Below are 72,089 nucleotides of genomic sequence, written 5' to 3'. Positions count from 1 at the left end.
GCTTAACCCACAGAAACATAATAAGTTGGCCTTAGCCCAGAACATAAATTCAGAATAAAGCCCATAGGCCCATAATGTAGCGTAATGATATTACATGTTTATGCAGAAACCCAACCCAGATTCATCCATAACACCCTCGTACCAGCCTTACACCATGTGGGGAGACTACTCGACCTACCCAACCGCTACACACCACAGAAATTGCAGCGAGGCTGCTAGATATTGTGACGAAGTCACCAGATACAGATATTGTGGCAGAGCCACCAGAACAGATATATGTGGCAAAGCCACCAGATCAGATAATCGTGGCATAACCACCAGAACAAATATATGTGGTAGAGCCACCAAATCAGATAATTGTGGCATAGCCACCAAGACGCTTCCTCCATAATATAAACCATGTCCCCATGCAATAGATATATAATCATGGCATACATCATACAAAATCAGATCGTCATGCTTTTCATTCAAAATTAACCCTAGGGGTATAACGATAATTTTGCACCTAGGGGTATAACAATAATTTTTCATACATAGGAGTATTATAGTAATTTAACTACTTTTAGGGTTTTCATGCATATCCTAACTATTTATGTACTATCAGAACACTTACCGCGCATACTTACCGAATTGGGCTCGTTGGCCCATGAACCCAATCTTTGGCCCATTAAGCCCAAATTATCAAAATGTACGAAATCGCGCGTACTGCAGTTTATTACTTTAGATTACCAAATATACAAACCCAACTATCTTACGAGCATTCGCACACTCGCAAATTCCCAAAATACTAACTTTTCGGCATTTCGGCTTTTAGGCTTTTTCCAATCTAGTCTATGAGAGGGTGTCAGTTACACACCTGTTTGTGACGATATGCTAACGAGATCCACACACGAACCGCCTACAATTGGATTACTAACATGTTAATCTAACTATTCAAATACAAACTACGTATTAACCCCCTACAATAATCGGCCAACCACACCTACAGATCATAGTAACCTTATAAGAAATCAATAAGCAACTCATTAACAAATTTTTGTCAATGTTTACCACATAATCATAATTTCACTGCAAGCTGTCTTCCTGAGCAATAGTAACTAAATTATTTATAACTGGAGCTACGAAACTCCAAATCAAGTGCCGTTAATTTTCCCTGAAAATAGACTCATATATATTCTAGCCATAAAATTTTCAGAATTTTTGGTATGGCCAATCAATACCAGATTTTTCTTAAAGTTTCCCATGTTTCACTGTTTGACTAATCTGACCACTCTTCATTACGAATCAAATTTCTCATTGTACAGAATTCAAAATATGTTCTTGTTTATTCCATTTGAAACTAGACTCATTAAGATTTAATTACATGATTTATGAAACTTCTAACTAATCTCCTACAATTTATGGTGATTTTCCAAAGTCACGTTACTGCTGCTGTTCCAAGCAGATTTATTACCAAATCACTCTTTCACACCTAACTTGCATGCTTGTTATTTAAACATGTATATCATCAATCAATCATCACATATCTATGATTTTACTTAAGTATAATCTCCATTTCATCATTTTAAAGCACAACATGTTACCCAATTTTTCCCCTTAGCATCTAAGGCACATGCATGCTCATTTGTTTGGCTCAACTTCACCTATCTTCCATTTTTCATCAAAAGAACATGAAACAACAACCATTTCCTTCATTTTAATTCATGACTAAATGCTCACAACACAACTAAAAACCAAAATATGCTTCAAGAGTTAAGGTAGAATCAAGAAGAACTCATGAACATCAAGATAGAAGCAAACTACCATGAACTTACCTTCAATTTTCTTCCTCAAGTGACCGAACATTCAAGAGCTTTCTCCTCTCCTTTCTCTTCTCTAACTTTCGGCTATGATGAACAAAGATGGACAAAACTTTGTTTTTTTCACCCCTTTTTCTTTTAATAAAATTTCATATTTCATCCATTTAATTCTTTAATACAAAAGACATGAAATGCCCATCATGGAACATTTACCTAAACCATTATCATGGAACATTTACCTAACCCATTATCATGGAATATTTACCTAATCCATTATCATGGAACATTTACCTAACCCATTATCAATTTGTACTATGAATTATGGATATCAAGTGCTCATATTGTCTACAACAGCATGATGGTTGGCCACTTCATGTAAAATGGGAGGTTTGTCATGCAAATCCTTCTATTTTGCACTCCTATTTATTTGGCCACTTCAATTTAGCCTATAGCATTTTCAAACATTTTCACATAGGTCCTATTTCATAATTTCACCCCCTTTTTCTTATGGAACAAAAATTAACTAAAATTGCCGGGTTCTATCTTAAGCTTGGGCCTTCTAGAGGCCCACTAACATAATTAAACCTAAGCCAACATTCACAGAATTCCTGAAAATTGGGGCGTTACAACTCTACCCTCCTTAAAGAAATTTCGTCCTCGAAATTTACCTGATCCAACTAGTTGAGTGTATTATTGACGCATAGTCTCTTCTGATTCCTAAGTAGCTTCTTCCCTTCTATGATTACGCCAAAGTACTTTCACTAACGGGACAGATTCCCTTCTGAGAACCTTAACATCTCGAGCCAATATTTGCACAGCTCTTCCTCAAAGGTCAAATCACCGAACTTCAATTTCGCAATCGGCGGGACATGAGCGGTCAAGACGATAACGCCTTAACATGGAGACGTGAAAAACATCATGAATCCTGTCTAACTCTGGAGGCAATTCCAACTAATAAGCCACTGGGCCTACTCGCTTCAAAACCCGATAAGACCCAATGAACCGTGGACTCAACTTGCCCTTCTTACCGAACCTTAATATCTTCTTCTAAGGAGAAACCTTTAAGAAGACCATATCACCTACTGAGTACTCAATCTCCTTACGCTTCAAATCTGCATACGACTTTTGCCTATCGATTCTTCTTTAACCGGTCCCTAATTATTCTGACCTTATCCTCGAGATCGCCTACCAACTCGTCCAAGAACTTGTCGCTCTCCTAGTTCGGTCCAACAACTAGGTGTACGACACCTTTGTGCATACAGTGCTTCATACGGTGCCATTCGAATACTCGCCTGGTAACTGTTATTGTATGCAAATTCTGCCAACAGCAAGTAATCCTCCCAACTACCTCGAAAGTCAATCATGCATCCCCTCAACATGTCCTCCAGAATCTAAATAACCCTTTCCGATTGACCATCAGTCTGGGGATGGAAAGCCGTACTAAAATTCAATCGCGTCCCTAATGCCTCATGCAACTTTTGCCAAAATCGAGATGTAAATCTAGGATCCCGATCAGAAATAATTGAAACTGGGACTCCATGAAGTCGCACAATCTCCACCACATACAACTTGGCTAACTTTTGAAGTGAAAAGTCAAGACTGAACAGTATGAAATGGGCCGATTTGGTCAACCTATCCACAATCACCCACACCGAAGTCTTTCTTTGATGGTGTCAAGGGCAGCCCACTCACAAAGTCCATGGTTACCCTCTCCCACTTCCAAAGTGGTATCTTCACCGACCGTAATAGATCCGAGGGTAATTGATGCTCACTTTCACTTGCGGCATGTCGACATTTCCTACAAACTCATTACTTCTTGTTTAAGTCCGTGCCACCAAGACAATTCTCGTAAGTCGTGATACAACTTGTTCCTCCAGGGTGCATGGCACAAAGTCCTCCATGAGCTTCCTTCAATATTGTCTGCCTCAAATCAGAGTCCTTCGAAACACAAATTCTTCCTTGGAAACACAGAACACCTTCGCCATTTAACCCAAACTCAGAAGTTTCCCCTTCCTTAACTTGTTGAAAACGAGCGACCAAAGACTCATCGTTCAACCGCTTTTCCTTAATCTGATCCACCCAAAGTTGGCCTCACTTGCAACTCAACAAATGAGACTTCTATCATCATACAGACTCGCATTTAGCAAACATTGCTCTCAAATCGACATGCTTTGACGACTTAGAGCATCGGCTACCACATTAGCCTTGCTCGGTGATACTCGATCGAATAGTCATAATCCTTAAGCAACTCAATCCATCTCCTTTGCCTAAGGTTCAGCTCCTTCGAGTCAACAAATACTTAAGACCCTTGTGGTCCGTGTATATAATACACCTCTCCCGCATAAGTAATGTCTCCAAATCTTAAGTGCAAATATCACCGCCGCCAACTCCAAATCATGAGTAAGATAGTTCCTTCGTGAGGTTTAAGCGTCGTGATGCATATACAACCACCTTACCCTTCGCATTAACATGCGCCTAAGCCTACATGTGATGCGCCATCGCACACAAGAAAATCCTTCCCGCACTCGGTGAATTAACACATGTGCTTCATCGAACTTTCTTCAACTTCTCAAAAGCCTCCTCTGGGTCTCACCCATACAAATGGTACCCCTTTCCTTATGAGTTTTGTCAGAGGTGCTGCCATCACAGAAAAACCTTCCACAAACCTTCTGTAGTATCCTGCCAACCCTAGGAAACTTCAAATTCCGACACCGTCCTAGGTGCCTTCCACTCCAAAATTGCTTCAATCTTTCGAGGGTCCACTTTAATCCCTTCGGCAGAGACCACATGTCCTAAGAAGGTTACCTCCCTCAACCAAAATTCACACTTGCTGAACTTTACAAAGAGTTCCTTCTCCCTTAACACTCGCAGCACTATACGGAGATGCTCATCATGTTTCGCTTCAGTTTCAAAATATACCAGGATATCGTCAATAAAGATGACTACGAACTGATCTAAAAATGATTGGAACACACGATTCATCATATCCATAAACGCTGCAGGAGCATTCGTTAGCCCAAATGGCATAACCAGAAACTCGTAATGACCATACCGAGTCCTGAATGCTGTCTTATGGATATCTGCGTCCTTGACCCTTAACTGATGATATCCAGATCGAAGGTCGATCTTGGAAAATACAGAAGCTCCTCTAAGCTGGTCAAATAGATCATCAATCCTTGGTAGTGGATACTTATTCTTAATCGCCAGTTTGTTCAACTGGCGATAATCAATGCACATCCGCATCGTACCATCCTTCTTTTTCACGAATAGCACCGGTGCTCCCCATGGAGACACACTTGGCCTAATGAAGCCCCTATCCAACAACTCTTGAATTTTAGCCTTTAACTCCACTAACTCCTTCGGTGCCATCCTATACGGTGCGACAGACACGGGCGCCGTTCCAGGAAACAAATCTATTCCAAACTCAACTTCTCGGTTCAGAGGCAATCTTGGAAGCTCCTCTGGAAAAACTTCTTGGAACTCCTTTACGGTCCTAACCTTATCCACTGTCAGTCCCTCCTCTTCTGACTGACTTACAAATGCCAAATAGGCCTCACAACCTTTCCGAATCCACTTTTCGGCTTTTAAAGCCGACACCACATTGGACAAATAATCCCTTCGCTCACCTATCACTATAACCTCCTCATCCTTTGTGGTCCTTAACACCATTCGCTTAGCAAAGACAATCCGTGGTCACCTTATGCTTAACAAGCCACCATTCCCAAAATGAGATCAAACTCTCTGAACGGTAACTCCATCAAATCTCCAGGGAAAATCCTACCTTGAGTTTCTAAGGGTACATCCCTATACAGTTTGTCTACCCTAACCGAGTGACCCAAAGGACTTAGTACAGATACCCCACTCACAATCTCCTCAAAGTAGTCCAAGTTGTCCATAATCCGTTCTGTGGCCTCCAACCAATATTCCGCCATATTCGGGGCTATACCAGACATGCCCCTAAAGATCTCCGCTCCGTTAGCCTGAAGTTGTTCAGAAATAGATCCCCGAACTCCATTGCCCGTACTTGCCCCGACAACCCTTTCCAGAACACGAAGCATTGCCTGTGACAGGGCATCATCCCCGGCACCATGGTCATGAGACTCTACCTCTGTTGTCGGTGGTACCGGTGCATCCACCCGCCGGCATATGTCTAGAAGACGAAGATCTCACTCGAGCACTTCCTCGGCTCCGTCCACGGCCTCTTGTACTCATATCGTATTATCTTGATTACGAATTTTTATGCATCAATTAATATTCCAAAGTTTATTACGATGTTTTATGAATCGATAAAGAGTTCGAGTTTGTTTTCGTAGAATCAAGTCTAGCTATAGTTTCATCTCTTATCGATTTTCCTATGGTTTCAGATCATCCCATCTAGATTATCCTAATAGGGTTTCAATGATGCATGATAATTCAGAAAATATTCGTAAAAGTTTAGAGTAATACTTACGTGCTTGAGCCGAGATTCGAATGCCACCTTCTAAAGATCTAAATTTTGAAAATCGAGTTTTTCGATTCTTTATAATATTTTCGTTTCGAAAATCTTTGTTTTGTAAACCCATTCCACAACCGAGTTGTTGTAACCTAGGCTCGATACCACTAAATGTAACACCTTTACCCAAATTTCAGACGTTATGGTGGATCCGACATGCCACATCGAAGCATTCAAAACATTTCCGATCCGTAAAGAAAACTTATCGAGTGTTTTAAAAGATGATTTCATTATAGGTTAAAGTGAATGGAAGTCGCACCGTAGGAAACCGGAAAAAAGAAGGTGAGTCCATCGGACTACTTAAGTACCAAACTCCCTTCGGATCCAATCCTAGACATGCAAACCGCCATTGCCATACCTTAACGTCATGTATATTTCTAGGAAACCGATTTGATTAAGTCTTTTTTAGGAAAAGTGATTAATTTTGGAAAATATCTTCATTGCGGAAGCCTTGCTTGTTTACGTGTTATTTTGAAATCAATTACTATTTTTGAAAACGCGCCCTGAAGCTATCCAATTTCAACAGTTAAATATAAATATTACCTATCTTAATAAAACATATAAAAACCATCAAAAATAAATAAGCGGCCTTATTACATTTAAAATCCCAAAACCTCTACACACCATGTGGGGAGACTACTCGACCCACCCAACCACTACAGACCACAGAAATCTCAGCGAGGCTGCCAGATATTGTGACGAAGTCACCAGATACAGATATTGTGGCAGAGCCACCAGAACAAATATATGTGGCAGAGCCACCAGATCAGATAATCGTGGCATAGCCACCAGAACAGATATATGTGGCAGAGCCACCAGATCAGATAATTGATCAGATAATCGTGGCATAGCCACCAGAATAGATATATGTGGCAGAGCCACCAGATCAGATAATTGTGGCATAGCCACCAGGACGCTTCCTCCTTAATATAACCCATGTCCCCATGCAACAAATATATAATCATGGCATACATCATACAGAATCAGATCGTCATGCTTTTCAGTCAAAATTAACCCTAGGGGTATAACGGTAATTTTGCACCTAGGGGTATAACAGTAATTTTTCATACATAGGGGTATTATAGTAATTTAACTGATTTTAAGGTTTTCATGCATATCCTAACTATTTACGTACTATCAGAACACTTACCGCGCATACTTACCGAATTGGGCTCGTTGGCCCATGAACCCAATCTTTGGCCCATTAAGCCCAAATTATCAAAATGTACGAAATCGCTACAGATCTGCGCTTTTATTACTTTAGATTACCAAATATACAAACCCAACTATCTTACGAGCATTCGCACACTCGCAAATTCCAAAAATACTGACTTTTCGGCATTTCAGCTTTTAGGCTTTTTCCAATCTAGTCTATGAGAGGGTGTCAGTTACACACCTGTTTGTGACGATATGCTAACGAGATCCACACACGAACCGCCTACAATTGGATTACTAACATGTTAATCTAACTATTCAAATACAAACTACGTATTAACCCCCTACAATAATCGGCCAACCACACCTACAGATCATAGTAACCTTATAAGAAATCAATAAGCAACTCATTAACAAATTTTTGTCAATGTTTACCACATAATCATAATTTCACTGCAAGCTTTCTTCCTGAGCAACAGTCACTAAATTATTTATAACTGGAGCTACGAAACTCCAAATCAAGTGCCATTAATTTTCCCTGAAAATAGACTCATATATCTTCTATCCATAAAATTTTCAGAATTTTTTCTATGGCCAATCAATACCAGATTTTTCTTAAAGTTTCCCATGTTTCACTGTTTAACTAATCTGACCACTCTTCATTACGAATCAAATTTATCATTGTACAGAATTCAAAATATGTTATTATTTATTCCATTTGAAACTAGACTCATTAAGCTTTAATTACATAATTTATGAAACTTCTAACTCATCTCCCACAATTTATGGTGATTTTCCAAAGTCACGTTACTGCTGCTGTCCCAAGTAGATTTATTACCAAATCACTCTTTCACACCTAACTTGCATGCTTGTTATTTAAACATGTATATCACCAATCAATCATCACATGTCTATGATTTTACTTAAGTATAATCTCCATTTCATCATTTTAAAGCACAACATGTTAGCCGATTTTTCCCCTTAGCATCTAAGGCACATGCATGCTCATTTGTTTGGCTCAACTTCACCTATCTTCCATTTTTCATCAAAAGAACATGAAACAACAACCATTTCCTTCATTTTAATTCATGACTAAATGCTCACAACACAACTAAAAACCAAAATATGCTTCAAGAGTTAAGGTAGAATCAAGAAGTACTCATGAACATCAAGATAGAAGCAAACTACCATGAACTTACCTTCAATTTTCTTCCCCAAGTGACCGAACATTCAAGAGCTTTCTCCTCTCCTTTCTCTTCTCTAACTTTCGGCTATGATGAACAAAGATGGACAAACCTTTGTTCTTTTCACCCCTTTTTCTTTTAATAAAATTTCATATTTCATCCATTTAATTCTTTAATACAAAAGACATGAAATGCCCATCATGGAACATTTACCTAAACCATTATCATGGAACATTTACCTAACCCATTATCACGGAATATTTACCTAATCCATTATCATGGAACATTTACCTAACCCATTATCAATTTGTACCATGAATTATGGATATCAAGTGCTCATATTGTCTACAACAACATGATGGCTGGCCACTTCATGTAAAATGGGAGGTTTGTCATGCAAATCCTCCTATTTTGCACTCCTATTTATTTGGCCACTTCAATTTAGCCTATAGCTTTTTCAAACATTTTCATATAGGTCCTATTTCATAATTTCACCCTCTTTTTCTTATGGAACAAAAATTAACTAATATTGCCGGGTTCTATCTTAAGCTTGGGCCTTCTAGAGGCCCACTAACATAATTAAACCTAAGCCAACATTCACAGAATTCCCGAAAATTGGGGCGTTACAACTTTACCCTCCTTAAAGACATTTCGTCCTCGAAATTTACCTGATCCAACTAGTTGGGGTATTATTGACGCATAGTCTCTTCTGATTCCTAAGTAGCTTCTTCCCTTCTATGATTACGCCAAAGTACTTTCACTAACGGGACAGATTTCCTTCTGAGAACCTTAACATCTCAAGCCAATATTTGCACAGGCTCTTCCTCAAAGGTCAAATCAGTCTGAACTTCAATTTCTGCAACTAGCAGGACATGAGCAGGGTCAGCACGATAACGCCTTAACATGGAGACGTGAAAAACATCGTGAATCCTGTCTAACTCTGGAGGCAATTCCAACTGATAAGCCACTGGGCCTACTCGCTTCAAAACCCAATAAGGCCCAATGAACCGCGGACTCAACTTGCCCTTCTTACCGAACCTTAATATCTTCTTCTAAGGAGAAACCTTGAAGAAGACCATATCACCTACTGAGTACTCAATCTCCTTACGCTTCAAATCTGCATACGACTTTTGCCTATCAGATTCTTCTTTTAACCGGTCCCTAATTATTCTGACCTTATCCTCAGTATCAGCTACCAACTCTGGTCCAAAAACTTGTCGCTCTCCTAGTTCGGTCCAACAACTAGGTGTACGACACCTTTGTGCATACAGTGCTTCATACGGTGCCATTTGAATACTCGCCTGGTAACTGTTATTGTATGCAAATTATGCCAACAGCAAGTAATCCTCCCAACTACCTCGAAAGTCAATCACGCATCCCCTCAACATGTCCTCCAGAATCTAAATAACCCTTTCCGATTGACCATCAGTCTGGGGATGGAAAGCCGTACTAAAATTCAATCGCGTCCCCAACGCCTCATGCAACCTTTGCCAAAATCGAGATGTAAATCTGGGATCTCGATCAGAAATAATTGAAACTGGGACTCCATGAAGTCGCACAATCTCCGCCGCATACAACTTGGCTAACTTTTGAAGTGAAAAGTCAGTACGAATAGGTATGAAATGGGCCGATTTGGTCAACCTATCAACAATCACCCACACCGAGTCTTTCTTTGATGGTGTCAAGGGAAGCCCACTCACAAAGTCCATGGTTACCCTCTCCCACTTCCAAAGTGGTATCTTCATTGACTGTAACAGTCCAGAGGTATATGAAATGAAACATGTTTGATTATTATTTAGAAATTTGAATCTTATGATTGTTGATCATATAGTTCAGCTATTAGAGTAATAAAGTATATGTATTATGATATGATGTTTATTAGCTGGTTAGAATAAGCGATTAAATAAATAATATGTTTGATGTTTAGCTAATGAAGTAGATGTATACAAGTGTACCTGATGTTGCATATGATTGTTATAAGAAATGTAATGATATGTGCTTGAATATATACGTTAAATATGTGAATGTGACTTATATGACTGAATAGATGGTTACTATTCGAGTTTTATAACTATTATAAATAAGTTGGTATAATTTTATTTTATTTTATTTTTTTTGTGCATGTTTTGAATTGAATGATCGTATTGAGCTGTGTTTTGATCGGTAATGCCTCGTAACCCTAATCCAGCGATGGTTATGGGTTAGGGGTGTTGCATTTAATTGGTTCCTAACCAACTTGCCTTGCAATATAATTTGCACAATACCACGATTAAAGGCGCATTATTCTTCTGATGTGAACTCACACTCTCATTACCCGTTCACTTGGTTACTACCCACTCCAATTGACATAGAAATCTGATATAGCGGTTTCATTAATTGAAACACATAACTTATCCACCCACTTTAAACACCCAAAATGTACCTGGGTGAATACCACTCTGCTAGTCATAATACCTTAGGGCTATTCACCAAACCTTGTACCCACGAGAACTAGGGCGTTACACTTAAATTTTTGTTTGTCCTTAGGCAAACACTCAAGACAATAAAACATACAGTTAGATGACCTTTGAGGAAAGATGAACTATGATGATTAGTCAATAGATATGTACATTGTAAACAACTCTTCTAACATACAACTTAAGGATGATGCATAGTAAATTCACAACTTTTGAAGTAAATCAAATTATTTCACAAAATTTTAGAATGAATAGACTTAGAGGTTTTCATGCAAAATACCATTATTCATGTTATTCCATCAAAACAACCTATGAAGATGTAATGTCTATACATATGAGAGAATTCAAGTCGTTCGTTTCTCAAACAAGTATCGCAAGTTAAGAACTTATAAATAGATAAGTCAAGGTCACATAAGACTTCTATGCATGTAAAGTTTTGAGGCTTTCAGATAGTTTGATTTCAAAGAAAATGACAACATCAAAACGATTCAAGCACTAGTAATGGTGTAGCACATGACATTGTTCCTGCCAACCCACGAAAATGGATAATTGGGCATTGGAGTGGATGACTCCTAGAAGATAAAGACATAGATATGACCGATTGGACTGACAATATATTGGACAAGACCCAAGAAAAATAGATCTTGAAATCATTTATGAATTTATTCACTTGTAACATTCATAGTGTGGCATACTTAATTACTGAGTGGATGTTAGTTAATGTATATGTGACTCGTACACTTTGATGTAAGTAAAAGCCTTAGTTCGAATAGATAAGGAATTGAAAGATAGTGCATTAGGTGCATGACTTCTATAGTGTGTAGCGACATTCATAATAGTTGAATTCATAGCCTAAGACATGGGTAAATGATATCCTTTCATTTGATAGTAATTGACTTTTCATGAAGAAAGATGTAATGGTTACCATGGGGCAAAATATAATCATATTGGGAAACAAATATTATCCAAAAAAGATTAATGATATCTTATGAGGGTAACACACTTATGGCAAGGTTATTGGACGAACACTAATCAAGTTGCTTTTGTAATAGTATGTCATTAGGGAGATCTTAGCCACGATAATATAGTGGATTGACTTCATGACTAAATGAGTTTATAATTAATCAGTATTCGTGAGATTATCAAATAATGTGTAAGTGTAAATAGTCATCTATAAGTAATAAAGTAGTGAGTAAAGAGTTTTCGTCTTCACAAGGATTGTATATGTAAGTTAATAGATGCAAAATTAATAATTTGAAAATTGGTGATGAAGAATAATGATTGTAACACCCCTAACCCGTATCCGACGCCGGAATAGGGTTACGGGGCATTACTAGATAACACACCTCATACACATGCATTTATGCAATTATAATCAAAATCCATTCAAATGAATCACATTGCCTCTTATAAGGTCTTACGAGACCTTAAATCATGCTTTGAAATGGTTCGGGACTAAACCGATAACATTTGCAAACTTTGGGAAACATAGAAAATTTTCCAACATTTAAGGGTTACAAGCCCATATGAACAGACCATGTGCCTCACACAGCTACCAGACACGCCTATGTCACAAACCATGTGAAAACAGGCCATACATACTGACTTGCACCACACGGCCAAGGACATGCTCGTGTGAAATCTAAGCGGGTTACTGACTTGGGTCACAAGGCCGACCACACGCCCATGTACCAGCCCGTGTGCCACACACGACCAGTAGACACGGCTGTGTGTCTAGGCCGTGTCAAAATTGTAGGGTATACTGACTTTAATTCGAAGGGTACCCCAGGGGACACACGGCCATGTAACATGACCGTGTGTCGCACAGGCTGAGATACACACTAGTGTCTCTGCCTGTGTAGACAAAAATAGGCCATTTGAAAAGCCAATTTGCCACCCTACTCTCATGTACACAAAGAAACCCATATGATACCATTTCAATACATATTTAAGCAACCAAAAATACTATTCCATTCACATATCATGCCATCTAACCACAACCATTTCAAATACTCAAATCCTTATTTAAAACATACCAAATTACTAAGCCACAATCATCACAAAATACATATCTCCTAAAAGAATTTTCTCACCTTTCCATCAACCAGTTCATACTCCTCAAACATACCAATTCATCATCTATAAATAATACCAAAATATACCATTTCTCAAGCATTAATATATCAACTAATAACTAACCAAATAAGCAACCCCTTAGCCATACTAACAACCATAGCAAACATGCCAAAACACATGGTAACTTATAAACATCACATATATCACTTGCCAACATATAAATCAAGCTAACTCAAATGGCTATACGCATCACCATTTACAAGCCAAATCTCATGGCTAATATCATGACTCAAAACATACCAAGAAGATACTAGCCTATACATGCCATATATAAAATACCAACGAGATAATCGATAGTGTGATGACGTGTAACACCCCTTACCCGTATCCGACGTCAGAATAGGGTTTAGGGCATTACCAGACTTAAACATTTACAATCATGCAAAATCGGGTCACAAAATTTCATTCCAAATTAAAACCGATCAAATAAGATCATATTGTCTTTGTTATGGACCTACGAGGTCCAAAACATACATTAAAAGTAATCCGGGACTAAATTGAGAGCTTAAGAAAATTCTAAGAAAATTTCTAGGTTTAAGGCTCACATGCCCGTGTGGAGATAATGTACACGTCCATGTGCTTTGGGACGAGCCCGTGTCGTTTACCTAAGTGGAATTTTTAGAATTTATTTTTCATTTTGAACCTACAGGGGCTTTCACATGGCCGAGCACATGCCCGTGTCCTTGGCTCGTGTCTTTCACACAGCCTAGACACGCCAATATCCTTGCCCGTGTCCAAAAACCTGGACTTTCTATTTATGACATCATCACTTATTTAAGGACACACGGCGAAGGCACGCGCCAATGTGCTAGCCTGTGTCCTCCACACGGTTGAGACACACAGCCGTGTTTCTTCCTGTGTGTTTACTACCATGCATACTGACTTAGAAATTTTAGGTGCAGGGGACACACGAACGGACGACATGCCCGTGGGGCTGACCGTGTGTCACACACGGTCTAGACATACACCCGTATGGACCATTTGAAGGGTATTTTCCAAGCTATTGGTCCCATAGTCAATTAAACACCCTTATCTTTTAGTCATACCACACCAATTTCATGGTCTACCATATTCCTTACTATTAATCCACTTTGGATATCAAATCATGCAACCACATACAAGTAATTAAATAGACATCCATAAAACAAAACACATCATTAACACATACACAATTTTGCATGCGTGCAAGGGTAAATTTAGAGACCTCTTGCATACACATGGTTTACTTAAATTACTTTCAGAATTCATAATACTTTACCCGTTGAACACTTGGAATATGATTCAGATACACGGAAGTAATGCACTGAAGTGCCTGAATGTAGCTTGACTACCTGACAGAATATGCACCGAAGTGCCTCATATTACAGAATCACATGCCGCTCTCAACGGGGGCTACTAAAAGAGCTAAAGAGTATCCGAACACAACTTAAGATACCCAGCACCCGGACCCTAGCATGTATCACATATCAAATAAGCTCATAAAACACATAGCTATCCTAGTGACATGTCACTTGTATCCTCAACTATTCTTAAGGTTCAAACAGGATTTCTGACTTTTAAACCTTTGCCAGACGTACTTGAATTGTGGCTTCATTCACATAACAATTATCTCATAGTTATATAGCATAGCAATATTCTCATTATAATAGCAAAACATCAAAACATGATATACTATCAAAATAGCCAATTTAAGCATATTAAGCATACAAATATCAATCAAACATTTAGTAGCAATAATTAATGTATTTATTAGCATATGTACTTACCTCGGTACAAAATATTAGAGAACGAGCCTAAACCTCGTAAACCTTATTCTTCCCTCGATCAAGACCCATATCTCAATTCTCTTGATCTATAATACCAAATTTAGCTCGTTTAATACATACATTACTCAAAACGACCCAAAATTCATACTTGGGTAAAATTACTATTTTACCCCTAAACTTTCATATATTTTCAATTTAGTCTCTAGGCTCGGATAATGAAATGCATGGGATTTCTTGGTTACCCAAGCCTAGCAAAATATTTTCATGCTCATAACAGCCCACATTTTCCTTCATTTCACATTTTTCTACCCATTTTTACAACTTTTACAAAATGGTCCTTAAAGTCCTTTCCATGAAAAACTACTTAGTAAACGTTGTTTACCATCCTTTAAACTCTCATATCCTTCCATAAATCATCAAAACATAAGCTTCTCATGCATGGGTAAATTTCTAAACATGAACCCTAGCATGGAATATGGGTAGAAATAGAGAGAGCAAGTTACCGGGATTTCAAAAATACGAAGAACATTAAAAACGGGGCTTGGGAACAATTACTATGAGCTTGGAAAGGATGAACAAACCCTAGCTAAGGTGTCTCTCCATTTTCGGCAGCAAGATGGAGAAGATGAGCTGTTAGTCTAATGCTATGACATTGGGCATCAACATGTGAACTTCTATTGCTTCTTTCCACTGAATCTACTAACTTCCTTCAAAGATGATGAATCATGTTTTCAACATAATAATTAGTCAATATAAGAATTTTTCATAGAGTTACTTAATAAAATAGAATTATAGGTAAAACTAAAAAAATTGATATCGATCACTAAAAATTAGCATGAAAATTATAAGCTAAAAAGTACTGTAGATAACTCTATATTCTAGAGTTATCACACCCTAACTTAATTTAATGCTTGCCCCGAGTGATGACACTTAACAGATGCTAAAAATAAACACGCCACACTTGAGCATAATTAACCCTTTCACAAGGTCATGCACCAGTGAAATTATTCTCTCAAATTTTGCAAATATGTAACTTAAGTGCATATATCATCCAATTTCTCTCAAGTATTAAAGTGCTAACAAAATTATGAACTGAATGCGTCCTCCTCATGAATGTGCACTTAGTTATTCCTAATCAATTTTTGTTTCCCTTGATTTTGTTAAGTAACAATCCTAAGGTTTAAATTATGTCTTCATATGTTTACCTCCACAATCCTCTCCACTAACATATGGACTGGAAATACTGTAGCAAAATAGATATAAAATTAAGTAGCGAGGTCCGCAAGTATACGAGTCAAATTTTAATATAGTAAAGAATGTTACAATGAAACACTCTGGGAAGCATTCCGAGGATCGTACCCAAGGGAGGTTGAATTAAACTTAAATTAACTTCCTAGATAACATGGCTAAATAGTACTCATTTAAATTTATATTACGAAATACCAAATTAAAATAGATTAAGTAAATTAACCTAAAATTATCTAAAATAAAAGCAACCAATTAATAATTGAAATTAAATCCAATAAAACAGGCACGAAATTAACTCACTTTAGTGTTGCTAATTAATGTTAGAACTCAGGTTTTGTCGAATTAGTATTAGTTAACCAATAATTACATCTTGGCCACTAACTAATTAACTTATCGACCAATACACACTTACCTCTCGATAAATTATGATTTACTCGATAAACTTATCTCTCGATCTCGTTCATCTTACATTACTTCCTAGGAGCATCACTTCTTAAGGTTTAATTGCACATAATTTAAGCCAACTAACTCGAATTTAAACCCTAATCCATTCGTTAATTAGTCACACATTCGTTTGTTAATCTCCCTAAGGAAATTAGCTAATCATGACTCTAGATACAATAATCTCTAAACTCATAACATACAAAGTAGTAAATTAAATAAAAGAAGGGAATAAGAAAATAAATCTGTTTCGATATTGATTTGTGCACGAAAGCAAGATTTCCTTTAATATTTGCGAAGATCATTTAGATTGCAATTGTAATCCGAAAAGAAATAAATAAAAACTATCAAATTGAAAGCTTGGTTTGAAATCGAATCCAAGTTAAATAAGAACAAAAACTGTCTAAATGACTAAATTGAAATAAAATAAAAACTAAAATAAAACCCCAAAACTAACTAAGTGGCTCACTTGGCAAAGCCTCATAATATGAGGCTAAACATGCCTATTTATAGAGTTTATAATATGACCTAATTAGGTTACTAAACAGGTCAAAAATCTGATTACAATTCATTGTGTGGACAAAAATACCCATAATTAATTTTCCTAATTGTCGCTCAGTGTCTGACACTACCTTTATTTTCTGGATATTTTTGTTTCGATATCTGGTGTTGCGACACCATTCTTTGGTATCACGATGCTACAATCATCCTTTATCTTTTAAGCCCGAAAATAGTGTCCTACACACTAAATAGAGCTATTAAATCATTCTTAAGCCTGTAGTGGCCCATTAGGTCATAACATAATTGAAAATTGCATAAAATGCTTATTTTGCATAAATTAAACTTGAACAAATAAAAAGATAAACCAAAACAAAAACATATAAAAACACCAGAAAAACAAGCTCGTTAAGTGCTAGAAAGACCTTAATTTTATACAACAAATTGTGGCAAATCAAACTCCCCCTGTAACACCCCTTACCCATGTTCTGAAAACATGAATTCACACATTTACCTAATCTTACGTAATTAATTCCTCTAGCTTGAACAAAAATAGATAACATTAACAGATATACATAAGTACAAGTAAATTATCAAAATTTGAAAAGTAATATTGTAAAACAAATTAATTATGACACATAACAAAATGATTCAGCCCTCTATACATGCCATAATTCCAAAATAGTGTTTACAAAATACCAAAAAGTATTGATAGTGTGGATGAGTCTCCGACGATCTCCAAATCTCGAGCTAGCTTAGTAATTCTATAAGACAAGAAAAAGAAAAGAAGCTAAGCATATAGCTTAGTAAGTAAGTACGAAATTGAAATTCAATTTATCAAAGTAAAACAATCATACTAGTATATAATCACATATTCAGGACAGACTATTTTCTGGAGTCCCATTTCTACAAAACTTGAAATTCAATTCCGTAAATTTTCCCTGAAACTAGACTCATATGTCTACTTACTAATTTTTTTCTAGAATTTTTGGTAGGGTCAATTAGTCCAGTTTATTAATTAGAGTCTCCCCTGTTTGAGGGTACGACTACTCTGACCCCTATTCACTACGAACCAAATTTCTCCCTATACAGAATTCCAACGACCATGCCGTTTGTGTCCCTTAAAAATAGACTCAATAAGGAATCCATGCATGTAAAGTATGACTCTTAATAATTTTTGTACAATTTATGGTGAATTTCTAAATTCAGAATAGGGGATATCAAATTCATTCAGACCCTGTTTCACAAGAATTCAAATATCACACCATATAGAATTCTTTTGCTTCCCCTGTTTCTTTTATATGAAAATAGACTCATTAAGCTTTATTTTCATCTATCATTTGAATTTTTATTCAACTTCCACGATTTTTGGCAAATTTTTAAAATCATGTAACTACTGCTGTTCAACACCGTTTTATTTCTAACATTCACTCTTGCATAATTTCACCTAGTCCTTTTTGTTATACCAGAATTCACTCAACTATCGAGCACATAGCTCCTAAATTTTCATAAACATAAATTTGCACATATCCACCTTATAATAACTTTCACATATTACCACTTTATCGATTTTCCCTGTTGAACTCAACGGAAAAATAACAAATATACCATTGTTTACACATATTTCTCCTTTCCACACTTATAGCCGAAGCTATCTGCTAGGCATAGTAGCCTGCACTTAGTACTACACACGTGACCTCACCATCTGATACATGTAGTAGCATGCACTTAGTACTACACACGTGATCGAAGTCATTGAGTATGCACAGCAGCCTGCACTTAGTACTACACATGTGACTTAACAGTATGGTACACGTAGTAGCCTGCACTTAGTACTGCACAGGTGTATTCACAATGGGTCATTCGTATTGTTCCCGTTCCGAAGGTTCAACTGGAAAATCTTTCCTTTTTCACCGTTAACATTTATTCATAATCTAATTAAATTTGCAAGTTTCCATCATTTAATCATTCTATGGACAGTCACCAATTCATATGATAACAACATAAAATAACATAAAAAAATCGATAAATTATTCATGCACGAACTTACCTCGGTGCAAACTTTAGAAATGTTATAATTTAGCCCGAAAGCTTTTCTTTTCCCCGATCACGATCGATTCCACGTCTTTCATCATTTATAACAACATATTTAGCTCATTTAACACTCATACTATTTATTTCAATCCAAAAATCACATTATGGAAAAATTACGTTTTTGCCGCCTAACTTTTACAAAATTATGATTTTTCCCCTAGGCTCGGAAATTTAATTTCAGCCCTTATTATTTTGTTTTATGACATGCTAAACATTTTTCTCTTCTATGGAAACATCAAATTCTCACTCTAATATGTACTTATGAACATTAGGTAGTTTTACCGATTAAGCCCTTTTACTCGTTTTCACTCAAAACCGAGTAGCACAAGTTGTTTAACATATTTTAAAACCTCATATTCTATCATAGAACACCAAAATACACAAATTTCACCTCTGGGTATTTTTCCAAATATGAACCCTAGGTTGAATTATTGCTAACATAAGCTAAATCGAGCTAGCGAGATTTCAAAAACATAAAAATCATTAAAAACAGGGTTTGAAATCACTTACTATGAAGCTTGAAAATTGAAGAAACCCTAGCTATGGTGAAGAGAAAAATTCAGCAGCAACTAATTGAGAAGATGACCATTTTTGTGTTATTTTTCCCATTTTATTTCGTTTAATATACAAATGACCAAAATGCCCTTACTACCAAACTTTCCAAAAATTCCATCAATGTCCAATTTTTTTCCATGAACTTAGAAATTGGTCAAATTTCTATTTAAGACCTCCAAATTAATATTCCAAAGCAATTTCATACTAAAAACTTCTAGAACATAAGTTTTGCAAATTATTCGATTTAGTCCCTAATCGCAACTTAAGCGCTTAATGCATAGAATTTCATCACGAAATTTTCACTCAATCATGAAATCATATCATAAACCTCAAAATAATTATAAAACAATTATTTCTATCTCGAATTTGTGGTCACAAAACCACTATTCCTATTAGGCCCTAATTCGGGTTGTCACAATTCTCCCCTCCTTATGGATTTTCGTCCTCGAAAATCTTACTGGTAAAGAGGTTTGGGTACTGTTTCCTCATAGCTTCCTCAGGTTCTCACGTAGCCTCTTCTATTCCATGTCTGTGCCACAATACTTTCACTAAGGCTATACTTTTATTTCTCAACCATTTAATTTCCCAAGCCAAAATCTTTATTAGTTCCTCCTCATAGGTCATATCCGGTCGAATTTCAATTTCTGTTAGAGGAATCACATGTGAAGGATCAGAACAGTAACGTCGCAGCATTGACACATGAAACACATTATGAATCTTTTCCAACTCAGTTGGCAAGGCTAGCCGATAAGTCACTTGTCCAACTCTTTCAATAACCTTATAAGGCCCAATGAAATGCGGACTCAACTTGCCTTTTCGCCAAACATTAAAATTTTCTTCCACGGAGATACCTTTAGAAAAACATTATCACCAACTTGGAACTCAATCTCTTTTCTCTTCAAATCCACATATTACATTTTGTCGATCTGAAGCAGCTTTCAGACAATCACGAATCACTTTCACTTTCTCTTCAGTTTCTCTAATCAAGTCAACTCCGTGAATCTGTTTCTTACTGAGCTTGGTCTAATACAAAGGAGTCTGAAACTTGCGACCATACAATGCTTCGTACGGTGCCATCTGTATGCTCGATTTAAAATTTTAGTTGTAGGCAAATTTGACAAAGGGTAAATATTTCTCCCAACTGCCCTGAAATTCTAAAACACAACATCGGAGCATATCCTCAAGTACCTGAATTACTCTTTCGGATTGACCGTCAGTTTGTGGATGAAATGCGGTACTGAAATTCAATTTCGTACCCAAAGCTTCTTGTAACTTTTTCCAAAACCTCAAAGTATATCTTGGATCTCTATCCAAAATAATAGACATAGGTACTCCGTGTAATTTCAAAATTTTAGAAATATATAATTCAGCCAACTTATCAAGAGAATAATCCGTACGTACCGAAATAAAATGAGCTGATTTAGTCAGTCTGTCAACTATTACCCAGATGGCATTTTTCTTTTTCGGAGTCAGAGGCAACCCTGTCACAAAATCCATCATAATTCTGTCCCATTTCCACTCGGGAATCATCACTGGTTGAAGTAAACCTGAAGCTACTTGGTGTTCAGCTTTCACTTGCTGGCAAATCAAGCATTTTGCTACAAACTCAGAGATATCTCTCTTCATACCATTCCACCAATATATTTTCTTTAGGTTGTTGTACATTTTTGTACTACCAGGATGAACTTGCAGACAACCACTGTGTGCCTCATGTAAAATCTTCTAAATCAACTCAGTATCTTTCGGTACACATACTCGATCACAGAACATTAAGCAATCCTGTGGTCCAATTCGAAAATCTGAATTACAATCCAATTCTGCGAGCTCGCTTGGCTCGCAATTCAACATCATTCTTGAGCTTCACAAATTTGCTGAAGAAATAGCGGCCTAACTCTTAACTCGGCCAAAATCAAACCATCATCAGACATAGCCAAATCTGTACCCATAGCTCTCAAAGCAAACAAAGATTTTCTACTTAGGGCATCTGCGGCTACATTCCCTTTCCTGGGATGATAATCAATTATTAATTCATAACCCTTTAATAATTCAAGCCATCTCCGTTGTCGTAAATTCAAATCTTTTTGATTCATCAAATATTTCAAACTTTTGTGATCAGTAAAGATTTGGCATTTCTCACCGTATAAATAATGACGCCAAATCTTCAAAGCAAAGATAATGGCGGCCAACTCTAAATCATGTGTCGGGTAATTCTTCTCGTGCGGTTTCAACTGTCTTGAGACATAAGCTACTACTTTACCTTCTTGCATTAAAACACAACCAAGACCAATTGATGACGCGTCACTATAGATCACAAATTCTTTCCCCGACTCGGGTTCCACTAACACTGGTGCTTTGGTCAACCGCTCTTTCAACTTCTCAAAACTTTGTTGACACTCTTCAGTCCAATTAAACTTAACATTCTTTTGCAACAGCTTAGTCATAGGAGAGGCGATCATCGAAAATCCCTCGACAAAGCATCGATAATATCTAGCTAAGCCCAAAAATCTTCTAACCTCAAATACATCCTTCGGTGGTTTCCAATTAACAATTGCCGAAACTTTGCTCGGATCGACCCGAATACCATCACCCGAAACTACATGTCCCAAAAATCCGAATTCATGAAGCCAAAATTCACTTTTACTGAATTTAGCAAACAATTTATTTTCTCTTAAAATCTGTAATACCATTCTTAAATGTTCAGCATGCTCGGACTCGTTTCGAGAATAAATCAGGATATCATCTATGAACACAACCACAAACCTATCCCAAGTATGGCCGAAAGATTCGATTCATCAAATCCATAAAGATAGCTGGAGCATTGGTTAAACCGAAAGGCATTACAAGTAATTCGTAGTGTCCATTCCTCATTCTGAAAGTGGTTTTTGGCACATCCCACTCTTTAACTCTCAATTGATAGTAACCGGATCTCAAATCAATCTTTGAAAACACTGTCGCCCCTTTTAACTGGTCAAACAAATCATCAATTCTCGGCAACGGATACCTGTTCTTTATGGTCACCTTGTTGAGCTGTCGATGGTCAATACAAAGTCTCATGGATCCATCTTTTTTCTTTACAAACAACACGGGGGCACCCCAGGGAGAGAAACTCAGTCTCACAAACCCCTTATCTGTTAACTCTTGCAACTGAGCTTTTAATTCTTTCAATTCAGTCGAAGCCATTCTGTATGGAGAGATCGAAAATAGTGCAGTTCTAGGTAATAAATCAATAGCAAACTCTACCTCTCTAATCGGAAGCAACCTCGGCAATTCTTCTGGAAATACATCCGGGAACTCACAGACTACCGGTACTGATTCAAGCTTTAACTTAGACATTTTGGTATTTAATACATAAGCAAGATAAGCTTCACACCCTTTTGGCATATATCGCTGAGCAGACATATACGAAATCACCATAGGCAATTTATTTGATTCATTTGTTTCCACCCGAAGAATTTCACCATTTTCACATTTCAACTCAAGAGTTTTCTATCTGCAATTTACTCTGGCATCATGTAGTATCAACCAATCCATACCCAAAATGACATCAAACTCATCAAATGGTAGCAACATTAGATTAGCCTAAAGTCAGTGACCTTGAATCATCAAAGGGCAATTTTTGCAAACCTTATCTACTAACACATATTTGCCTAAAGGGTTTGACACTTTAATCACAAATTCAGTAGATTCTACAGGAAAGCTCTTACTAGATACCAAATTTACACAAACATAAGAATGAGTAGACCTGGGATCAATCAATGCAATGACAATAGTATCATAAAGAGAAAATGTACCAGTGATCACATTAGGAGATGACGCCTCTTCCCGAGCACATATGCCATAAGCTCTAGCAAGAACTCTAGCTTCCAGTCTCCCAATTGATTCCTTTGTCACACTTCGACTGCTAGCTCTACTTCCAGTATTTCTCGGAGGTCTACCTCTATTAGCAGCACTAGTTTATCTGGCACTTTGAAAATTTTCTTCTTCAACCCTTTTTGGGCAATCCTTAATATAATGTTCTCGGGAACCACATTTGAAACAAGCCCGTCTAATTGTCCAACACTCCCCGAAATGTTGTTTACCACAGTGCTGACACTCTGGTCTATTAGATCTCACATTACCTACACTCGCCATTGAAGTAGCTTGAGCTTTAGAACCTGAATATGATCTCCCATGATCCCGATATGAATGTCCAGTTGAAATAGTCAACTGAGGATTCATTTCTTTAGACTTCTTTGACTGAGATTGGAATGACTTACTCATTGGCCTCTTTCTTGCTTCTCTGGCTTCATTCACAGCTTTTCTCTTCTCGTTGCTCAGTTCTTCAGCTTTCCAAGCTCGATCGACCAATACCACAAACTCTTTCAACTCTAAAATCCCAACTAGTAGCTTGATGTCTTCATTTAGCCCATCCTCGAACCTCTTACACATAATAGCTTCGGTGGACACACACTCCTAGGCATACTTGCTGAGTTTGACAAATTCACATTCATATTCTGCCACAGACATTCTACCTTGTTTCAGCTCAAGAAACTCTTTCCATTTTTGATCAATGAACCGCTGGCTTATATACTTCTTTCTAAACTCCTATTGGAAGAAATCCCATGTAACCCTTTCTTTCGGAACCACAGATACCAATGTCTTCCACCAATGATATGCCGAATCCCTTAGTAAAGATATAGCACATTTCAAACATTCTTCGAGAATGCAAGAAAGCTCATCGAATACCCTGATAGAATTTTCAAGCCAGAACTCTGCTTTCTCGGGATCATCATCTATATTAGCCCTAAATTCTTTAGCCCATTGCTTTTAAATTTTATCAAATGGGGGTTTGCTCAATCTTACCATTTCGACACCTTGAGGAACTATGGAACTGGTTGAGGAATAGGAGGGGTTGGAGAAGGCTGAGCGTTTGGATTTGCCCGAACAATTTCTGTGTACCAATTACTCATCATATGGAGAAAGGCTTCCCGGGACCCATCTCCCTGATCATGTGTCTCATGCCTGCTCTCAACTGGCGAAGTCCTTTGTGCGGGAGCCGGCGCATTACTTTCTACATCATCAACTACAGCTCGGTCGGGATCCATTTACTATATAAAAACACGATTTATATTGTCAGGAGTCATCACACTATCATAATATAATTATGGCATGTATAGATAGACTTCCACACACAGTACATAAATTCGAGAACCGCCTAAACCTCGGCTCTGATACCAATAAATGTAACACCCCTTACCCATGTTCTGAAAACATGAATTCACACATTTACCTAATCTTACGTAATTAATTCCTCTAGCTTGAACAAAAATAGATAACATTAACAGATATACATAAGTACAAGTAAATTATCAAATTTTGAAAAGTAATATTTTAAAACAAATTAATTATGACACATAACAAAATGATTCAGCCTTCTATACATGCCATAATTCCAAAATAGTGTTTACAAAATACCAAAAAGTATTGATAGTGTGGATGGGTCTCCGACAATCTCTAAATCTCGAGCTGGCTTAGTAATTCTATAAGACAAGAAAAAGAAAAGAAGGTAAGCATATAACTTAGTAAGTAAGTACGAAATTGATATTCAATTTATCAAAGTAAAACAATCATACTAGTATATAATCACATATTCAGGACAGGTTGTTTTCTAGAGTCCCGTTTAAAAAAAATCATATCTCGAGCTACAAAACACGAAATCCAATTCCGTAAATTTTCCCTGAAACTAGACTCATATGTCTACTTACAAATTTTTTTCTAGAATTTTTGGTAGGGTCAATTAGTACAGTTTATTAGTTAAAGTCTCCTCTATTTTAGGGTACAACTACTCTGATTCCTGTGCACTACGAACCAAATTTCTCCCTATACAGAATTCCAACGACCATGCCATTTGTTTCCCTTAAAAATAGACTCAATAAGGAATCCGTGCATGTAAAGTATGACTCTTAATAATTTTTTTACAATTTATGGTGAATTTATAAATTTAGAACATGGGATCTTAAATTCATTCAGACCCTGTTTCACAAGAATTCAAATATCACACCATATAGAATTCTTTTGCTTACCCTATTTCTTTTATGTGAAAATAGACTCATTAAACTTTATTTTCATATATCATTTGAATTTTTATTCAACTTCCACGATTTTTGGTAAATTTTTAAAATCATGTAACTACTGCTGTTCAACACTGTTTTATTTCTAACATTCACTCTTGCATAATTTCACCTAGTCCTTTTTGTTATACCAGAATTCACTCAACTATCGAGCACATAGCTCCTAAATTTTCATAAACATAAATTTGCACATATCCACCTTATAATAACTTTCACATATTACCACTTTATCGATTTTCCCCGTTGAACTCAACGGAAAAGTAACAAATATACCATTGTTTACACATATTTCTCCTTTCCACACTTATAGCAGAAGCTATCTGATAGGCATAGTAGCCTGCACTTAGTACTACATACGTGATCGAAGTCATTGAGTACGCACAATAGCCTGCAGTTAGTACTACACATGCGACTTAACAGTATGGTACACGTAGTAGCCTGCACTTAGTACTACACACATTTATTCACAATGGGCCATTCGTATTGTTCCCATTCCGAAGGTTCAACCGAAAAATCTTTCCTTTTTCACCGTTAACACTTATTCATAATCTAATTAAATTTGCAAGTTTCCATCATTTAATCATTCTATGGACAGTCACCAATTCATATGATAACAACATAAAATAACATAAAAAAATCGATAAATTATTCATGTACGAACTTACCTTGGTGCAAACTTTAGAAATGTTATAATTTAGTCCAAAAGCTTTTCTTTTCCCCGATCACGATCGATTCCACGTCTTTCTTCATCTATAACAACACATTTAGCTCATTTAACACTCATACTATTTATTTCAATCCAAAAATCACATTATGAAAAAATTATGTTTTTGCCCCCTAAGTTTTACAAAATTATGATTTTCCCCTAGGCTCGGAAATTTAAATTTCAGCCCTTATTCTTATGTTCTATGACATGCTAAACATTTTTCTCTTTTATGGAAACATCAAATTCTCACTCTAACATGTACTTATGAACATTAGGTATTTTTACCTATTAAGCCCTTTTACTCGTTTTCACTCAAAACCGAGTAGCACAAGTTGTCTAACATAATTTAAAACCTCATATTCTATCATAAAACACCAAAATACACAAATTTCACCTTTGGGTATTTTTCCAAATATGAACCCTAGGTTGAATTATTGCTAACATAAGCTAAATCGAGCTACCGGGATTTCAAAAACATAAAAATCATTAAAAACGGGGCTTGAAATCACTTACTATGAAGCTTGAAAATTGAAGAAGCCCTAGCTATGGAGGAGAGAAAAATTCGGCAGCAACTAATTGAGAAGATGACCATTTTTGTGTTATTTTTCCCATTTTATTTCATTTAATATACAAATGACCAAAATGCCCTTATTACTAAACTTTCTAAAAATTCCATCAATGTCCAATTTTTGTCCATGAACTTAGAAATTGGTCAAATTTTTATTTAAGACCTCCAAATTAATATTCCAAAGCAATTTCATACTAAAAACTTCTAGAACACAAGTTTTGCAAATTATTCGATTTAGTCCCTAATCTCAACTTAAGCGCTTAATGCATAGAATTTCATCACGAAATTTTCACTCAATCATGAAATCATATCATAAACCTCAAAATAATTATAAAACAATCATTTCTATCTCGAATTTGTGGTGACAAAATGTAACACCCCAAACCCGAGACCATCGCCGGTGTCGGACCCGAGGGTTAACAAACCAAGTTCACATGTTTTTGCCCACCAATTTGACATTTCCAATCAGGTGGAAAACTGCGTCCTTGTCGCCTTAAAATCATATCTCGAGTTTCAAAACTCGAAACTGGTTTCGTAAATTTTCCTGAATTTAGACTCATATATCCATCCATGGATTTATTTCTAGGATTTTTGGTCGGGCCAATTGGTACAGTTTATTAGTTAAAGTTACCCTATTACGAGGATCATTGCTTTCGACCTTCAGCGGTATAACTTGAATATCTCTCTCATGCAGGCTTTAATGTTGGTGTCGTTTGTTTCTAATGAAACTAGACTCAAAATGGAATCTGTACATATAAGGTATATCTCTTAACCTGTAACTCCTATGACCGTTTGTTTCTTCCATATGAAAATAGACTCATCAAGGTTCATTTACATAGCTTATTCACTATCTAATTCCATTCCTATAAATTTTGGTGATTTTTCACATTCATGCCACTTTGCAATGGCAAAGATCTGCTTTAAGATAGGACTTACCTATTTGGTGGTCTCCATGATTCAACTAGCCTTACCATACATAGGTTCATATATGATCATTTTAACCATGCCAATGGCTGATCATATGACCAACATTCCCATTTCCAAGCCATAGCCACATCATGACACAAAATATATACATACAACCCACAATTAGTCTAAGTTCATGCTTCCTTTTGAGCCATTTTCGCACTACCGTACATACTTACATTACAACATATTTAACAAACAAGGGGTAGTCCTATACATGCCATCTCAAGTTCAACCAAAATTTATACCAAAATGGAGGCTTGATAGTGTGGATGACTTCGACTTCAACGATCCCAAATCCGATTGCCTCGAGCGAAATCTAGAAAACTAAGAGCCAAAGCAACGGGTAAGCATTTTTATGCTTAGTAAGTCTCAAGGAATATAATGAACTATAATTTACAGCAATACATTCACATAGCCAAATGCATCATTTCATTAATACACATTCTTACTTCATACTTCATCATTATATAAGTTCGCAAAGCATCAATCAATTCAATAACGAAATTCATTAGTCGATTGAGCGAATGTTGCTCAAACACGTCGACTTTCCAATGCACATATAACGTACCTTATCCTTTGGGCTTTCCGAGTGTACTAAATAAATTCATTTCAGCAACCAACACTCACCTCCAGCCCAAGATTCTTCGAATATAACCGATATAATCACGTGCACAAATGCCTTGGTCTTAGCCCGGATAGAATAACTTCATACGAATGCCTTGAACCTTAGCCCGGATATAGCCACTAGCACAATTGCCTTGGTCTTAACCGGATATAATTTCCAGCATAATTGTCTTGGGTTTAGCCGGATATCATTCAATTTCTCATGCACACATACATCAATAATCATTGGACATACATATTTCATTTTCGTTACTAAGGCTCAAACACAATTATAATCATTAGCATATTCGCCTTGGACTTAGCCCGTAGAATTCAAATACTCATACACACATAATCAATAATCATACACATCCATACTTCATCTCACATAATTCAAGTAAGGTCACTTCTTGAGGACTTACCTCGGATGTTGTCGAACGGCTTTTTCGGCTATTCGATCACCTTTTCCTTCCCCTTGTCCAATTGTGGCCCTCTTAGCTCTTGAGCTAATTCAAACAAATTCAATTTATTAAAACCTCATTGTGCTTGCTTATGGCGAATATGACAAGGATTTTAAATGGTCATATGGCCACTCTTTAGCTTGAATACACAATGGTCATGCACATTTTATACTACATCAAGCAATTCAATACAATTTATTTGAGCATCAAGGAAATGCTAAGGCCTTCAATAGGCTACCCAAGGCCGAATATTCATGTACATGTTGAGGTCAATTTTGCACTTAATACCTCACAAAAACAGCATGCAATCTACTAATTGATGCTTTGCACATTGTGGCCCAAAACTTATAATATAGCATCAAGCACTTATATGTGTGCTAGGCGAATTGTGCTTGCAATTTCACAAGCATTCTTCCACATTTTCTTCTTTAAATCAATATATTCATTACTTAGTTCATAACCAAACATAATGTGGAATCATATATATGCATATATGAGCATGGCGAATTTTCAAGGTGTCCATAGCCATCCAAAACACAAATTTTAACTAACATGCAAGAAGCATGAATCATGCTCAAGAATGCATCATGGCCAAATATGACAATCATGCTCCTTTTCAACTTTAATCATGATAAAACAAAGAGAAAACTCAAAATCTTACTCATGAGTAGAAAATCCATCATTGCATGCATCATCATCAAGCTTCACACTTAGCATGCAATGGCTTTATCACCATAACAACTTTGCCCAAATACCATTTCCATGGCATAACAAAGATTTGAGCCATGGCTAACATGCACATCAAGTTAGTGACCAAGTCATGCATGAAACTCCAAACACAACCTCATACATACCTTAATCTTGGTACAAGTATGGCCAAATCTCCTTCTAGTTCTCTTCTAAACCAAAAATGGAGCAAAAATCCTTTCTTCCTCCTTATGATTTTCGGCCAAAAGATGAGAAAGGATGAACAAATTTTTTGTTTTTTCTTCTTGGTTGCACGGCAATGGGGAATGCTACTCTCTCACACATTTTTTTTTCATTCTTTTCTTACCCATGCTTATTTGTTTATGATTTCTCCCTAATGCCCAACAAAACATGTTTCATGACATGTTTAGCCCATATCTCTTTGTCATGGCCGGCCATCACTTGTAAAAAAGGGGAATTTGACATGCAAGTCCATTATTTTGCATGCATGCTTTAATTAGTCATCACATATTTCCCTATTGTACTTTCAAAGTTCACTACTAAGTCCTTTCTTATAAATTAGCACCTAATTAATAAAAATCGAGACACGAAATATTTACGCATACCAATTCCACATACAATAAGCACGGAATATAACACTTAATTATTCTTGTGACTCGGTTTCGTGGTCCCGAAACCACTCTCCGACTAGGGTCACATTCGGGTGTCACAACTCTCCCCACTCAAGAGATTTTCGTCCCAAAAGCTTACTGTAAATAGGTTCGGATATTGCTCTCTCATAGAGTTCTCGGTCTCCCAAGTAGCTTCTTCTATCCCGTGCTTGAGCCATAACACTTTCACTAGCGGAACCCGCTTGTTTCATAACTCTTTCACTTCTCGTGATAGGATACAATTGGTTCTTCCTCATAACTCATATTAGCTTGAATTTCAATTTCATTGGACTAATCACGTGCGATGGATCGGATCTATAACGTCAAGCATCGAAGCGTGGAAGACATCGTGAACCTTTTTGAGTTCGGGGCAAAATCAAACGATATGCCACCGGACCGACTTCGCTCGATATCTCATATGGCCCAATGAACCTCGGCTCAACTTGCCCTTACTACCGAACTCGAGTATCTTTTTCCAAGGCGATACCTTGAGAAACACTTTATCACCCACGATACTCGATATCCTTACGCTTCATATCCGCGTCACTTACTTCGACGATCGAAGGCTATCTTCAAACTTTCACGGATTACTTTCACTTTCTTCAGCATCCCTAATCAAATCCACCGAAAATCTTGCTTTCACCAAGCTCATCCAAAACAATGGTGTACGGCATTTACGCCGTACAAAGCCTCGTGGGTGCCATCTTAATACTCGATTGAAAGTCGTTGTTGTGGCGAATTCAATCAACGGCAAATACCGTTCCCATGAACCACTAAACTCGAGGACGCAACATCTTAACATATCCTCAAGTATCTGAATTACCCGCCGGATTGACCATCGGTTTGGGGGTGAAAGCGGTCTTTGAAATGCAACTTGGTACCCAAAGCTTCTTGCAACTTTTTCCAAAACCGCGAGGTAAATCTCGGATCTCTATCCGACACGATAGAAATAGGCACCCGTGTAATTTCACAACTGAGAAACGTACAATTCCGCTAATTTGTCCATTGAAAAATCCGTGCGTCACGGGGACAAAGTGGGCCGACTTAGTCAATCGATCTACCACGACCCAAACCGCATCCTTCTTACTTGCGACAATGGCGGTCCGGATACAAAGTCCATTGTGACCCGATCCCATTTCCACTCGGGTATCGTGATTGGTCAAGTAATCTCAAGGCACCGATGTTCCGCTTTCACTTGTTGACATATTAAACATCTTGAAACAAAGTCGGAGATGTCTCGCTTCATACCATGCCACCAAAATCGACGTTTCAAATCATTGTACATCTTCGTACTCCCGGGTGGATTGCCATTTGGCTACAATGGGCTTCATTGAATTATCGAAATGAGTTCAATTCCTTGGGACACACAGACGACTTTTGAACCTCAAACAATCGTCATCGTCGATTTGAAACTCCGAGTCCTTGTTCGAACACACGCAGCCCGTTTTGCAACCAACTCGTCGTCGACTTTCGAGCTTCTCGAATTTGGTGTGTCAATAGTGGTTTGGCTTTCAATTCAGCCACTAACACACCTGCTCGGATCAGACGAACAAGTGCACATTCATCGCTCGTAAAGTGAATAACGATTTACGACTCAAGGCATCCGCAACCACATTCGCCTTTCCGGTGATAATCAATGATCGATTCATAATCCTTTAACAGCTCAAGCCAACGTCTTTGTCGCAGATTTAAGTCTCTTTGGGTCATCAAATATTTGAGACTTTTGTGATCCGAGTATACATGGCACCTTTCACCAAATAAGTAATGTCGCCAAATCTTTAAGGCGAATACGATGGCGCCAATTCGAGATCATGAGTCGGATAATTTTTCTCATGTGGCTTTAATTGCCTCGACGCATAGGCCACAACTCGACCTTCTTGCATTAATCGCAACCTAACCCAAGTAGAGAGCGTCGCTATAGATAACAAACTCCTTGCGGACTCGGGTTGCACTAGAATTGGGGCTTCATCAAATAAGTTTTCAGTTGATCGAAGCTTTTTTGGCATTTCTCCGTCCATTCGAACTTAACATCCTTTTGGAGTAGCTTCGTCATCGGCGTGGCTATCGTTGAGAACCCTTTTACAAAACGTCGGTAATAACCGGCAAGCCCCAAAAAGCTTCGAACCTCAGTAATATTTCTCGGAGGCTTCCAATTTAGTATGGCTGAAATTTTATTCGGGTCGACTCGAATACCCGATGCAGATACCACATGACCCAAGAAGCTAACCTCTCTTAACCAGAACTCACACTTGCTGAACTTAGCATATAATTGCTTGTCCCGTAAAATTTGCAAAGCACTAACCGCAGTGTTCAAAGATGTTCGGTCTCATTTCTTGAATAGACCAAGATGTCATCAATGAACACGACTACTAATCGATCCAAATATGGTCTAAAGATTCGATTCATTAAATCCATAAATACCGCAGGGCATTAGTGAGCCCAAACGGCATCACCAGAACTCATAGTGACCATATCTCGCTCAAGGCGCCTTGGGCACGTCTCAATCTCGGATTCGCAATTGATAGTAGCCCGATCTCAAATCTATTTTCGAGAACACCGAGGCTCCTTCAGTTGATCGAACAAGTCATCAATACGTGGCAACGGATATTTGTTCTTTATCGTCGCTTTGTTGTCGACGATAGTCGATGCTGCATCGCATGGTTCCATCCTTCTTCTTCACGAACAAAGACCACGCACCCCAAGGCGAAAAACTCGGCGAGCAAAACCTCTATCCACCAATTCTTGCAACTGAACTTTCAACTCCTTTAATTCCGTTGGTGCCATACGATCGGAGCTATCGAAATTGAGTGGTACCGGTACCAATTCGATGCCAAATTCTAATTCCGAGCAGGTGGTAAACCCGGCAATTCTTGGGAAAACATCCGGTATTCACAAACCATGGGCACAAATTCGGGTTTCTTCTCGATTCCTTGTCATCGAGTACGTCGCAAGGTACGCTTCGCACCTTTTCTTACATATTTCCGGGCCAACATCGTTGATATTACGGTGGCAACCCTTTAAGTCCGTGGACTCAACCCGAATTATTTCATTATTCGCGCACCTCAAATCGATAGTCTTGCTCTTGCAATTTACAACCGCATCGTGCATGGTCAACCAATCCAAACCAAGAATAACATCGAACTCATCGAATGGCAAAAGCATTAAGTCCGCCGAAAACAAGAACCTCGGAACACTAGGGACTTTTCTTGCACACTTTGTTAACAAGCACGTAATGACCCAAGGGTTTGACACTGAATTACAAACTCGAGAGACTCAATGGGCAAAGTCTTCTTGGATGCTAAGGTTTCACATATATATGAATGAGTAGAACCGGGGTCAATCAAAGCAATTACATTTGTATTGAAAAGAGTGAAAGTACCGGTAATAACATCCGGAGAGGCATCCTCGGCGTGCGATGGCATAAGTCCTAGCAGAGCACGAGCCTCGGATCGATGGTAGCATCTCTAGATCCTCTCGACCGCCAATCGACATTGCCCATATTTCTAGGTGGTCTACCTCGGCGATGGTAGCACCGGGTTTGCACTCGACTTGCATTCTGCTCATGCATCCTCGGGCAATCCTTCATAAAGTGGTCGGCCGATCCACACTTATAGCAGAGCGATCACGAAACCAACAGCTCCCGAATGCCATTTGCCACAATGTGGACACTCCGCCCTCTCTCGCGATCATTTCCGCCACCGGCGATCGAGGTGACTCGTGTGGTCACAGGGGTCGATCGCGTCCTCGTCTAGAAAAGCCCAAACGCCTCTAGACCGGCTCGCATCATCTCGAAATCTCTTGAGGCTTGTTGAAGAGACTTTCCGAGGACCTCTTCGAATTCTCCAATCCCCACATCGACTTTTTGTTTCTCCTTTCTAAGCTCTTGACTTTACAAGCTCGCTCAACAAGTACTACGAACTCTCAGATCTCGAGAATGCCAACAAACATCCTTATATCATCATTCAGCCCATCCTCAAAGCGTTTGCACATAATAGCTTGGACGAAATGCATTCTCGCTACAGTCTGGCTAAGCCTCACAAACTTTCGTTCGTAGTCGGTAACGGACATAGAACCTTGCTTAAGATCAAGGAATTCCTCCGCTTTTGATCGATGAATCTCGATGATATACTTTTTTGAACTCGGTTAGAAAGAATTCCCAAGTCACTTGTTCTCTAGGCACCACAAGTCGAGTACTCCACCAATAGTAGGCGGACTCGCGTAGCAAGGAGATGGTACACTTTAAGCACTCATCGGTGTACAGGATAGCTCATCAAGCACCGGATAGTGTTATCTAACCATAATTCAGCTCGCTTCGGCATCATCATCATCCGTAGCCTTAAATTCAGTGGCCCCATGTTTTGAATCCTATCGACTGGGGCTTACGACCTTATTTGGTCACCAACGGAGGTATTGTAGGTGCGGGGTTGCATTCGTCGAGAATGGAGGTGGTGGAACAGTAGTGTTGGTTCGAATGTATTGATTAAACCATTCGTTCATCACACTATAAAAGGCTTGCCTAGCCTCGTCATTAGGATTATCGCCATAGGTTGAGAGTCCGCGGGCTGTCCCTTCTTGCGCGGAGCAGCGCCACACTCTCCACATCATCACTATCGCTTTCGGTTGGGATCGGGATCCATTGCTATAAACAAACATGAAGTCAAATTGTCGAATTCATCACACTATCGATTCATCATTTAATGGCATGTATAGCTAGACCCCAAACACATCACGGTAGTCCTAGAATCGACTAAACCGTGGCTCGATACCAATAAAATTGTAACACCCCAAACCCGAGACCATCGCGGTTTTCGGACCCGAGGGTTAACAAACCAAGTTCACATGTTTTTGCCCACCAATTTGACATTTCCAATCGGTGGAAAACTGCGTCACTGTCGCCTTTAAAATCATATCTCGAGTTTCAAAACTCTAAACTGGTTTCAGAAATTTTCCTGAATTTAGACTCATATATCCATCCATGGATTTATTTCTAGGATTTTGGTCGGGCCAATTGGTACAGTTTATTAGTTAAAGTTACCCTATTACGAGGATCGATCGCTTTCGACCTTCGGCGGTATAACTTGAATATCTCTCTGCATGGCTTTAATGTTTGGTGTCGTTTGTTTCTAATGAAACTAGACTCAAAATGGAATCTGTACATATAAGGTATATCTCTTAACCTGTAACTCCTATGACCGTTTCGTTTCTTCCATATGAAAATAGACTCATCAAGGTTCATTTACATAGCTTATTCACTATCTAATTCCATTCCTATAAATTTTGGTGATTTTTCACATTCATGCCACTGCAATGGCAAAGATCTGCTTTTAAGATAGGACTTACCTATTTGGTGGTCTCCATGATTCAACTAGCCTTACCATACATAGGTTCATATATGATCATTTTAACCATGCCAATGGCTGATCATATGACCAACATTCCCATTTCAAGCCATAGCCACATCATGACACAAAATATATACATACAACCCACAATTAGTCTAAGTTCATGCTTCCTTTTTGAGCCATTTTCGCACGGCCGTACATACTTACATTACAACATATTTAACAAACAAGGGTAGTCCTATACATGCCATCTCAAGTTCAACCAAAATTTATACCAAAATGGAGGCTTGATAGTGTGGATGACTTGACTTCAACGATCCCAAATCCGATTGCCTCGGCGAAATCTAGAAAACTAAGAGCCAAAGCAACGGGTAAGCATTTTTATGCTTAGTAAGTCTCAAGGAATATAATGAACTATAATTTACAGCAATACATTCACATAGCCAAATGCATCATTTCATTAATACACATTCTTACTTCATACTTCATCATTATATAAGTTCGCAAAGCATCAATCAATTCAATAATCGAAATTCATTAGTCGATTGAGCGAATGTTGCTCAAACACGTCGACTTTCCAATGCACATATAACGTACCTTATCCTTTGGGCTTTCCGAGTGTACTAAATAAATTCATTTCAGCAACCAACACTCACCTCTAGCCCAAGATTCTTGAATATAACCGGATATAATCACGTGCACAAATGCCTTGGTCTTAGCCCGGATAGAATAACTTCGCACGAATGCCTTGGCCTTAGCCCTGATATAGCCACTAGCACAATTGCCTTGGTCTTAACCCGGATATAATTTCCAGCATAATTGTCTTGGCTTAGCCCGATATCATTCAATTTCTCATGCACACATACATCAATAATCATTGGACATACATATTTCATTTTCAGTTACTAAGGCTCAAACACAATTATAATCATTAGCATATTCGCCTTGGGACTTAGCCCGGTAGAATTCAAATACTCATACACACATAATCAATAATCATACACATCCATACTTCATCTCACATAATTCAAGTAAGGTCACTTCTTGAGGACTTACCTCGGATGTTGTCGAACGGCTTTTTCGCTATTCGATCACCTTTTCCTTCCCTTGTCCAATTGTGGCCCTCTTAGCTCTTGAGCTAATTCAAACAAATTCAATTTATTAAAACCTCATTGTGCTTGCTTATGGCGAATATGACAAGGATTTTAAATGGTCATATGGCCACTCTTTAGCTTGAATACACAATGGTCATGCACATTTTATACTACATCAAGCAATTCAATACAATTTATTTGAGCATCAAGGAAATGCTAAGGCCTTCAATAGGCTACCCAAGGCCGAATATTCATGTACATGTTGAGGTCAATTTTGCACTTAATACCTCACAAAAACAGCATGCAATCTACTAATTGATGCTTTGCACATTGTGGCCCAAAACTTATAATATAGCATCAAGCACTTATATGTGTGCTAGGCAATTGTGCTTGCAATTTCACAAGCATTCTTCCACATTTTCTTCTTTAAATCAATATATTCATCACTTAGTTCATAACCAAACATAATGTGCAATCATATATATGCATATATGAGCATGGCGAATTTTCAAGGTGTCCATAGCCATCCAAAACACAAATTTTAACTAACATGCAAGAAGCATGAATCATGCTCAAGAATGCATCATGGCCAAATATGACAATCATGCTCCATTTCAACTTTAATCATGATAAAACAAAGAGAAAACTCAAAATCTTACTCATGAGTAGAAAATCCATCATTGCATGCATCATCATCAAGCTTCACACTTAGCATGCAATGGCTTTATCACCATAACAACTTTGCCCAAATACCATTTCCATGGCATAACAAAGATTTGAGCCATGGCTAACATGCACATCAAGTTAGTGACCAAGTCATGCATGAAACTCCAAACACAACCTCATACATACTTTAATCTTGGTACAAGTATGGCCAAATCTCCTTCTAGTTTTCTTCTAAACCAAAAATGGAGCAAAAATCCTTTCTTCCTCCTTATGATTTTCGGCCAAAAGATGAGAAAGGATGAACAAATTTTTTGTTTTTTCTTCTTGGTTGCACGGCAATGGGGAATGCTACTCTCTCACACATTTTTTTTCATTCTTTTCTTACCCATGCTTATTTGTTTATGATTTCTCCTAATGCCCAACAAAACATGTTTCATGACATGTTTAGCCCATATCTCTTTGTCATGGCTGGCCATCACTTGTAAAAGGGGATTTGACATGCAAGTCCATTATTTTGCATGCATGCTTTAATTAGTCATCACATATTTCCCTATTGTACTTTCAAAGTTCACTACTAAGTCCTTTCTTATAAATTAGCACCTAATTAATAAAAATCGAGACACGAAATATTTACGCATACCAATTCCACATACAATAAGCACGGAATATAACACTTAATTATTCTTGTGACTCGGTTTCGTGGTCCCGAAACCACTCTCCGACTAGGGTCACATTCGGGGTGTCACACAAAACCACTATTCTGATTAGGCCCTAATTCGGGTTGTCACACCCTCATACTTATGTCGTTTCTTGTCCTCGAGCTGCAAAATAAAAACACACAAAAAAATATAATAAAATAACCAAGTAGTGCTTGAACATGCCATATACAAGGATTAGTTCAGAGATATGTACACAGAATAGTGTGAATAAAGAAGTAACTCTAACACGATATACAATTGACTGTTGATCTTTAGTATCACACATATTAGTTCATAAAATTACATAGCAAACAAATTCAAGAATGTCAAGTACATTCGTCCCTCAAAATAGGTACACAAAATCTATATTTATACTTGAAGAAAAAAATAATTAGAAATGTCAAAATTCAGTTAATTTTCATCCACAAACTGTATCACTTCGGTCACATAGGTCTTTTCGTCTTGTAACTTCTATGACTTAGGTTGGTTCGGAATTAAAGACTAGTCTCAAAAAATATGATTTAAGCATGAAAATAATTTGGCACATTATATTGAACCCAATATTTCCTTGATTAGACCCTTTAGCTCACTACCTTATATCTCCTTCTCTCACCTACCTTTCTCTCCGATTCTTGATGTATAATACAGTATTATTGAATACAATTGTCTTAGCGATGTATTTGTACAAAAAAATGAGGAAAGTTTCTGTTCATTCGCTTTCACTCACTTTGCTTTTCTATTTTCTTGAGAACTTCTTGCTTGGATATTTTAACCTTTTCCAAACTTTTTCTTTTGATAATTTTTTTTTATTTTTCTATTTACGCACAAGTTTGCAAGACTCTTATACTCAAAATACTATACTATCCCCTAGGTTCACTATTATTTTTCTTTTGTTTTTGGAAACCTATGTGTCGTATCTACCTAACCCTCAATATCAATGCCTTAGCGTTGAAGTTCATGCAGGGACTAAGAAAATCTAATCAAGAGATTATATTTTAGGCTTATGCTTTCTATTGTGTTTCATCAATAAATAGGGATTTAGGTTAAGAAATTAGGGTACTAGGGATTTTAAATTAAGGTTGGCTTTTCATCTCAAAATTGTCTACCAAAAAATGCCTTCGGTCATCCCCAAACGTCTCAATTCAAGGATTACAATCAACTAAATTTTAATACGTTGAAAACTCATTATTCATACAAAGAGATATACTTTTTATGTACCTATTTTTCATTTGGTATACGTAACACACTATCACTTATTGACAATGTAACAAAATAAACTAATTAGTGTAATATTATGTAACATCCCGAAGTAAGGCCTGGAAGTTTTGGACTCACAAGTAAGGGTTAACCAATGTTTAGACGAATTGAGGTTTGCTAAAGGGATATCATCAAGGAGTTTTCCAGTGTTTTGGTAAGCTGATGTCTGTTAGAAGGATTAGTAAGAAGTTCGCCAATGTTTTAGCCAACTAGTACTCGCCAAATGATGCAGTAAGGGGGTTCGCCAGACTCATTGTAAGTTAAGTTCATCAGTTGGTGGGTGAACAAGGGTTCACCTGTCAATAGTCAAGTTAGACTAAAATTAGGAAATAAAGATACTGTATATCTAAGATACTTTTTATGCACATAACTCTTTTCCTAAGTCAAGTAGGGTATCCTAAGATTAGTAGGACACTTATTGCCTATAAATACAACCTTTACTCCATTAAAATTCTCTCATCAAATATTTTATTGTCAAGTCTCTATTCTGAACCAAGTTTGTAGCAACCAAGGTAAGCCTCAATCCTGTTAGGGTTGATTATCCAAAAAGCTAGGTTCACTCGTATGTTCGTATACTGTGTATATTCTATTTGTTTAGTAATTTGTGTGTGTTATGTATGTTGCAAACTAGCTAGACCATCTACCAACAAGGATAAAGGCAACACAAAACTTGTTTAAATTCTCATCTTTTTCGGTGAGTGTCCAATAATCACTATACGTGTGCTAACTATTATGTTTTTTAGTATGTGTGTGTGTTCAAGGTCTGTTACTATGTATGAACTGGTATGTTTTCCAAGAACTTAAAGTTTTAAACTAATTTCCAAGAGTAAGCTTTTCTATAAACTTTGTTTTCAAGTTTTGAAACTCTGTTTTGAAGTTATGTTTTATGCATGCTCCTACATGACCCTATGATTTAAGATATATTCTTAAAGTATGATTTTATAAACTATGTTTTTATGAGCCTCGAGCTCTAAATGAACAAGAGTTTTCAATCGAGCTTCTTATGCAAGCTCTATATGATAAGTATTCTGTGCAAGCTTGTAACACCCCGAACCCGAGACCATCGCCGGTGTCGGACACGAGGGGTTAACAGGCCAAGTCCACATATTTTGCCCACCAATTTGACATTTCCAGTCAGGCTGGAAAACTGCGTCACCGTCGCCTTAAAAATCATATCTCGAGTTTCAAAACTCGGAAACTGGTTTCGTAAATTTTCCCTGAATTTAGACTCATATATCCATCCATGGACTTATTTCTAGAATTTTTGGTCGGGCCAATTGGTACAGTTTATTAGTTAAAGTCACCCATGTTACAGGGATCGACTGCTCTGACCTTCGCGCATTACAACTTGAATATCTCTCTGTACAGGGCTTTAATACTGGTTCCGTTTGTTTCTAATGAAACTAGACTCAATATGGAATCTGTAAATATAAGGCACGACTCCTAATTCTTTCTGGATAATTTATAGTAAATTTTTAAATTTGCGACAGGGGACCCAGAAGCCGTTCTGGCCCTGTCTCACAATAGCTTTAATATCTCTTAACAAGTAACTCCTATGACCGTTTCGTTTCTTCCCTATGAAAATAGACTCATCAAGGTTCATTCACATATCTTATTCACTATTTAATACCATTCCTACAAATTTTGGTGATTTTTCACATTCACGTCACTGCAGCTGGCAGCATCTGTTTTTAAGGTAGGTCTTACCTAGTTTGTAGTCTCCATGAACCAACTAGTCTTGCCATACATAGGTTCACATATGATCATTTTAACCATACCAATGGCTGATCATGTGACCAACATTCCCATTTCAATCCATAATCACATCATGACACCATATATATATATATATACAAACCGCAAATAGTCTAAGTTCAGTACTTCACTTTTACGAGCCATTTTCGCATGGCCGTACACATATACATCACAACATATTTAAACCAGCAAGGGTAGTCCTATACATGCCATTTCAAAGTTCAACCAAAATTTATACCAAAATGGAGGCTTTGATAGTGTGGATGACTTCGACTTTAATGATCCCGAATCCGATTGCTATCGAGCACAATCTATAAAAGAGAGCCAAAGCAACGGGTAAGCATTTTATGCTTAGTAAGTCTCAAGGAATAAAATCAGCTTTAATTAAAGCAATACATTCACATGGCCAAATGCATCATTTCATTAATAGACATTCACATAATCATTCTTACTTCACACTTCATCATTATATACTTTCACAAGGTATCAACCAATTCAATAGCTGAAATTCGTTAGTCGATCGAGCGAATGTTGCTCAAACATGTCGACTTTCCAATGCACGTATAAACATACCTTATTCTTTGGGCTTTTCGAGCGTACCAATTGAATTCATTACAGCAACCAACACTCACCTCCAGCCCAAGCTTCTTCGGAATACAACCGGATATAACCACGTGCACGAATGCCTTCGGGTCTTAGCCCGGATAGAACGACTTCGCACGAATGCCTTGGTCTTAGCCGGATGTAGCCGCTTAGCACAATTGCCTTGGTCTTAACCGGATATAATTTCCAGCAATAACGTCTTGGGACTTAGCCCGGATATCATTCAATTGCTCATGCACACATACATCAATAATCATTAGACATTCATATTTCATTTTCGTTACTAAGGCTCAAACACAAATATAATCCCTAGCATAATCGCCTTGTGTCATTCAAATACTCATACACACATAAATCAATAATCAATACACATCCATATTTCATTTCACATAATTCAAGTAGGGTCACTTCTTGAGGACTTACCTCGGATGTTGTCGAACGGCTTTTACGGCTATTCGATCACTTTTTCCTTCCCCTTGTCCAATTGTGGCCCTCTAAGCTCTTGAGCTAATTCAAACAAATTTAATTTATTAATACCTCATTATGCTAGCTTATGGCGAATATGACAAGGAGTTTAAATGGTCATATGGCCACCCTTTAGCTTGAGTACACAATGGTCATGCACATTTTATACTACATCAAGCAATTCAATACAATCCATTCAAGCATCAAGGAAAAGCTAAGGCCATCAATTGGCTACTTAAGGCCGAACATACATGTCCAATTTGAGGCCAATTATACACTTAACACCACACAAAAACAGCATGCATTTTACTAGTTAATGCTTTACATATTGTGGCTCCATACTTATAATACATCATCAAGCACTCATATGGCCGATTATACTTAGTCATACTTGCACCAAATCAACAATAAATTCCAAGATTTCCACATCATAGGTATTCTAGGCCGAATGTACTTGCAATTTCACAAACATTCTTCAACATTTTCTTCTTTAAACAAACATATTCATCACTTACTTCATAACCAAAACATCATGTGCAAACATATATATACATATATGTGCATGGCAATTTCAAGGTGTCCATAGCCATCCAAAACACAAATTTTAACTAACATGCAAGAAGCATGAACCATGCTCATGAATGCATCATGGCGAATACATCACAATCATGCCCTTTCAACTTCAATCATGGTTAAACAAAAGAAAACTCAAAGTCTTACTCAAGATGGCTACAAAGAAATTTCAAGAGTAGACAATCCATCATTGCATGCATCATCATCAAGCTTCACACTTAGCATGCAATGGCTTTATCACAATATCAACTTTGACCAAATACCACTTCCATTGCATAACAAGGATTTGAACCATGGCTAACATGAACATCAAGTTGGCAACTAAAACATGCATGAATCTCATGACACAACCTCATACATACCTTAATCTTGGTGCAAGTTTAGCCAAATCTCCTTCTAGATCTCTTCTAAACAAATAAAATGAAGCAAAATCTCTTCTTCCCCTTAGTTTTGGCTCAAAGAAAGGATGAACAAATTTTTTCTTTCTTCCTTTACAACTCACGGCAATGGGGAGATACCACACTCACACACACATTTTTTTCATTCTTTTCTTACCCATGCTTATTTGTTTATTATTTCTCCCTAATGCCCAACAAAACATGTTTCATGACATGTTTAGCCCATATTCTTGGTCATGGCCGCCACCACCTATAAAAGGGAATTTGACATGCAAGTCCATTGTTTTGCATGCATGCTTTAATTAGTCATCACACATTTCCCTATCGTACTTTCAAAGTTCACTACTAAGTCCTTTCTAGTGAAATTCACCTTTATAACACTAAATCAATCATCAAAAATGTCATACATGAGCATACACATATTATAGGCATCAAAATAAATTTTAAATTATTTTTATGCCTCGATTTTGTGGTCCCAAAACCACATTCCGACTAGGGTCAATTTTGGGCTGTCACAAAGCTCCTTTGCGAACCCTTATGTTGGATATATTTGTATACCAAAAGATTGTGATTTGAGTGTTAAGGCTCTGATACATGTAGAGAAATAAGGGAATGTTAGGCTATGCTCCATTCACAGGGACATGTTGGCATACATGAGAGTGTTTAGCTTTATGCTACACTTATGGGATATGTTAATGACTCTTTTAGTCATTCTGAGGCATTATAAGGAGATCCACTTATCGAATAGTAAGTTAAGACAAGTGTTAAGAACATTTTTAATATTCTTCACCATTCTGATATGACAAATATAAGAACATGTTTCATGCTACACAAGATCTGCATATGAACAAGAACAAGCCAAGTTCTAAGTATATTTTCAACAAGCACATGTGATGTAACACCCTGAATTTGGGCCTAGAAGTATTGAGCCTTGAGTGTGGGTTCGTAAGGAGGTTATATATAGGTATTTAATTGTGCAATGAAATGACACAATTAAATGTCTGCTTTAGTGGTTAATGGCCCTGAGAAGTGTTTGAGAAATCTTGGGTTCAGACCTGGGCTTTAGCAAAAATTTTGGTATTAAGTGAAAAAAAACCTGGATGCTTGGATGAGGGCCTTTTAAATTATTGTCTTAAATAAATGACACAAGGAAGCTTGTGGTCTAGTGATTGTGGCGTCATTAAGGTTGTATGGGAGCCTGGGTTCAAGCCTTGGCTCTTGCAATTTATTTTGGTTTTTTTTAAAGGAACCTGGACTTTGGCCTTTAGACCTTATAATTAATTAGGGATAAAATGTATCACAAAGGAGCCCCTGGCAGAGTGGCTAAGTGACGCCACTAAGAAGCTAAAAAGGTGGCGTGTAAGTGGTTGAGGGAAACCCGGGTTCGATTCTCTGTGATGGCAAATGTGATGTTATTTTTATGCCTTGTGCATGCAGAAGTTAAAGCCGAATGGAACTCTATTGGAGAGTGTTTAAATCAGTCAAACGCATGGATCAAGGAGTGATAAGGGGAGAGATTTTAGGGATTCGAAAGGAGGCTTAGAGTTGGCCGAATAATGGGGATTAGAGAGGGGATTTCGGCAGAGGAATATTAGGTTAGTATTTCGGCATTTAGGAGCTTAGTTGTGTCGTTTTCTTCTGTAAACCATAGGATTATTCTTTTCTTTTTTTATTTCTTCTTCTCTAGCCGAAACTACCACCCTTCCATCCATCTTTCCTTCCTTTTATTTTCCAAAACCAGTCCACTATTCCCTTCCGTTCATCTACTACTTCTTTCCTTATCTTCACTTTTGCCGAAAAGTCACAAAAGCCGAAACCTGTGAAACTTGGTGGTGCCGATTTCTTGTTGACCAGCAACCTTCTTTTTCCTTCACTGTTTGGTGGTAAATTCCTTCATCTTCTAAGCTTCAATCGGTTCAAAAAAGAAGACTGTGGTAAGTATTCATACTCCAATCGATTTAGTAGTGCAACTGTTGACAAAAGTCGAAACCCCTATAGTTTAGGGAGGTTACCGATTTGAGATATAGGCCTTATTGGGATTTTTCATTTGATTTTTATGGTTTGTATAGTGGGGTAGATACTTTGGAGGAGCAACAAGGCTTGGGGTATCGATTTGGAAAACTTGGATCGAGTAGCAGACTCGGTAAAGGTAAGTGACTTATGGTTGTTAGGAATTCTTTGGCCGATTTTGGTAAGGTAAGATTTGGGTTTGATTAGCATGTTGTGTAGACTAAGAATGGTGGTAAATAATTGTAGGTTGCCGTGGGAGACTTTATTGGCAAACATCACAAAACAGGTGTGTAACGAACCCTCTTCTGTAGCTTAAAATCGATATATGCCGAAAAGTCGAAATGCCGAAATTCTGGCATTTCGAGGACTTGTGAGTATGCAATAGCTCATAGGTTAGTAGATACGCTAAGTTTGATTATCGGGATCGTTGGAACAGGTAAGGGCACGATTTTTTGCATCACGGTAAGTTGGGCCTCGAGGGGCTGAAATCGGGCCCAATGGGCTTTCGGGCCCATTTGAGTAAGTTGGTAGAAAATGGAATCCTGATAAATTGCACATTAAGATAGTTAATACCGTTATGGAATATAGGCTAAATGGGCCTAGATGACTAGGTCGGCTAAGTAGGGCCCATTAGGGGTTTTTGGCCCAATAACTCGGTTTTGCTAAGAATGGGCTAGAATCGCTGTTAAACTCTTGAAATTGTTGATAATTGGTAATGAGCATGGAAAACCCTAATAATTGATAAAATAATGAAATTACCCTTATAATGTGAAAATAACCATTTTGCCCCTAGGTGAAAATGACCATTATACCCCTAGGGATATGTTATAATTAAGATGCATGTGATACTGTTTTGTACATGATATGCCATGATATGTTCATATATGCATGGGTTGGGTTTTGTTATGAATGGAGGAAGTGCAAAAGGGCTTTGCCCTAGTTTACCGAAAAGGGCTTTGCCTCGGCCATCGAAAAGGGCTTTGCCCGATTATTAAAAGAGGCTAGGCCTCCGGTTATATAATAAAGCACTATGCTACCAAAGGGAGAGTTTGGTTAGGTGGGTTCAGTTATTCCCCACATGGAGAGCTTGGTTGGTACGGGTGGAGAGTAGCGGATGGTGGGTTGAGTAGTCTCCCCAAATGGGCTTGCATATTTTCATTAACATTGCATATGGTTTTGAAATGGGCCTATGGGCCATACCGTTTACAGTAAAGGCTTCGGCCCAGTGATATAAATAATGAAAAGGCTTCGACCTAGTGATATGAATAATGAAAAGGCTTAGCCCAGTATATGTTGAGATTGAATTTGGGCTTAGGCCCAGTATGCTGATATTGGTTTGGGCTCTGAAAGGGGCTTGTTGCACACTGAGTTTCCAAACTCACCCCCCTTCCTTAACCTTGTAGGTGAGCCTTGATGTGGGAACTTGGAGCTAGAGGGGATTCAGAGTGGCCACGGTGATCGCTTTTGGACTTTAAAATAAGTAACTGGTTTTCTTTAGTTTATATTAATTACTATTTTTTTTGGGATTGTAATAAGGACATTTTAACTTTATTTTCTTTCTGGGATTATTTTATTTTTAATAACTCTAAATATTTCTGATAATACTTCAAATGGGCTAGACTTAAGGCGCGTTTTCAAAATGATACTTGTTTTCAAAATAACGTAATGACACGATTAATCGGTTTATCAAAGATATCTACTCAAATGAATTTCAACTCAGTTATCAAAGTGTGGCAATGGTTGTGGGCATGTCTAGGATTGGATCCAATCAAAGAGCTTAGTACTTAAGCAGCCTTCATGGCTCACCTCCTCTGTTTTTGGATACCTACCTGGTGCACAGCTTCCATTCACTTGGTTAAGCCATAACAAAAGACGGTTTATTAAAACACTAAAGCGAAACGTAGATTCTTAACTTCAATGTGGCACGTCGGATTCAACCATAACGTCTGGGCCGGGTTTGGGGTGTTACATGTGAAACTATTTGTACAAACTTATTTTTTCTAACAAGTAGGTTCTACAAATTGGGTCTCACACCTTCATGGTGAGCCTAGATCGCGAAACGATTTTCATACTAAGTTCCTTCATGTTTTAAACTCCGTATTTTTAAGCACACTCTAATTTTTTTTGTATATTCACTGTATTCTCAATGAACTTACCCACTTCTCTCTTACTTCGCAAGTAAGTAGGTCGTGGATGGCAGTCAAAAGTTAGATAACTTGGGCAAGGCCAAATCCCTTAACAGATATCAACGAACCTGGGAAAAAGGCGACGGATTTTTATTTATGTGGGTTTAGTTTTATAATTTTGCTACTGATATTGAAACAATTTCCATAAGTTTAAGTTATTTTTATATTATGAACCTTGAGGTTAATCTTTGTTGTTAATATTTATTTCTCAGCATGAACAAAGTTTAATGACTTCAATATTTTCCTTCGCATGTGTGCCATGTTGTATTCTCTTAATTTTTTTAAAGCATGTTTTAATACCATAAGCAAGCTAGTTTTATGGCGTAGTACTATCTTCTACGATCTCTTTATGTTTGCAAACCCCAACAGGCATGCGAACCCCTAGAAATGGTAACCTTGCTTTTTAGTGAACCTTATAAAATATACGAACCCTTGTATGAATGACACTTTATTATGAAGTCTATTTTGCATGCGAACCCAGCTATATGTTTAGATACGAACTTAGGAGGTATGCGAACTATTGTTGTTTTGCAAACCCATGTTATTGTGCTAACCCATACTTTGTATGATAATGCGAACTCATGTGTTATTTTGTTATGCGAACCTATATTGTTGTTTGAACCTTAATAATAACTTTTATGATCTTGTATTCATGTTTTTTGGTGAAGTACCATGTTTAAGTAACATGCGAACCCTTCCTCTATTTGTTTTTGTAATCTCACATGTTTTGCATTCCATGCGTAATTATGTGACATTCCACTACTATATATTAACTTAGAACATTATATGTTGCAATTCGTGGTGTGTTGGAGGATAGGTTAGGAGTTAACAGAGAGTCATATCGGTGGCTAATGTAGCTCGTCAAATTTGGGTCAAACTTACTCAGTCAGGTTTGAGGTGTTACATGTTAAACAACCTAAAATCGATTACTATCAAGTTAAATTTACAATTTAAACACAGAATCCTATTTACATGCTCCTAACCAATCACTTGTATTGCTACAAGCTCGTGCAGAAACAAACACACAAAACAAAAAATAATAAAAACACTAATAAAAACATAAAATTTTGAAAAATTTCCATTATCCCTTATACTTTATTTGGCACATTGTCCCTAATGTGCTGCTAATAGATAAGAGAAGAGACTACCTAGTTTAAGCACTGAAGTTCCTCGAATGTGTTCGGGTGGTCCTCATGCCAATTTTGCTCCTAATTATAGTGCCTCATATTGTACGAGGTTCCTACACAAAAATTAGCTAACAAAAAACTAATACAAAAGTTGAATAAAGTTCTAAAACAAAATAAAAATCATCCCAAAACTAAAATTATAAATCCCAAATTAAAATAAGCTAAACTAATAAATAGTTGGAAACACGAAAATCTACACACTTTCATGCCCTTTTTAACTCAAATTCATGCAGTGTCAGTAAAATTCTTGTCGAAAAATATGCGTAAATTATTAAAATGTTTAATTTTACTTAATTTTATAATAAATTTTGATTAATTTTGATCATTTTTGACAAATTCGCTGAAAAGGCAAAAAACGGCTCGACAGACATTGCTAGAAGCACAAAACCGAGAAGCAATTTTGAAGCATCAAGGCGAATTAATTTTTTAGCCTAAGATGGTCCAAATTATGTGTATTAATTCATAATATAATTAATTTTAATTTTAATCCAATTTAATTTGGGTTAAATAAATTATTATTAATTAATTATGAAATGTGGCTCAGTTGAGCTGAACCGAGAAAATCGATCCAACCGAGCACTAGGCAGCCCAAAACCGTCCCACATATTGACCCAATAAGTTTGCTTGGTTAATTATTCAACTTGAAAAATGACCCTTGAAGAATCTTTCAAATTGCATTCAAACCCCTCCATTATTTGTGCCTTTTTATATTTACCCCTACCTTAAAATAACAAGTTTGAATTCTTCAAACTTGCCACATGTGTGGCCGGCCATGGGGGGAATCTATGGATGCTGATTTTTACTAATTTTAGCAACCATATCAACCTATAAATATCCCCTTTGTTGCTCACTTCAAACACATCTTAACCCTTCTCATCTCTTCACTTCTCTCTCATTTTTCTCTCTTCATTCCCTTCCATTTTTCTTCATTTTCTACCCCTATATTCCCTTGCCAACTTCACCTCTTGAAAAAGAGACAATCAACCACCATTTGGAGCAGCATTCAAGTGTTCATAGAAGTATTGGTTCGACAAGAACAACCGGAGAAGGAAGAGTGGAGCAAACTAGTTAAGCCACGGAGAAGACACCGGATTTGATTCTTTTTCCCTATCCTTTTAATTTTGTTGTTGTTATGATGAACATGTCTATGAATATTTGTGATGTTGATATGTTTAATTTAATTAATATGGCTTAAATTTAATTCATGTTAGGTTGATTGCATTTCATCTACTTAATTTATTAAAATTGTGTTTATGTTGTTATAGGCCTCGGTAAGATGTTTGATTAAGTAAAACCATGACTAAGTTATTCTTGCATTACAATTGTAAGGTAACTAATGAATTAATTATTTAAACAGATTGAAATTGTAATTAATTGACAAGATACTTAATCAATGCATGTTTAATCATCTAAGGTAGCTGAGGGTTAAATTAGCAACGGTAACAATACATTAGCCTTGCATAACTTGCAAGATTATTGTGATTAAATTGTTTCAGGGTAGAAATACATTGTTACCTCATGTAATCGTTTATGTTCTTATGAGATTGAATTAATTTTTTGAATTGGCATAAAGATATGTACAAGAGATTATTTTAATTTCATAAGTATGTATGTGCATTAACACATTTTCTTATTAAAATTTGTTTAATCGGTTGAATTGTCATAGAGATATAGTCAAGAGATAAATGGATTTTGGTACGTAAGTATGTTCATAAGTTAGCAAATTACTGAGTTGCCGTGAATTTATTCGTAAAAACATAAACATGAGTTTAATAATTCTAAGTTAAGAAATGTAATTAATCTAGCACAATTATGTCATCTTGATTAAAATCGTCTTTTGAAATCGTGCATTGGAACTTATTTATTTATTTTACTCAGTTAAAAATCTTAGTTTTCAATCACCTCCTCAAATCAAAATATTTTTTCACCAAAGTGTTTTAAATTGCATTCATAAATAATTCTTTTCATAGCCCCTGTGGGTACGATAACTCGACATTTACTTGTCACTTTATTACTTGTTGCGATTGTGTACACTTGCACATTTTAGTCATTCTAATAGTTCAAAAGTTTTTAATAAGAATCGGATTGTGGCTGATTCTTTTCGATCATTGTGTCCCTCCCTTGACCTGTGTCTGGTTTGGCGGCCTTTGCACCCATAGAATTAGTTGGGTTGTTACGGCTTGGAGTACAAATTTTGACTCCTTCAATGGATGGTTCTTCTTCATCCTTATATTCACCTTTTTCCTCCTCCCATTCCTCATCTTCGACTTGCCCAAAAAATTGCATGGGCGAGTATCGGTTTGGTGGTGGCTCAATCACTGGGATTTGAACCTTTGAGTGTAGTCAATGTCCAAAGGTGTCATTGATTGCATCCACTAAATGACCTACTCTATGTCGGTCATGTCATCGGGCCCTTGGCTTGTTTGGTTTTTCTTTTTGCTTTTTCGCTTTATTTGTAATAGCCCAAATTTCATTGAGATTGGAACAGTGATTTCGGGACCACAAATCCGAGTCAAAGATAAAAATTTATTTTATTTTATTTTATGGTTGGTATCATGATAGGAAGGTCACATGAAAATTTTGATACGAAAACTTTATCGATTGAGTGGTTAATTAGGTAAAGGACTGAATTGTATAAAATGGAAAAGTTGGATTCTAATAGCTATCGGCATCAAATAGATATGGAATTCAAAACTTATGGTCTTTATTTGGTAATTAGACCATTGATGAAGAGTTAGTAGAGATTTTAATGATTCATCCATGGAAAAACTAGAAATGGCTAAGGACTAAATTGAAAATCACTAAAATTAAAAGATGACAAATAATTAAAAAAATTATCATCTTTTCTATTATCTTCATCCCTAAAATTTCTGTGGAAACCCTAGGAGAGAGGATGAAAACTTTTCAAGCTCAATAAGCTATGAAATCAAGTCACGTTTTTAATGATTTTTATATTTTTGGAATTGGGATAGTCTAATCTCTCTATTTAGGGGATTAATTTGAAAAGCTATCAAAGTTTGGAATTTGGGTTGTGGATGAATATGATGAAAATTAGAAATTTATGGTAGAAAATGAAAGGTTGTTCATAACTTTACCAAAGTAATTTTTGATGAAAACTTGATTTAGGGACTAAAATGAAAAAGTAGTAAAACCCATGGAAAATGTTGAAATTTTGTGGAATGTATGTGCTGTAAAAATTTTTATTAAATTTTGGCTAGGCTTGGAATGAGGGTTAAATTTCATGAATTTCATTCTCCGAGTCTAGGGACGAAATCAAAAGTTTTGGGAAGAATAGGGGAAAAATGGTAATTTTGTCTAGGACATAACAGAATGCAAATGTAGTTGAAATGGGATAGATTAATAGTTAAATTTATCCATATAGATCTAGAAAGACCAACAATGGAACTAGATCGAGCAAAGCAAAAGGTTTCAGATTAGTTGATATCCAAATACAAACCATTTTCAAGGTAAGTTCATGTAACTTAAAAATGTGTGTTAATATGCTTGATTTGAATTGTATGATGGTGTTGATATGTATGAGATGATATACACATAATGTGTAGTATGGATAAATTATTGTGTTCCAGTTGGATGTTGAATTTTGATGGGTTAGGTATAATAATGCATATGTTGCAAATAGAATTTATCCCGGACGGGTAATTCTAATGTAACCCCTCTTGAGTTTAGGTTATAAATTGCATTTAGCCCGGATGGGTAATCCACATTAAGCTCTTTGGAGCAAATGCTACTGATAGGATTTAGCCTAGACTGGAAATCCTATTATAAAATGTACGACTCAAGAGTGTGTCTTCTTATTATGTACCCTAATGGGTACTTTCACACATATGTATATTACCTGAACACCCATCAAGACTTCGATAGTTTAATGGAAAAAGGAATCTTAAAACATGGAAAGGTGAAAATTTATGGAACTTGTAATGTGATGAGCTCATCTATGTTTTACTTGATATTCTTATGAAATTATGTGACTAACTTGTTTGAAAAAGTGATTGTGTATTTAGGTAACTTACCAAAAATTGATGGAATGTGTAATATGTATGCTTGTTGAATAAATGTGATCGGTAGGTTTATTTTCTGTTATATGAATTTACTCACCAGAAAATGATTACTCCGTTTAATTTTCCATATTTTATAGTGCTTAAGGCTTATAAAGGTTGGAAGTCGGTCGGAGCAATCATCACACTATCCAATATCTCATTTTAGTATATATAGAAATCTCATTTTGGTATAATGGCATGTATAAGCTTAATTTGGCCATTGTGGCTTGATAATGATGTTTGTAACTTAGCCATTGGAATGGCTAGAAATAGTCATTTTGGTACACTTGTAATGTCATGCTATGCTATATTCACATGTATTAAGTAGTTGTTTAAGTGCATCTAACAAATGGTTTAGTCCATGGTAAAATTATAAACATGTACGCATGTGGTGGAATGCCTTGTATATGATGAAATTTGCTTGAGATGAATGTTTGAAATGGTTGGATTGTATTTGGTATGTTTTAATGCAAGAAAATGGTAAATTTGGGTGACAAATAAGGCTAGGAAATGGCTTAATTTTGTCCACATGGGTGTGTGTCTAGGCCGTGTGTGACACACAGCTTGTCCCATGGGCATGTGGTCTGGCCGTGTGTCCCCTGCATCTTAAAAATGAGAAATAGAATGCTCAGAATTGCGCACATGGGCATGTGCCTCAGCCGTGTGGTTGACACGACCTTGAACACGGGTGTGTTACACGGTCGTGTAAAAACTGCACCTAATTTCAGAAACAAAAATTTGCCACACGGGCGTGTGACTTGGCCGTGTGACTCCAATTTGTTCATGGCTTACAAGTTAGAGAGTTACATGGGTTAGGAACACGGGCGTGTGTAGCCACACGGCTTGCCCACACGAGCATGTCCCAAACCACACGGGCGTGTGACCCCTGTACATAGCAAATTTTTTTCCTAAGTTTGGTAAAAAATTTTGAAGTTCTCGGTTTAGTCCCGAACCACTTCCAAAGCATGTTTTGGGCCTCGTAGACTCGTATTAGGGACTTTATGAATGAATTAAAATGGTTTTAATTTAGACGAAAATTTATGACGTGGAATTGTGTGATTGATTATTTTGTAAGTCAGGTAATACCTCGTACCCTATTCCGCCATTGAATACGGGTAAGGGATGTTACATTATTGATGGTGGAACATCCATATTTTGCTTCCTAGTTATGTTCCAAACGTGGATGTGCTTTTGATTGAGCTCAGCGTACTGAGTGTAGATGGAGTTCTCGAGAATAATCTTCGTCAGCTTAATGAATTTCTTCATTATGGACATTGGGAATTTGGCTTTTTTACTTAGGGCAACCACTAGGTGTGAGAAAAATATCCCAACCTTCTTGCCACTAATGCAGGTAAACATCGCTTTGTAAATCCACTTGGTGGTGCACACCTATCGACGTTGCAAGATACAATAAACTAGAATAGCTTGAAAAGCATTAACATTATACACATTTAAAGCCAGTGAGATTCACGTGTGTAACATCCCAATTTTAGATAAATCAAAACAGTGGTTTCAAAACTACAAATCTAATGTTGGAAAATTATTTTAATATTATTTTTGGTGTTTATAGCATGTGATTATATATGTGTGAAAATTTCGTGAAATAATTTTAGCGTTTGAGTGCTTAATTTGACGAAAGGACTAAATCGCGTAAAATGCAAAAGTAGCATGCTTTAAGTTAAAAGTGCTTAATTACTATGGTTCATTAAATGAAAGGTCCTTATGATGTAATTAGACCATTGATAGTGTAATTTGACATAAATGAGCATTAAATGGATGATATTAAATGTTTAATATTAAGGTTAAAATGGTAATTAGGATATTAAGTTAATATTAATAAAACAAATTGAAAATAAGCTTCATTATCATCATCCATAACTGAAAATCACCAAAAGAAATAGGTTTTTGAGCTCTCATGTATTTGGAACCTTTGAAGCTTGATTAAGGTATGTTTTGAGCTCAGTTTTTGATGATTTCTACGTTTTTGTGATCGTTGCTTTGTATTCTAACTAGCCCGTACACTAATTTTTGAATTGGTTGATGAATTTGTGAGTTTCCATTGATGATCGCTTGATTTTTTTGAATGTTAATGATGGAAAATGAATAATTGTTGATAGATTTTAATATTTTGTAAAGTGATTTTTTGACAAAAATGTCAAATAAGGATTAATTTGTAAAATGTGTAAATTGAAGGGTTTAACTGTGAAATAAATGAATGTTTTGGACTGCTAGAGGTCCTTATGAAATTTCGCTAGTGTGTATTTGGATTGAATTATGTGATTTTTGTGTAATTATGAAATAGGGACTAAATTGTTAAAATGTGAAAGTTTAGGGGCTAAAGTGCAAAAATGCCCAAATGTATATTTTTGAACTAAATTGAATGAGTTGATGATTAAATGGGTTAATTTTGAATACATATAGATCAACAAAGAAAGAATTCGGATTTATATCGGGGGAAAAGCAAGGTTATTGAGTAATCGATCCGAATAGTCAATTTCGAGTATGAGGTAAGTTCATATGTAATAATTTGATTATAAATGTCTGTTATATGCTTTGGTATTGCATAAAATGTGATTGTAAGGTTACAAATAATGTTTGAATTGTAAATACAACTATACGGATGTGTTCGACGATGAAATAGATAAGCAAAACTTTCCGGTTGAACCTAAGGAATAGTTTAGGATGCTAGTGACATGTCATTAGGTTAATATATTGGCTTGGGGCCATTATATCGGCACTTCGGGAGAGAATAATACCTTGGTTTGGCTATGGGCCATGGTGTAGGTATTCAGAGAGGAGTTACCTTGATTTGGCTATGGGCCATGGTATAGGTACTCTAGGATAAGTTATCTTAATTTGGCTACAGACCATGGTATAGGTACTTATCGATTGAGATCTTGAGTATCCAACTTCTATTCCAAATGGTTCAATGGGTAAAAGAGTGACGTATTTGAGAAAGAGGTTAGTACGAGGCGGTACAGGTACGTACGGAACCTATTCGAGTATTACTTTGAAAAAGTTTAATGAGATGGTATTTGATTATGTTTTGAGACATGATAAAGGTTTGTGGTTAATGTGATTTTGATTTGATAATGTGAAAATAGTTGAATTACTTTTATCTGATGAATTGAATTAATCACTTATGAACTTACTAAGCTATGAAACTTACTGTGTGTTGTTTGTCTATGTTTTATAGAGAATTAAAGCTAGCTCGGATCCAGAGATTGGCAGGAACATCATCGCACCATCAAATATCTAAGTTGGTATTTTTGAGATATGTATATATGGTATATGTGTAGCACCCCTTACCCATAACTGACGCTGGGACAGAAATAGAGGCATTACTGGACTAAAACATAAGCATTTACGCATAACCAGGCCATAAAATTTTAGGATAACTTAGAAAAACTTCCTACTTTGGGGAGTCACACGGCCGTGTGGCTTGGGACACGCCCATGTCCTCAGCCCATGTAACTTTCTGACTATGATGTCATCATACAATTAGGGTCACATGGCCAAGTCACATGCCCGTGTGATTAGGTCGTGTGGCGAATTAAATTATCAAAATTAAGTGCAGACTTCACACGTCCTGTGCGCACGCCCATGTTCTAAGTTCGTGCCTGCCACACGACTGAGACATGGTCATGTCTCTGCCCCTATGTTAACTACTGGGCATTTTGTTTGCATTAATTAGCGTACAAGGGACACACAGTCTAACTACATGCCTATGGGGCAGACCGTGTGTCACACACGGCCTAGACACACGCTTGTGTGTCTACCTGTGTGGACAAATTTTAGGCTATTTTCCAAGCCATTTATCACTTTTAAATGCCCATTTTCTTATTCATCTAAGATATGATGCAACCTAGTAAACTTGGTCACTTGCAAACTCATAAACATGATTATTCCATTCCTTTGTAATAACAACATGACACTTACCCAAAACTTCATACTTTCATATGAGATTCCACACCAATTTCATATCCATTCATTAAGCTAACCCTACTTTTAAATTACCTAATCATACCATATATTTGGCATCCTATTAACCATGATTCATTCACTTAGCACATGTGCCATTCATCGTACATCTCATCCACAAACAAACACATCAAACATGAAACATTGCATTCATGTATAATTGATTAGAGTTACAACCCAAATGATCAATATGGACCATATCACATGGCCATATACAAAATAAATCAAATATTTCCATAAGCCAATAAATTTGACTAGAACAATATGACATATAACAAAAAGACCAAGTCCTTATACATGCCATGCTCAAAATATTGAGACTAACTATACCCTAAATGTCCAGTTAGTAGTGTGATCGAGCCTATAAGAAACTAAGAAAGAAATGGGCGTAAGCATAAATCTTAGTAAGTTCACACACAAATAAGTAGCAACATGATCATAGATATATATAAACACTTATGACATAAGATAGATTTACTTAAATGTTATCATGAATTCATAAATATATCTCAAATTTGCAAATGTAAGTTACACATTTTCAATCTTACCAAACATCCATCAAATATCAAGCTTATTCATATGAGTTTATCATACATACCTGTACCAACTCAAATCACACAGTCATATTCTCTATTCATTGATTTACTTGTCGATTAACTCACAAGTTTACCTGTTAAACACTCGAAATTTTATTGGATACACAGAAGATTTGCACATAGTGCATCAAATGTAGCCACATTCTACCTCATATCAAAATCACATATTACACGCGTACGAGCTAATCAGGGGCCTCCTCAGACAAGCTGACAGTCAGGACGTAACTACTTAGGCTACTCACATAAGCTGACAAGTACCTGCAACACATGCCATGCTACCCAGCCACCGGTAGGACGTACAAGACCAGCACCGAATTCACATATCAAATATACACATATCCATGAGCTCATATTCACATAGTTCCTAGTGACATGTCATATTGTATCCTAAATTATTCCTAAGGTTCAAATGGGGTTTTCTCGATACCTCACGTTTGTCGAATTCATTCACAATCGCGTGCTTATAGATTACAAAATCATTCATACACTTGATGTAACACCCCCTACCCATGTCTGACGCCGGGATAGGATACGAGGCATTACTGGACTTAAACACAATCAATCATGCAAACTCGGCCATGAAATTTCATTCATATTTCAAAATATTCAATCATATGTACATAGTCCCTTATTTGGGTCTACGAAACTCAAATCATACTTTAGAAGGGGTTCCAGACTAAACCGAGAAACTCCGAAAGTTTTACATCACTTAGAAAATTTTTCATATTTTGGAGAGTTATACGCCCGTGTGGGTTGGCCGTGTGGTCTTACACACCCGTGTGGCTCTGGACACGCCCGTGTAACTCTCTATTTATGACATCAGTAAACAAATAAGGGTCACACGGCCAAGTCATACGCCCGTGTGCTAGACCATGTCTTCCACACGGCTGAGACACACAGCCGTGTCTCTACCCGTGTGGCCAGCACATAGGCTATTTTCCAAGCCTTTTGTCACCCTTTACATGCACACACACAAACATGGATCCAAAAGCATTCAATATCCTCAATTATGATGCAGACATTTCATTTACTTATCAACATACATGTGTTACACATTCTCACATCAAACCAAGTCTAGACACACCATATCTTATTCTTTTGGCTTTATCAAATACCTTACCACTTATACCTTTATACCATGGATATCTTCATGTCTATTTAATTCCAACTTATCATCAAGCATAACCTTCTAGCCAAGTCATAAATTTATATTGTGACAGCCCTAATTTGACCCTAGTCGGAAAGTGGTTTTGGAACCACAAAACTAAGTCATGAAAATAATTAGATGTTATATTTTGTGCTTATTGTATGTGGAATTTGTAAGTGTGAATATTTCGTGCCTTGATTTTATCAATTAGATGTTAATTTATAAGAAAGGACTCATGTGATAAGACCTGAAAATGTGATAGGTGAATTTTAAAGTGGCCAAATAATGCATGAATTATTGACATGGGGGACTTGCATGTCAAATGGACCACTTTTAATATAGTGGCCGGCCATAATGATGGTTGATAGATAATATATGCATTTTATTATAGCATTATAATAGTTAATGGCTTTATATTATGAAATGGAGAATATAAAAAGAAAGAGAGAGAGAGCCATACATCTTTGCTTGGTTCTTGCCAAATGTTTGTGAAAGAAAGAAGAAATATGCTTTGAGGATTTCGGCAATGGAGCAAGCTAAAAATTTAAGGTAAATTTCATGTAGTTTTGTTAATTTTTAATAGATGTGTGATCCTTGTTTAATTAGTGTTAAAAGCCACATTAGAGTTCATCTTTTCTTCATTCTTTCCAACCAACAATAAGTGAGAAAAGGAGATTATGGAATCTAGGGAAAAGGCCGGTTACATGCTGTGGAAAAACCGTGAAATTATTTGCTTAGGAGTTAAAATTTTGAAGGGGCATGGTAACACTTCTACACTCTCTGTTATCTATAGCTTTTTGTTGATAAATTATGGTTAAGTTGTTGGTTTAATTTTGACCAAATGTGTGAGGGAAGGAACAAATTGAATTGTTATAATCGGAGTTGGGAAATATTAGTAAGCTTTCCTTGAATATTTTTCTTTATTCTTTAGTGTTTGATAATTTTTGGAATCTGTTAAATTGCTGTCTGAATTTTACCCCCATTAATAATATTAATTGCTACTCTTTTTATACTATTTGGTGGAGGTATAAATGCTGTTGAATATTGCAGTGATAAGGATGTTTAAAAAAAAAAGTGTATGTATGTATGTTTTATGGATTTGTCGTTTGGTGTGTTAAAGTAGCAGTAAATTGTCATTTAAATGTTAATAAATGTAGTCTGAGTGACTTTAAATCATGTTAATAATGGTTGAAGTTGCAAATGAATAAATGGTTATGTATTTATTAAGTCTAAAATTTGAGATAAGGAGTGTTTGATGCTGCAGATGTATGACCGAATGCCAATTGATGTGTTAAAGGGGTCATGTGACAGCCCTAAATTGACCCTAGTCGGAAAGTGGTTTCGGGACCACTAAACTGAGTCACCGAAGTATTTGAATATGATATTTATTGTCTAAAATATGTGAATATGAATGTGTGAAAGTTTTAAGCTTCGATTTAGTCGATTGCATGTGAATTTAATTAATAGGACTTATGTGTGACACTTTTAAAAGGTGATAGGTTAATCTATAAGGACCTATTAATGCATGTTATAAAAATGATGGGTTTGCATGTCAAATTTCCATTTATAATAAGTAGTGGCCGGCCATGCTATGGGTTAAAGCATATTATAAACATTTTGTGTTAATGTTTTATGTGAGAAATAATAAAATAAAAGGTTAGTAATAAAGTAATGAAAAGGGAGGGGTGATGAAAACAAAGTTGTCTTATCCATGCTCCCCCATTGCCGTGACTTGAGGAAGGAAGAAGAAGAGGATTCTCTTGCTTCATGTTCGGTTGGTTGATGTTTAGGAAGAGGTATGTTTGATGTTATTCCATGAAATTCATGCATATTTTTAGATGTTGGTTTAAATTCTTTTGCCATTTGATGGAGATGATACTCGGCCATGGGTGTTGTCTTCTTGGTTGGTGTTTGATGTTGTGGTGATGAGGCATGAAGATGATTGAGTTTGAGTGCTTAATAAAAAGGATGGGTCTTAACAACTTCATGAAGTATTCGGCCATGGTGCTAAAATGTTTATTGTGTTTAAACTTAGAATTTTTAGTTATATGGATGTGTTAAGTTGCTTGAAATGTTAGATTAATTTGAACTCATCACCAAGTTCTTTAGGCAACCCATGTTAAAAATTTCGGTATTGAGATGCCTAGAACTTTCGGCCATAGTAGCTATGGAGAAATAAGGTTTTTGTTTCTTGTTAAATTGGATGTATCTTGTTGTATGAGTGCTTGAACAAACTATGATTAAATAGATGCATAGATTCAAGGTGGGAAGAATTGGCTATTATGCTTGATACTAATGCCGAATATGAGAATGTTGTACTTGAAAAATGTAGGTGAACATGACAAGTGTATTCGGCTTAGGGCATAAAGGATATGAAAATTTGGTATTTATTTTTGATTGTGTGTGTATGACCATGGATAATTGGCTGCACAAATATTATAAATACATAATGTATGTTAAATTTATTAAGCTACAAAACATTATACATGTTCGGCCAAGGTAAATTATTTGAGTAAAGTATATCGTGATGGTACATTTCGGCTAGTATAAAATGTATATGGATGTCGTATGACTATGTTTAATTTGGGAAGTAAATTGTTTGATTTAGCTCAAGAGCCTAGAGGATCAAAGTTGGATAAGGGAAAGGAAAAAGTGATCGAATAGCCGTCGAAATCGTTCGACAACATCCGAGGTAAGTTTTCGAGTAATGAAACTTAGTTTATGATTTGATTAAGTCATGACATATAAGCATAACAAATAAACGGTGATATAATGATTCTACTTGAATTTTATATTGAGGTGATTAGTTTATACCTATGACGGGTAGCCGAATGTGTATAGAGATTATGTTATAAAGCAAATCAAATCATGCTCTTTGTATGTGGCTATTGAGCCAAAAATGGTAATGGTTGATAAGTGTCTTGTGTTTGAATTCTAGTTATGAAAATGAAATATAGATGTGTCATGATTCATTGATATATGTGCTTGATTATTCGGATGATATCCGGGCTAAGTCCCGAAGGCATTTGTGCTAGTGACTATATCCGGGCGAAGTCCCGAAGGCATTTGTGCGAGTAGTTGCTATACCCGGGCTAAGTCCCGAAGGCATTTGTGCTAGTGACTATATCCGGGCTAAGACCCGAAGGCATTTGTGTGAGTTGCTATATCCGGCTAAATCCCGAAGGTACTTGGGTTTGGAAGTGAGCGATCTTGCTATAATAATTTCAATTAATACGCTCATAAAATACAAACGATAAGGTATGTTTCGTATATGCATCGGAAAGGTTGATTCCTTTCAAATAGTACTCGCTCAATTGATTAACGAGCTTCCGGCCTCTAGTTAGGTTTGATACCTTGTCTATGAATATATTGGTTGAAGAGTGAAGAAATTATGATTTTGAGAATGTGCATATATGAAATTATTCAATTAGTCATATGAACGCTATACTTTAGTCGTAAATAATTTCGTTACTCAAAACTTACTAAGCATTAAATGCTTATTCCGTTTCTTTAATTCTCTGTTTTATAGATTTTTGTTCGTCAGCTATCGGACTCGGTATTGTCGAAGTCGAAGTCATCCACACTATCTAAGCCCTTTTGGTACTCTTTTAGTTAAACGTTGATAATGGCATGTATAGGACTAACCTTCGTTGTTAATTAAGTACCTTTTTGGTATTGTATATATTCGGTTGGCCATGCGAAAATGGCTTATATATTTTGAGCATAGCGTTATAATCATTTTGTATATATATATATATGGTTATTGAGAAGTGTGGAAATGCTTGGCAATGATTAGCCATTGGAATGGTTAATCACGATCATATTTGGTGCTATGTATGTTAAATGGCTAGTTGAATCATGGAAACTATGAAATAGGTAAAATCTGCCTTAAAATAGATGCTGACAGCAGCAGTGATGTGAGTTTGAAAAATCACTAAAATATAGTAGAAATGTAATTAAATAGTGAAAAAATTATGTAATCGAATCTTGATGAGTCTATTTTCATATGGAAGATGCGAAACAACCATATGAGCCGTATTTTATGAGATGTTTAAGTTTTCGTGAAACAGGGCCAGAGCGATTACTGGATCCCCTGTTCTGACTTTGAAAATTTACCGTAAATTAACCAGAGACAATTAGAAGTCATGCTTTATATGAATAGATTCCTTTTTGAGTCTAGTTTCATTAGAAACAGACATCATAAGTATTCAAGCTCTGTACAGAGAGATATCTAAGTCGTAATGCATGAAGGTCAGAGTAGTTAAACCCTGAAATAGGGGAGACTTTAAATAATAAACTGTACTAATTGGCTTGACCAAAAATTCTAGAAAAAAAATTTTAGATGGACATATGAGTCTAGTTTCAGGAAAAATTTACGGAATTAGTTTTCGAGTTTTGGAACTCAAGATATGATTTTTAAGGTGACAGTAATGCAGTTAGCCAGCTTATCTGGAAATTTTAAAATGAACTGTGTAAATGAATGAATTAAGTCCGTTAACACCTTGTGTTCGACTCCGGCAACGGTCTTGAGTACGGGGCATTACAATTTTATTGGTATCAGAGATACGGTTTAGTCGATTCTAGGACTACCGTAATACGTTCGGGTCTAGCTATACATGCCATTGTGTGTCTATTTGATAATGTGGTGATTTCTGACAGTTAAAAATGTGTTTGTTTATAGTAATGGATCCCGATCTCAAACGAGCGGTAGCTGATGATTTTGAGAGTGTAGCGCCTGCTCCCGCACAAGGGACAGCACCGGTGGACTCTCAACCTATTGCTAGTAATCAGAATGACGAAGCTAGACAGGCTTTTTATAGCGTAATGAATGATTGGTTCAACCAATACATTCGAACAAATACGGCTGTTCCACAACCCCCATTTCCGACTAATACAACCCCTGCACCTGCGATACCTCCGGTAACTGACCAGTTAAGGGTAAATAAGCCCCCAGTTGATAGAATCCAAAAACACGGGGCTACTGAATTTAAAGCTACAGACAGCGACGATGCCGAGCAAGTTGAATTTTGGTTGGACAACACTATTCGGGTACTTGATGAACTATATTGCACACCCGATGAATGCCTAAATTGTACGATCTCCTTTCTACGTGATTCTGCCTACTATTGGTGGAATACGTTGATTTCTGTTGTGCCCAGAGAGCAAGTAACTTGGGAGTTTTTCCAAACCGAGTTTCGAAAAAAGTATATCAGCCAGAGATTCATTGATCAAAAACGAAAAGAATTTCTTGAACTTAAACAAGGTTCCATGTCGGTTACTGATTATGAGCGAAAGTTTGTAAGGCTTAGCCGGTACGCGCAAGAATGCATTTCTTCAGAAGCTGTGATGTGTAAACACTTCGAAGATGGACTGAACGATGATATAAAGCTGTATGTTGGCATTTTAGAAATCAGAGAATTTGTGGTACTTGTCGAGCGAGCTTGCAAAGCCGAAGAGCTCAGTAAGGAGAAAAGAAAAGCTGATATGGGAGCAAAGGAGTTTCGTAAGAGATCTTCGAAAAAGCCCTTTCAACATTCATCGAAGAAATTTAGAGATGATTTAGGCCGATCTAGAGACACGTCGGGCTTTTCTAGACGAGACCGTGATCGACCCCCTGTGAGTACACGAGTTACTTCGGTCGCCAGTGTTGGAAATGATCGTCGAGGTAGAACAGAGTGCCAGTATTGTGGTAAATGGCATTCGGGGAGTTGTAGATTCCATGACCGCTCCTGTTACAAGTGCGGATCAGTTGACCACTTTATTAAAGATTGCCCGAGATTGTCTGAATAGAATGTAAATCAGAGTGGGAAACTGGGTGCTACTACTGCTCGAGGTAGACCATCTAAAAATGCGGGGAATGCTAGTGGCGGTCGGAGAGGATCTAGAGATGTTACCACCAGATCGAGGCTCGTGCTCTGCCAGAGCTTATGCTATACGTGCGCGAGGATGCTTCTTCACCGATGTTATTACCGGTACATTCACTCTCTTTGATACTAATGTGATTGCATTGATTGACCTGGTTCTACTCATTCTTATATATGTGAGACTTTAGCATCCAAAGAAGACTTTACCGTTGAGTCTCTCGAGTTCGTTATTAGAGTGTCGAATCCCTTGGGTCATTGTGTGCTTGTTGATAAGGTGTGTAAGAAATGTCCCCTAGTAATTCGAGGTTCCTGTTTTCCAACGGACTTGATGCTTTTACCGTTTGATGAATTTGATGTTATTCTCGGTTTGGATTGGTTGACCGTGCATGATGCGGTTGTGAATTGAAAAAGCAAGACTATTGATTTGAGGTGTGCAAATAATGAGATAATCCGAGTTGAGTCTACTGTCTTGAATGGATTGCCGACAATAATATCCTTGATGTTAGCTCAAAAATATGTGAGAAAGGGGTGTGAAGCGTATCTTGCATACGTGCTTGATAATGAAAAATCAGGAAAGAAACTTGAATCGGTACCAGTGGTTTGTGAATATCCGGATGTTTTTCCCGAAGAATTACCGGGGTTACCACCTGCTCGGGAGGTAGAGTTTGGCATCGAACTTGCACCTGGGACTACACCGATTTCGATAGCTCCGTATCGTATGGCACCAACGAAATTAAAAGAACTGAAAACTCAGTTGCAAGAGTTGACGGATAGAGGTTTTGCTCGACCGAGTTTTTCACCTTGGGGTGCACCAGTATTGTTTGTGAAAAAGAAGGACGGAACCATGAGGTTGTGCATCGACTATCGTCTGCTGAATAAAGTGACAATAAAGAATAAATATCCGTTACCGCGTATTGATGATTTGTTTGATCAACTAAAGGGAGCCTCAGTGTTTTCAAAGATAGATTTGAGATCGGGTTATTATCGATTCATGATTCGAGATTCGGATATACCCAAAACCGCTTTCGAGCGAGATACGGTCACTCGAGTTCTTAGTGATGCCGTTTGGGCTCACTAATGCCCCAATGGTATTTATGGATTTGATGAATCGGATCTTGGACCGCTTTTGGATCGGTTTGTAGTTGTGTTTATTGATGATATTTTGGTCTATTAGAAATGAAACCGATCATCTTGAGCACACAGGGTTAGTGTTGCGGGTTTTACGTGATAAGCGCTTATATGCTAAGTTCAAGAAATGTGAGTTCGGTTGAGAGAAGTTAGCTTTTGGGACATGTGGTATCTGCATCGGTATTCGAGTTGATCCGAGCAAAATTTCAGCCATACTTAACTGGAAGCCCCGAGAAATATTATTGAGGTTCGAGCTTTTGGGACTTGCTTGTTACTGAGACGGTTTGTAAAGGGTTTCTCGATGATAGCCACACCAATGACGGCTACTTGAAAGATGTTAAGTTCGAATGGTCGAAAAATGTCGAAAAGTTTCGATCAACTAAAACTTACTTGATGAAGCTCCAAGATTAGTGCAACTGAATCGTGCAAAGAGTTTGTCATTTACATGGCGCATCCTTACTTGGGTTGGGTTGTGTATTGATGCAAGAAGGTCGAGTTGTAGCTTATGCGTCGAGACAATTGAAGCCACATGAGAAAAATTATCCAACCCATGATCTCGAACTAGCCGCCATCGTATTCGCTTTGAAAATATGGCGACATTACTTATTTGGTGAGAAGTGTCATGTATATTCGGATCACAAAAGTCTCAAATATTTGATGACTCAAAGAGACTTGAATCTGCGACAAAGACGTTGGCTCGAGTTGTTAAAAGATTATGAGCTTGTCATTGACTATCACCCGGGAAAGGCTAATGTGGTTGCGGATGCTTTAAGTCGTAAATCACTATTTGCTTTACGAGCGATGAATGTACACCTATCTGTTCTATCCGACAATGTGTTAGTAGCAGAATTAAAGGCCAAACCATTGTTGATTCACCAAATTCATGAAGCTCAGAAAGTCGATGATGAATTGGTTGCAAAATGGGCTGAATGCGTTTCGATTATGGAATCAGAGTTCCAAATTGATGATGACGATTGTTTGAGGTTCAGAAGTCGTTTGTGTGTTCCAAGAAATTCAGAACTTATTTCGATGATTCTGAACGAAGCTCATTGTAGTCGAATGTCAATTCACCCGGGGAGTACGAAAATGTACAACGATCTGATACGTAAGTTTTGGTGGCATGGTATGAAACGAGACATTATCGATTTTGTTTCGAGGTGTTTAATATGTCAACAAGTGAAAGCGGAACATCAAGTACCTACAGGTTTACTTCAGCCGATCATGATACCTGAATGGAAATGGGATCGAGTCACGATGGATTTTGTATCTGGGTTGCCATTGTCGGCAAGTAAGAAAGATGCGATTTGGGTTGTTGTTGATAGACTGACTAAGTCGGCTCACTTTATCCCCGTACGTGCGGATTTTTCATTGGATAAACTAGCTGAATTGTATGTTTCTCAGATTGTAAGATTACACGGGGTACCTATTTCTATTGTGTCGGATAGAGATCCGAGGTTCACCTCGCGATTTTGGAAGAAATTGCAAGAAGCTTTGGGTACCAAGTTGCATTTTAGCACCGCTTTTCATCCACAAACTGATGGTCAATCCGAGCGGATAATTCAAATACTTGAGGATATGTTGAGATGTTGCATTCTTGAGTTTAGTGGTTCATGGGAGCGGTATTTACCTTTGATTGAATTCGCTTACAACAATAGTTTTCAATCAAGTACTAAGATGGTGCCTTACGAGGCTTTGTACGGTCGTAAATGTCGTACACCATTGTTTTGGACCGAGCTCGGTGAAAGTAAAATTTTCGGAGTTGATTTGATTAAAGATGCTGAGCAGAAAGTAAATATAATTCGTGAAAGTCTGAAGGCAGCATCAGATCGTCAGAAGTCGTACGCAGATTTAAAACGAAGAGATATTGAGTATCAGGTGGGAGACAAAGTGTTTCTTAAAGTTTCATGTAACACCCCGTACCCGAGTCCGCTGCCGGAATCGGACACGAGGGGTTAACGGCTTAAACCATTCACTTTCACAGTCCATTTTAAAAATTTTCCAGGCAGTTAGCTAACTGCGTCACTATCACTTTAAAAATCATATCTTGAGTTCTAAAACTCGAAAACTAGTTTCATAATTTTTCCCTGAAACTAGACTCATATATGCATCTACAAATTTTTTTCTAGAATTATTGGTCGGGCCAATTAGTACAGTTTATTAGTTAAATTCTCCCCTGTTGCAGGGATCAACTACACTGAAATTCGTGCGTTACGAATTGGATATCTCCCTGTACAGGGCTTCAATACTGATGCCGTTTGTTTCTATAGAAACTAGACTCAAAGAGGAATCTATACATATATGGCATGACTCGTAATTATCTCTGGTTAATTTACAATGAATTTCCAAAATTCGGAACAGGGAATCCAGAAACTGTTCTGGCCCTGTCTCACGAAAACTTAAATATCTCTTAACATACTGTTCATATGATCGTTTCGTTACTTTCCTACGAAAATAGATTCATCAAGGTTCGACTACATAATTTATTCACTATTTAATTCCCTTTCTACTATTTTTAGTGATTTTTCACATTCACATCACTGCTGCTACCAGCATCTATTTTTAAGGTAAATTTTACCTATTTCATGGCCTTCCATGGATCAACTAGAGTTTGTCATACATATACCAAAAGTGATCATGAAGGACCATTCCCATGGCTAACCGTTACCAACATTTCCATACCTCTTGACAAACAACATACAACGATTATAATGCTATGATCAAAGTATATCTAAGCCATTTTCGCATGGCTATCCGAATTTACACAAAACCGAAGGGTACATGACCTACACCAAAAGGGTAGTCCTATACATTAACCAAGATATCCTCTCACTACTAGTCTATTCTATACATGCCATAAGATATTCCAAAACATAGCAGTACCAAACAGTGGATAGTGATAGTGTGACTAGTTGTTGACGATCCCGAGCACTGTAGCTTCCAAATGAGATCTATAAAACAGAGGAAACAAAGTACGGAATAAGCATTACAATGCTTAGTAAGTTTCAAGCAAGATCAACAGATAACAATCAAGTTATAACATAGTTGTTCGTATTTTTATTTCACTCTTCCTTCGGCATACCACCCCTTTATCCAAATATGCACATCTCATCATAATCATAGGAATAGTCTCATAGATTGCTCTCGTATACATCACATAACTACCTTATGGTTTAGTTTAAATCAAGCTCACATATAAGCTTGGAGTACATACTGTTTAACCTTTCGCATTGCGTATTTTTATAAGCAATTCTTATAAAAGAAGTCTTACCGGACATAATCTCCACACGTAGTCATCGGGTCTTACCGGTCATAATCTCCACACGTAGTCATCGGGTCTCACCCGGAACATATTCCAAGTTTCATGTACATTTAATCACATGTTACAACATTCACATTAGCCATTCGGCTTTACCACATATGCATATCACACATATATTTTACATTAGCCATTAGGCCTTATCACATATACATACACTTTCACATTCACCACATCGGCCATTAGGCCTTATCACATATACATACACTTTCACATTTACCACATCGGTCATTAGGCCTCATCACATATACATACACTTTCACATTCACCACATCGGCCATTAGGCCTCATCACATATACATACACTTTCACATTCATCACATCGGCCATTAGGCCTCATCACATATACATCCACTTTCACATTCATCACATCGGCCATTAGGCCTTATCACATATACATACACTTTCACATTCACCACATCGGCCATTAGGCCTCATCACATATACATCCACTTTCACATTCATCGCATCGGCCATTAGGCCTTATCACATATACATACACTTTCACATTCATCGCATTGGCCATTCGGCCTTATCACACATATATGTATATCATACATATTTCATATTTTTCTTGTACATCAATTTCAGCAATAGCTTATAAGCAACTCAAATAGTTTCATCAAAGTTTACAACAAAATCACATATTCACTACAAGCAGTTTTTCTGACCAACAGTCACTAAGTTGTTTATAACTGGAGCTACAAAACTCAAAATCAATTGCCGTTAATTTTCCCCGAATGTAGACTCATGTATCTTTCACCCATAAAATTTTCAGAATTTTAGGTTTGGCCAATCAATACCAGATTTTTCTTAAAGTTTCCCCTGTTTCACTGTTTGACTAATCTGACCACTCTTCACTACGAATCAAATTTTTCATTGTACAGAATTCATAATGTGTTCTATTTGACTCCATTTGAAACTAGACTCATTAAGGAGTCGAAGAATATAAATCTTATCTCATAACCATTTTTGTACGAATTATAATGATTTTCCAAAAACAGAACAGGGATTTCGAGTCATTCGACACTGTCCCGCACAACATTAAATATCTCTTTATAGGAAATTTCTTTCCTTCCACGGTCTCTTTTATAAGAAACTAGGCCAACTAAGCTTTGATTACATATTTTATTCAGCCTATAATTCCACACCAACAATTTATAGTGATTTTCTAAAATCACCTTACTGCTGCTGTCCAAGCAATTTATTACAATTTGATCTTAAATTTCCAAGTCCAAACACTTATGAACTTACCATTTGGGTTTAAGACATATCATGGCCACATCATATCTTATCAAATCAACTCATTATTCCCTATTATGATTGAATTTACTCAACGATTTATCGCTTAAAACTTACCTCGAAAGTGGTCGACGACTAGATATCCACGGCTATTCGTTTACTTCCTCTTTTCCCTTATCCGACTTTGATCCTCTAGGCTCTTGAGCTAAATCAAACAATTTACTTCCCAATCAAACACCATCACACGGCACCCATATACATTTTAGAACCATTCTTAACATATTTACTACTCAAGCATGTAACTTAACAACTTAACCATTAGTTGCCGAACCACAAACAAAACATATTCATACGTCAATATCTCAAACCTTACCATAACAACCAATATGCAAGATATCACATATACATAACTTAGCTTATGAGAACATATGTATTACATCATAAACACATCTTTTACCAATTACCTCACTTAAGCCAAATTTTTATAATCAATCACAAAGAAAATATACCACAATCACACTTCCAAAATGAGCTACCTCCATGGCCGATTATACTTCATCATTGACATATCTCATTTTCGAATCATATAATCAACATTTGTTCAAGACATCAAACCTCTTTAATTTCGGCTATTACTAATATAAACATTCACAAATATATCCTTAGGAAGACCGATTTCTTTCCATAACACATTCATCATCAATACACCATCACATGCACCATTACAAAGCTTCACTTTTAGCATGCAAATGATATCAACACAATCTTACCTTAGCCGAATATCATCTCCATGACATAGTAAGGATTGGAACCATGGCTAGTTAGAACTCAAGCTAACTACTAAAATATACATGAATCTCATGGCAAAACATCAAACTTACCTTAATAGTGACCTAGGATAGCCGAATGCTTCACTCCTTCTTCCTTTTTTTCCTTCAAATTTTCGCCAAAAGATGAATCAAAGGATGAACATTTTTTTTCTTCCTTGTTTTCTTTCTTCCATTCACGGCAAGGGAGGGGGAGCATGGATGAGACCATTTTTTTTCTTTCTTTGCCCATGCTCTTTAATTTATTTTTCCACCCATGATGCACCAACAAAACATGTCTATGACATGTTTTGCCCATCATCCTTGTCATGGCCAGCCACTAGCAATTAAAAGGGGAATTTGACATGCAAGTCCTCCTTTTTGTTTACATGCACTATTAGATCCTTGTAGATTAGCCTATCACATTTCAAAAGTGTCACACAAGTCCTTTTGACTAAATTCACATGCAATTTACTAAATCGAAGCTTAAGATTTTCACACATTCATATTCACATATTTTAGACCATAAATATCACATCCAAATAATTTGGTGACTCGGTTTAGCGGTCCCGAAACCGCTTTCCGACTAGGGTCACTTTAGGGCTGTCACATTTCACCTTGGAAAAAGATACTCAGATTTGGTCGTAAGGGCAAACTGAGTCCGAGGTTCATAGGGCCGTATGAAATATTCGAACGAGTTGGCCCAGTGGCATATAGATTGATTTTACCCCCTGACCTCGAGAAGATTCACAACATTTTTCATGTCTCAATGCTTCGATGTTACAGATCTGATCCTTCGTACATAATAAATCCCTCTGAGGTTGAAATTCAAGCCGATATGAGTTATGAAGAAGAACCGATTCGCATCCTAGCTCGTGAAGTGAAAGAGTTGCGAAACAAGAGGGTTCTGTTAGTAAAGGTGTTATGGCTCAAACACGGGATCGAAGAAGCTACTTGGGAAACCGAGAACTCTATGAAAGAACGATACCCAAACCTATTTACCGGTAAGATTTTCGGGGACGAAAATTTCTTAAGTGGGGGAGAGTTGTGACAGCCTTAAATTGACCCTAGTAGGAAAATGGTTTCGGGACCACTAAACCGAGTCACCGAAGTATTTG

Source organism: Gossypium arboreum, chromosome 2, assembly GCF_025698485.1.
Source record: "Gossypium arboreum isolate Shixiya-1 chromosome 2, ASM2569848v2, whole genome shotgun sequence".
In the NCBI taxonomy this organism is placed as follows: domain Eukaryota; kingdom Viridiplantae; phylum Streptophyta; class Magnoliopsida; order Malvales; family Malvaceae; genus Gossypium; species Gossypium arboreum.
The sequence above is the reverse complement of the archived record's forward strand: the minus strand, read 5'-3'. Positions refer to the sequence as shown.